Here is a 72,089-nt window from a genome sequence, read left to right as displayed (position 1 = left end):
TAGAAAAAAAAACTTCCTTAAAAGAGAAACGGAGAGGAGGTATGTACATGCGTATGCACGGGAAGAGGGGACATCTCTTTGTAAGAGAGAAAAATCAATCTAATCCAACGGCTTTGAGTGATGGGCCTATTAATTTTAGTGAAATCAAAGGCTAGTTTTTTTTCTTAGATTTTTTCTAATTTATTGGAGCGCCACGTGGCATCATGTGATAGCTTAGAAGCATTTATAGAAATTTTTACGGACTTTTACTATATAATAGATAGATTGGATATCATCGATATAATTTAGCGAAACATATTTGTAGAATTATTTAAGGTGACATATAATATATGATGACAACTTTTTTAAATAAAAAATGTTTCGTTGTTATATTTGGTTGCCATGTAAAGTATATGACGCATAGAATAACATGTATCTAGAATTAAATAAGACATGGAATTAGTGAACTTGAAGATTAGGAAAGGGAAAAGGAGATGAGGGGAGAGAGGGAGTACATACGTACCGACTGGAGGAGGCCAGGAGGGGAACATAGAGGAGGTGGGGAATGGTTTGGAGAGGAGGATTTTATTTTTTTTATTTGATCTAATGGTTGAAAATGTTGGACCCACCAATTTAAAGGAAAATCAACGGTTAGATTTTTAGACTGCCACTTGGCATCTTAGGAGCATTTGTAGGAGAACACGTAGAATTATTTAAGGTGACATATAATATATGATATCAACTTTTTTAAATAAAAAATGTTTCATTGTTATATTTGGTTGCTATGTAAAGAATATGACGCATAGAATAACATGTATATCTAGAATTGAATAAGGCATATAATTAGTAAACTTGAAGATTAGGAAAGGGAAGAGGAGATGAGGGGAGAGAGGGAGTATGTATGTACCAATAGGAGGAGGCCAGGAGGGAACGTAGAGGAGGTGGGGACCGGTTTGGAGAGGAAGATTTTATTTTATTTTATTTGATCTAATGGTTGAAAACGTTGGACCCACCAATTTAAAAGAAAATCAACGGTTAGATTTTTAGACTGCCACTTGGCATCTTAGGAGCGTTTGTAGGAGAACACGTTCCCTTATAGTTGGCCATAAGGCCCGAGGCCCGACAATTAGATCGATATCGGTTTATTAAAAAAAAGGGCACTAATAACTAACGATTCCCGTAAAAAAAAACTAATAACTCACGCCACATCAGTGTTGGTTAGTCTGCAAAACCAGAACTAATTTGGGACCATCAATTCGGTTTTCGTCTGCCAAGTTCAAACATGGATCCGTGGTGAGAGGGGGCGGAACCCCTACTGGTGCCGACTTTTCTTTAACCAGCACTAATAGAGCGTTACATTTACCAAGTTATGTGGTAGTGCAGACATCAGTCTTTGTAGTCCTTTTGTTCCCTTGACTTCTAGAACAAAATTTTGTCAAACAAAAATGGAGGCGGAAAACTAGCACGGACCATCTTCCATCAATTCTTCCGTAGCAATATATGTGTTTTTATGTAAAGCGAAGCATAAAAATGCACACAAGAGAAAGATGCCAAGAAGATCCTTCTCTCACTACGAGAAAAATGCATATCTACCATCGCATAAGTTTGGATTCGCTGGAATACCATCACTAAACAGTGTTTCGCTAGAATACCCCCTCTTAACTAGGTGTGTTTGTCAAAATAGCATCACAGGCGAAAATGCCCCCGCCTCTTCATCTTCTACCTTCGGCACGACAGCAGCAGGTGAGACGAGGACGTGCGTCGTCGCGCCGCCGCCATGCCCCGACTCGCCGGCCGCTGTCGCACCGCCGCTCGCCCCGACTCGCCGGCCGCCGCCCCGCCCTGACTCGCCGGCCACCGTCGCCTGCGTCGTCTCGGCCGGCCACCGTCGTGGGCCGCCGCCCTGCCCCAACTCGCCGCCCGCCGTCGCCCGCGTTGTCTCGGTCAGTCGCCGTCGCGTGCGTCATCTCGGCTAGCCGCCGTTGACGCGCCGCCCCCACTGTCGGCGAGTTCGTTCGCCCGCCTCGACGCGTCGCCCCCATCGCCAGTGAGTTCTTCTCCGTCAACCCACTCCCCGGTCGACTCCCCGGCTCGCCCGGCCCACGGCACGGGATTTTGGCCCAGCTCAGGCACGGCTTGGTTGCTATCGGGCCCGTGCCGGCATGGCCCGGCTGTTGGGCCGTGCCTGGGCCTATGGCTCGGCACGGCACGAACGTTAGGGAGATAAAATAGACTTGTTTTCAACCACATGTAAGACAAGGCACAAAGAATAGGGAGGACAAATAGACATATTATATGGCACGGCCAAAAGATTAGGGATGTAAAATAGACTTATTTTAGCTATATATATATGTCACAACCGAAAGATGAGGGAAGGGAAATAGACTTAATTCAAAGAAAACATGATTGGCTGCCCGTGCCTTCGGGCCGGCCCGACCATTATTGGGCCGTGCCTGGCCATAGGTTGAGCACGTGGGCCGGCACGGCACGGCATGGCCCGGTGTGTTGGTCGGGCCGTGCCGGCCCGACAGCTTCTGACCCGAGCACGGCCGTGCCGCCCGTTTGGCCATCTATAAACTCCCTATTCCACCACGATGTACTCGCGGTCTTAAGGGGCTTACGACCCCCCTTCAATTCTATCTCCATGCAAAAATCTCCTTCTCTACTCGAAGCATTTATGAAATGAAAATGAAGGTGTTTGTCAATCGAGATGTACCTGTGTATACTCACGCCACACATGATGGCGCGTTTACCACTCGCCTACATGGTCATGGAAATTTTCTTGTTTCTTTTCTAAGAATTTCAACTACCTGTCGTCGCTTATTTTTTGAAAAGAAAATAATTTGTGTGATTTACTTATGTACATATATTTATAAATTTTCACATATATAAACTATAGTCCACTTGCCAATTGCATATGGTTTTGATTTCTAATGAAGATAATGAAAGTAAAGTTCCATGCTTTTGAACTTCCATATTTCCTAGCCTATTACTTAAAGTTCCATGCTTTTGTAATTTTGCATTTTCCAGATAAGTGTGGTCCTTCGCATCAGTAAATTCTGTTTTGGTACTCAACCTCTACCAAACTATATTCTAGCATAAGTAAAAACCTGAAAAAATACTGGTTTCGAGATTTAGCTATGCAAGGTGGATACAACTGATCCTAACCATTGCTTCGATTCGATCCATACAACCCCACTAGGACCCAATTTCACCATTACAAATGTACAAATAAATTTTATGTTTGACCATCAACCCATACATACCCTGTCAAAAAAAAAATCAAGATACATCCCCATTTTTTCTATTGTCTATTTACAATTTGACAGAAAACACCCATTTAATTAGTCATGTGAATTCTGAAACTCAGGTTCCTCTAAGATTTGTCCAAGAGACCTTCTCCTTTCCTCCGTCTTCACTCCTACCACCGCTACGAGAGGATATAACTCGATGCTCCGCTGCCACTGTCCTACTATGCTGTCGCTTGACCTCCCCAGCTAGCCTTAGGGCATCAACGGCGTCAACAAGGCCCCCGTGACCAGCCTTCTCCCCCAGGTGTTGATGTAAAAACATGAGGCCTGGGAGATCTGTTTAACTCCAGTACAGGTCTAAGACTTGCCTTTGGGTGTGTGAGCATGCCAGTTGATTTGATCCTGCAATCAACAAGACACAAAGACAAAGAAACCGCGGTTAAATCCATAAACGATAGCCGATCGGCTAATTGCCGATGACATATCATTTATCTTTGAACCGATGTCATATGTGAATCGATCGGCAGTCATTAATAAGTAAGAAAGAACTAAATCTACTCGATTGGTTGTAGATATTAACAATATATAATCCTTATGTCGATATATACTTAAATCAAGTGATTGGTATAGATTGGTCGTCATGCCGAGACAGTATAAATCACTTAGATCAAAATATATATTAACATCGAGAGTATGTATGTTCATAGCATAGCCGATCAGATAGATCTAGCATGTATCGTCTAATACTCCGATACCACTCTATATTGAGATATTAAAGCAAGTAGAATATACTAAACAGAAGCCTAATATACTTAAATGCAACAAGATCTTAATATAAAGGGCAGATTTAACATGTCGACTAAGCACGTAAGATAAATATAGTCAAGTCAGGTAAGATCGGCTGAAACCCCGATGCTATCCTAATCGGCAACCAAAGGCAGGCTAGAGATTGGGATTCTAATCACGACTCATAAGGTCAAACTCAACTGATGCAGCTATAAGTATGAAAAGAAGAACAATATCTAGACAATCAAGCCGTTGGATGTATCATAGAGTGGTGGATATCCAATATAATCTAAGTCAACATCGGTATTTAACCTAATCGGCTATCTTCTACTGACAGATGTTAGCCGATTGTAGGTTAGATAGCGATATTATCGGAGATTATATAAGATACATGATAACTCAACGAATTACATAAAAAAGATTAGAGTATCATGAAGATGGAAGCACTAATCTTGAGAACGCAAGCCGCCATAACAAGTTTTACCTCTTGTTGAAGATCGAAACCGATGCAGCTCAACCCGAAAGTAAGAACTCGTCGAAACAAAACGAAAGTAAAAAGGGTGGCGATGCGCCGAGATTGTATTGAATGCGTGTTAAATTGATTACATGGGGCTCGGGGTCTATTTATACCCGAGATTACAAAATATGTCCATATCGGACACGACTCTTATCTCTAACAAACTCTAAGATACCATAAGTCTTTGCGGTAGACATTTGCCCAAACATATCTCTAAGGAAATTATATAAAATATCCTAATTAAAAGATACAATTGTCTTCTCAGGACTATCCATGCATGGCAATCATCATGAAGTACATCAACCTAACCCGACAACGTATGTCGTGTCATACTGTCGGATTCGGCTCACTCGGCTAACCATGTCCAACTCGGACTTTGCCGATCCTGGTCGCAGCCGACTCGGACTTCAGCCGATCTTACTCTGTTTCCCAAGCGATTTCCATCTCGAATTCCACTTTGATTCCATCTCCATATCCGATACTTAGATTACCAAATTTGGTCGTTAACACCAGTCCCTTCCCCCCTTAAGTGGGGGGGGGGGGGCGTTGAAGAAGTGCCCCTGCCTCGTCATCTCCTAACCGCATGCTTTACTTTCCCCCGCTAGCCCACAACCCATTTTTGTCCCTACGACCTCGCTACCTACCCGTATCCACCGCCTATCGCCTAGCCTAGTGCTATCTTCCACGGCCATCCTCTCTAAACCCCACGATCTCGTCATTCCCCTAACCCCCCCTCACACTCCCATGCAAAGGCAAATGCAAGAATTAATAGCTAGGTATTCACACTTACAAACGGAGTTGCTAAAAGTGGTTGTCCTAGGAATAAATGTATTCCTAAGTGTGAACCAATGGGAGGGTAGCACATACATAACATAAATGTTGTGATAATACACATCAAATTGCCTATATCAAATTTTGACAAATGAGAGAATCTATTATATACCACTGAGATTGTCCTAGGCCCTGTTTAGATTCCAACTTTTTTCTTCAAACTTCCAACTTTTCCGTCACATCGAACTTTCCTACACACACAAACTTCCAACTTTTCTGTCACATCGTTCCAATTCCTTCAAACCTCCAATTTTGGCATGGAACTGTCGCCGGAGCTAGAAAAAAGAAGATGCAAGGGTCGCCGGAGCTCACATCATGAAGCAATTCTAAGGTTAGAATTTTCAAAATTTTAACCTTAATTTTTCGTCTAATGACATTTAGCATTCGTTCTTTTTAATAGGGAACATGGAAGTGAGTACTCCCTCCCCCGTCCCATAAAAAACGAATATAGGACCGGATATGACATATTCTAATACTACAAATTTGATTACCAAATTTGATTACCATCTAGCTGAAATTGGTTCTATATCAATATTTTTCACGGTGAAAATTCATCTAAATTCATATTTTACAATTGATCATTTGAGTTTATTGTTGGTATTTCTTAGCGATACTACTGGAAATATAATTCCCAGCAATAGCACAAGAAATAATCCTAGTATATTGTGGTCACATATATAATCCGCAAGCGCATGGATATACCATTGTAGCATTTCACCCGGGAGTATTCCAAGGTATCGTATTTATTTTATTCCAAGGGAAGATATGATAAGAGAGTACTGTGCTAACAATTCATATATTACTTATATACATCACAGTCTATGTAGGGATTAGTTTAGTTCAAAGGGTAGGTTGACACACAGAAGAAAGAACTAAGAACTACTCTCACTAAAATATAGTCTAAGCTAAGTGAAGAAAGAATAAAAAAGGTATCATTCCTGTACTTCTAGTATACATACATCTTTAGTCTATACTTGCTATTGGACAGACATGCAACCAATACCCCGTACCCAGTGTCCTCCTGGTGTTTCGAGAAGCCACCCCTGACTGCCGAGTTCCTTACGACATCCCGTCATGACCATACAACCGGGGCTAAATACGGAGGAGTACCCTCCCCAGGAAGTTAACTTAAGATTATATACCGGTGTGGAGGAATACCCGTATTAAGCTGTCACCATCAGTGGCCCACCTCTCATCCGCAGTATAGAACCCTAATTAGTGGTATCTAATAATGTAAGCACTGTGCTTACATTACTAAATACTACTTTACATCCTTGCAACAGACATAGAGCAACCGAATAATCGGACACTAAACCTACACCAATACACCTATCTGGAAAGCTAGATACATGACTATATTGATTCAAGTATAAAGTAAAGTCGGCGCTCAAGTAATATGAATGGAATAAAATACCGAACTTGTATAAAGAAGAATATTCTATTAATTCAATAAGTCTTACAGAAGAAGAAAGGAAAGCTATTAAAGACATACTAGAAATCTCCTGAAGGCTCGAGGACTATGAAGACTATTCTATTTCCTACTCCACTAGCACTAAAACTACTAAACAATACTTGAGAGAGCTCTTGATCTTCTTCTTGAGGTGTGTGTGGGAATGATTGAGAGGAGGGGTATTTATAGCCCATGAGGTGCCTTGGGAGTGTGGAGATGCTCCAAGCATCCTAGGAGCATCTTTGCTCTCCTCATGACAAGTGGCATGGTCAAGTATCCAAAGAGCATATTTCATCTCCTCTTGCCATGTGTCCATGACGGTTTCTTCAGGTAAAATCAGCTCCAACCATCATAGGATGCCGGTAGTAACTACCTGGCCGAAGATGGGCTGGATTAGGCCAGCTGGGGTTCGGCCGAGCCCCTGGTTCGACCAAACCTTGGCTGGCTCCCCTGGCCCACAGCCTTCTTCAGGATGCTGACATGTGGGCCCCACTTTATGGTACACAATGTTTTGGCTCAGAATGATTGCATATTTCTGAATTCTTGGCCCATCCATCCATAAGTCTGATTCTCGACAACATCTGTTTGATTGATCGATTGTTGTACTGTCGATTCTCCTCCATTTTGATAGCTTCTCTTGCATGTTTAGTTTTCTAAGCACATAGTGGAATAGAATATTTTATTTATGGAATAATGCATTGCAAGCATAGCTAGTCTTCATATATTGGGTAGTATTGACGGTCGAAACTGGTCGATAACGACCGTCAACATTTATCCTGTACAGTAACAAATCTGGTGGGTATTTAGTTTACTGCTAGATTAAGGTAGGAAAAATAAAACAAAAATAAAAAAAAGTCTCTCATCCTCTCGAGGTCGCTCTGTCGTCGCCGCTAGCCATAGCTCCGCTGAGGCCGAGACCGCTCACCGCGGCGCCGCCGAGGTTGAGGCCGCTCGGCTGGATCCTTTCGGCGCTCGTCGCTCCTCAATACTCGCCGCACCCTCGTTGCTCTGCTTCTCCGTCCTGCCGTCATAGCTCCACCGGATACCTCGCTCTCTCCGCTCGCCGCTCCTCCACCTCCGGCCCTGCCACTTGCCGAGGAAGTTGCGCTTCCCCACATTTGCCGCTCGTCGCTCCTATACCTCCGCCGCTCGTTGCTTCCCCCACATTCCTGCCATCTCTCGCTACCTGTGGCCGGATTCGGTGGAGCTCCTGGCTGCCATATCTAGCTCACCGGAGCTCGAGAGGGTGGGCGATAGTAGCAGGCGTGGAAGATGGCTCCGGTGACGGGAGAGAGTGGAGGAAGACGACGGCAACGCCGAGCCTCACCAAACCCTCGTTTTTGAATTTTGGGAGAGAAATGAGGAGTGGGTCGGACGGACCACTATGCCCGTCCCCTGCACGCGCGGGTGCAAGGCTTGCATGAGCAGGTGCAGGCTGCTGCACAAGGCAGGGCAGGCTGAGCTGTGAAGCTCAATTTGAGCGTTTTCTCTCAGCATGACTGAGGAGCTCTTTTTGTATAGGCGGGTCTAACTGGGAAGGCCGCCCAAGCAACCAAACAACCGAAAATTGCATCCCTAAGTTTGGGCCAAGTCTGATGCAGGCAACCAAACGCAACCATAGGTTCGTTAAGTGCCAGCCTCCTTCTACCGGGACTAGAGGTGAAAACGGTCACGGAAATTACCGATCGACCGGGCGCCGTTTCCGTTTAAGGGGGACCGTTTCCGACTATACCGTTTTTAGCTATTTTTAAATTTTGTTTTTTCTAATTTCTTTCTGCAACATATTAATGTCGATACTAAGTAGTTAGATGATAAATATGGTCAATAACCGACCAATCGATCATCGTTTTGGAAGAGATTCTACCGATTTCGATCGTTTCCGATCGTTTTCACCCTAATCGGGACGGCCAGATGAGGGGCGCCCACCTCGACTCGTAACTCTCGAGTCTCTCTTGGGCGCGGGGCGCCAGTTTCCAAGTCCCAACCTGTGACGAGCGCACTGGCACGCACATCCTCCGCGCCTCCGTGCCTCCCATTCCAATTTGTGCTTCTTGTACGGTTTGCTCCGCCTACCTCCGCCTCGCCCCAAGTACTGCGCGGCGCGCCGTCTCCACCGGTCAGTCCCTCCCCTCCTCCTCCAATGACGGGATCCTCCTTCCTGCCGTCTTCCTGCTCCGTGGCACCATGGCGAGACCGTCTTCCTGCTCGTGCTGCCACGGCCTCGCCACAGATCAACAGGTGAGTGATTTTGCCCCGCCATTCTCCGCTTGAACTTCGCCACGGTCCCGCCGCCACCACCACCACCGCGTCGATGCCTGTACAGACACCATGCATCTTCTTGCGTCCTGCTGCTGATGCAATTGGCGTCTTGCCAGCAGCTGGGTACCCCAAGCTTCCTCTACTTAACTACTTTACACTAGGCCATGAGACCTGATGAAGATTTGAGTTGACCATCGGGTGCACCACTCTGTATCATGCCTGCCAACTGCTTGAGGAAATGTTTAGTCACTTGAGCATCCTACTATTATCGAAATCATATTAATTATAAAATGTCACCATCCTGAATATCTTCTTATACTACAGGATGCTTTGAAGGTTTGGGCAATGTACATCCTGTTCATTGCCATGCGAGGATCGAGGAGTGAACAGTGAAGCGTGTTCCAAAAGTGATGGCTGCTGACACATATGCCGCCTGCCCGGTAGCAAACCATTGTCAACGTGAGCCCTTTTATCTTCTCTGAAAAGATTTTCCTCCATGATTTGTTTAGGAGTTATACTTTTGTAGCCCGGTAGTTATCGATTGAATGTTTTCTTTTTCTTAAAGATGAATTATGTCCTTTGGGGATCTCGGGGTATGTTTAGGTTGTTTTGTCTGATAATGGATGGGTTACGATTAGTAAAAGCTTAACTGGAGACAAGTTTGTTACTGTATAAGCATATTTATGGGCACACCAGAGATGGGGGATAACTATTGTTGATTTAATAATTCATTGTAGAACAATTTACCAACAGATCTTGTTGTAACAAATAGTTAGACTTGGAAGGGTTCACAATATCTGTCATTTCTAAAATTTTGGGTCTACGATAGATCTTGGTAGGATTATCTCTAGCAAAAAATTGTTCAAATTTCAATATTTTCATCTGATTTTTTCAAACTTTTGCCCAAAATTTAAATATTTGAATTCCTGTCCGTCAATTGTTATTTTGTATTCCATGAATGTGAACTCTTGGATCATGTATATCTAAAATCAGAACCTCTACTCTAAACAAGTTATAGTAACGACTTATTGGAAAGAGAAAATTTCTATCTCTGCCCAATATGTTAACTATCTTGTGAAGAACACCCTCCATATGCGGGAAGCTTGGATACATTCAAACTGTGCTAGATAATGTATGCACAATCAATTGTTTGTCTTTAATGTTAAATAAGGGAGCAACCGAACAACCCTCCTAATCACCAATTGTCTTTTATGTACATTTCAAACCATTTCAACTAACCACCCCCTCCGGGCTCATTTGGATAGGTCTCGATTCTGATCCATTCTAACTTAAATCCTAATCAATAAATAAATGACCTAGGACTTTGGACTGTCCAATAAGCTTCCATTGGATGACTAGACATTACAGACTTGCTCCGCACTTTCTCACGTGAGATTGTCAACCATGGGCATTGTGGTGAATTAATAGAGGAGCCAAAGTAGGGGTGCAATCTTAAGAGAGACAGATGGATGCGCTAAACACTATAGGGGAAAAATAACTAGTGATGTGACAGTGTACAGGTAGATGACATTGCTTGGTATCAATACTTCCTATTATTTGCTCTTTACAGTAAATTTCAAAATGTCATATTGGGCATTCTTAATTGTCAAGAGGATAGTAGAAGCATGTACATGCATGGTAATTTTCACGTGAGTGATTTGTTGATTAAAATCAAGAAAATTTCTTCATCTTCCTCTTTATGTGGTAAGTAGGTAAAATATCCTTTGGCCTGGACCACTATATGATCAGAACAATGCTCTCATCAACTTCCTTCTGATCAGGGTAAACCATGTCTGAGTTTGACCTAATAGAACGAATATGAATGCGGGTCATGTTACAATCAAATAAGGCATATAGAACTTGAGAGAACTGACAAGCATTCAGTTTATACCTTTGTCGGAAAACCCTCGTAATCCCTATTGCTTGTTGAAGGCTTGAATTTGGGAGTGACATGCAATCGTAAATCTGTATGACCTCAAGTCTCGCTGGTAGAGTTGAGTTGGGGCATTCTGACCCATTTCCATCCACAATTTCACTATATCCTGAAGTATCTGTACAGTTGATTTGACTATGATTTATTGACACCCAACATTCTTCTAGGCCTTTTATTGCCTCAAGATCTTGACAACCCTTGACGGTAAGCCTCTTCAAAGCTACCATATTGTACAGTGATAGAGAGTTCAAGCTAAGACAATTGGAGATGGCAAGCTCCTGGAGGCAAGGGAAATCCTGTTGGCCTTTAGCACGCTGCCACTCATTCCACGCTATCATCTCATCAAACAGCAATGTCTGAAGAGCTGGGAATCGTTGTAGTGCTGCCCCATCACCATAGAATTCACTTCCTATAGTTCTTACATGTCTCATCTCCCTGACTTCAAGATGCCTAAGGTGTGGAAGTTGTCCTAATGGTGGAAGAGAATCAGACGAAAAATCACTGATGATTACTGTCTCTAGTCGGTTAAAGGAGGGATGTCCAACCCACTTGGGATAACTGCAGCCCATGTACTTCTCAATTTCAATCCATTGGATTTTATTATGAGGTTCAAGGCTGTCAAGTACTTCCCTGTCAAATTCTTCCAAGGATTTCTCTTGTGGTTTAGAGTTATCAACATAGCGTATGTGGCTGTTCCACCGCAAACACAATCGTGTAACATGCACTTTTTTTATCAGGTCCGCAACTCTTGCTTCACAAGTGCGCTCCCAATTAATATGCTCAAGGGGCGAAATCCTCAGTGGCCCATGCAGATTGTTCAGGTCTTTGAGTTCTGCCACTCCTGCTGTCATTGGAGTGAAGTGCACAATGAAAACAGGGAGTGTTTGCAGTTTAGTCAACTTTCCTATGCCCTCAGGTAAACTTTTGAACTTGCAGACTGGTATTGTAGAATCATTTCTTCCTAAGACATTATAATCAAGATGCCGCAAATTTTGTAATTGTCCTATATCTTTGGGAAGCTCAACTAGGAACCTGCAGCATCTCAGGTCAAGTGTTTGCAGATTGTGGAGGCTACATACCGCCTGAGGTAATCTTACAACATCTGTGCAAGAAAGACCAAGGTATCTTAGTTGCTTCAAGTTACCAACAGAGTGGGGCAGTTCAGATAGCCTGCAGCTGCCAAGTTCCAGCACTCGTAGAAAGCGCATATGAGGTTTTGTGAAGAAATCCCTTTCAAAGTGCAACATGATAGAATTACCAGTGGAGTTTACCTGTAAGAAATCATCATTTCTACCCTCTAAGCATAACAACAGTGATCGCAATGATTCTTGATTTCGTCCTCTGCTTGACCGTACTATTAAAGGAGTCTCCAGTGCTTTGGCCCAGAGGAAGGCTGAAAAGTGCCGGTCATATTTGCTTCCGATGATGTCAACCCTTGGACTGATGATGCTTGGTAGATCCTGGAGCTCCTGTTCTTGATTTTGATCCCTTATTACAAGTGACTTTGCCAGGTCATGGATAAGGTCATGCATTGTGAAATAGTAGCCAAGACCTCCAGCATGCTGTTGCTGAAAGAATGATCTTGCAACTAGTTCAGAGATGTATTTATGGCCTAATGATTCCATCCGATCTGAGTGTGTTGCCTGTAGATATCCATGGGCAACCCACATCCTCACAATATTTTCCTTATCAAACATGTGCCCTCTGGGAAACAGTGCACAATAGAGAAAACATGGTTTTATCTCAGCTGGTAAGTGAACATAGCTCACCTTCAATACATCAAGAACCCAGTTCTTCCCCTCGGTCAAGTTCCAAATATCAGAGGTAAGGATTTCATTCCATGTTTCCTCGTTGGTTTCAGAAGAAAGTAGGCCTCCAATCACCCTTATCGTCAGAGGAACACCGCTGCATTTCTCAACTATACCTCTACCAATGGTCTCAAGAGTTTCAGAGAGCTTGAGAGAATGGCATCCTTGCCTAATGCAGTGGCAGAACAATGCCCAACTTGCTGCAAGATTCAGGCCATCCAAATTAACTTGTGGCAACCTGCTCATGATCTGTGCAACGTTTTGATTCCTTGTGGTTGTCACAATACAGCTTCCTCTACCTCCATGGTCTAGAGGCTGCCGCAATTCATCCCACTGGAGCAAATTTATAATCCATATATCATCAAGGACGATCAAAAATCTCTTTCCTGAAACAATATGCTGTAGCTTATTCTGAAGCGCTTCCAGCTCAGTCAGACCACAAGCTTCTCTGGTAATAGATTCGATAATGGCTTTCGTTGTCCTTGTCACATCATAAACTTCTGATACCCAAGCCCAAGCTCTTATCTGAAAGTGGTCTTTCACCTGTTCATCGTTGTAGATGAGCTTTGCTAGTGTAGTTTTCCCCATGCCTCCCATTGCCACTATGGAGAACACCTGTAAGTTGTTGTCAGTACCATTGTCATTATTCAGAAGGCTGTCAAGTAACTTATTTTTCTCTCCATCTCTTCCAAAGGTCCCTGTCTCACTAGCTAGAGAACTCGAAGCACGCATATTGCTGGTGGTGCTTACTCTGATTCTCCCATCGCCCTCTCGCAGCGAGAGGCTTTCACGAAAACTGTTAATGGATTTAAGTCTATTTCTGACCTTGCTGATTTTGTCAAGCATATCTGTATCTAGGGATTCTTCATGATCATGCACTGGAGAATTTACAGTATCAAGTACCTCAAACTTCCTTTTGAGATCAGCATGTTCATGGGTGTTCGTCTCTGCTTCAGGCTGGACTGTCTTGTAGGACAACTCATCGATGATATCCTCCAAATCGTATGCGACTTGCCTGAGCTCATATAGCCACATATTCACATGCAGATCTTCTATCTCCCTCCGATCCGCATCAGCTAGCACAGCTCGAATTCTACAAAGTATGACCTTCATCTCATCGAATTCAGATGCAGTAGCTGGTAATTTTTTAGGATCACAAGAAGAGCAAGATGGTACTTGGACTGAAGTATATACTTTGGCCAAAAAGCCAGCAAGAGTGGACAGGATCGAGGACGCCATGGCCGATGAAGGATGCTCCGGTGAGCCAAAATATGTACAAATATTTTGTGTTCTGGAATCGGTGGTTTGGTTGGCTGATGAGTGATGAGCAAGTATGCAACCTCCGTTTACAATACATGATACCTGCTTGGGGATACGTCAGATTGCAATAAAACTAGGGGTATATGTCACTATCGCTGCTATATTTTTCTTGAATGCTTGTATAGAAGGAGAAGAGGACAACAGTCTATATATCTATTATATTATTTGTGTTATAAATAAAGTAAAAAATATTTAAGTCAACATGTCCGCAAGTAAGGTTTAAAAACTACCTTGTTATTAATTGAAGAAAAAGATTGCCATCAATAATAACGTGTCTAACTTATGACTGTGATGGCCCAAATAATTTAAGACAAAAGAAAATAGCTAGTGGACGAAGACATGCATCTTGCTGTGGACAGAAGAGGCCCAGCTGCCGCCACTGACGGCGGCGGCGCCTATCCCCAATGGTGCTGTGTAATTAGCCTGCTTGTACAGGTATAGCTACTACTTCCTCCGTTTCACAATGTAAGTCATTCTAGCACTTTTCTATATTCATATTGATCTTAATAAATCTAGATGTTCTTAATGAATCTAGATAGATCAATATAAATGTGGGAAGTGCTAGAATGACAAACATCTACATTCATTAAGATCAATATGAATATGGAAAGTGCTAGAATAACTTACATTGTGAAACGGAGAGATTAGCAAATTAATCATGTTAACTTAGTAACACGCTTTTACTGTTGAGAAAATAAGCTTGCCAAATAAAATTGACAGGTTTCGTGAAAGACAATTGAACTGAATGCATAACATGAACCTCCGATGCAAAATAAACTTTTTGTGTTGAAAGTAAAACACAGTGCATTGCAACTAGCCTTTGTACTTCATTGCTAGATCAGGATGCGCCACATTTTGCCTAGTTGTGCCTATTTCTGTTGTTGGAACTTGGAACTGGCACCATCTTCATGTCCAAAAGCCTCTTCCTATATACTCTACTAAAAACAGTGATATACTGATAGGAAAGATTTTATTGTTGCACGAACAAACCAGAAACTAAGACACATAAGTTCACATAACCATCATCCTAATACATAAAAAAAATGTCTGCAAAAAGTTTTACTCTGTTTTGGGAGCTTGATATGCAAACAACTATAAGCTGGATACATGGTCCGAAAAAAAAAAAACTATAAGCTGGATAGGAATTAAGCTCAAGCTCCTTAGGCATGAGCCACTACTACTAATGGAACTTGGAAGCAATAACTTTCGACCTCTACACCCAAAGGTATGTGTAGCCGCTCCTTTGATCAGAATTTTTGTCCTGCAACTAAATCTGTCACTGCCATAGCCAGGGTATGATTTGCTCAGGAACTCTGTTAGAGTTTGTGTCGAATATGTGTACGTAGTCGGTTACAGTTTAGGACTTGGAGTTGTAATAGATATTAGGACTAGAGTATGAGTCGGACTCTATCCTAGGATCTCTCATAAATAGAGGGGCGTGCCTGTTGTAACCGCATGGCGACATAGCATAGCGAGAGGGAGCGGCTGCCGGCGGCGACCGGCCGTGAGTCGTTATAACTCTGATACGCTGTATATGCTGGATCGGGGAGGAGCGCCCGTAATCAGTGCCCTGGAGATGTAGGCCTCGACTGAACTCCGTTATCAAATATCGTGCCTCGGTGTCGTCATCATGTTTGGATCTCCTATGGCGTTTTCTTTCGCGTTTGGTGCTCGATGTCGATTTCGGGGCCGGTTTTATAACAAGTGGTATCAGAGCCTGCGGGAGATCCATGGTAGAGGTACGAGGGAGGTGCTCCACGCCGCGACGACTACACAGGGTGTCCAGGGGCGGACATGGACGCAAGGTGGAGCACGGCGGCGATCAACGGAATTTGATCGGTGGAATCGGACACTTCAGGCGGCGTCTGAACCGTTCGATGGCTGCAACCAACAGGGAGATGACCAGACTTGGTGCTCGGGTTGATGACGGCGGAAGCGATTGGTGATCCAATCGATGGGTCGGACACTTCGAGCGGGTGGCTCGGACTTTCCGGTGAGCTACTCTCAATAGGGAGACGTGGGGCCCCACGCTCGGGTTGACTGAAGCTGGAGGCGATCGGCGTTCTCGATCGGTGGGTCAAACACTCTAGGCGGGGTGGCCTGGGCCTTTCGATGAGCTGCGTTCGACAGGGAGACGGCTAGACGTAGCACTCGGGTCGTTCGGCGGCTGGGAAGACGGCATGTGACTCGTCGGCTTCAGCTCTCGACTAGATTGATGGCGTTCAATCGGAAGTCAGAGCGGGTGGATCCTACGAGCTGTTTTACTGCATGAAGGATTGCTACTTAGTGGCGTACATGCGATGGATGGCAGAACAGAGAAGCATCAGCATAGAATCAATACATATTGGCGGCGGAAGTTGTTGATGATGTCGGTGGTTGTGCTGTGTCTGTTTGCTCTGGAAACCAGGATGTCGCTGGGATACGTGAAGCTTGGAGGTTAGGGTCGCGGTGGTGTGCACGATTTCGTGTTGAGGCCGTGCCGGCGACGGAGACAGAAGCGACGCTGGTAGTAGCAGACCTGGTTTGGGTTCATGCAGGACTCGACTCGGAGTGGGCCGTGGTAGAAAAGGAGTTGAGCATGAGTTCGGCTTCAATACACATGACAAGAAGAGATCGAGAAGGATACCATGTCGGACACGAAAGGGGATCGGAGGAGAATTCGATTTGGAAATAGAATCGGGCTCAATTTGTCCGTGTAAATCAGCAAGAGGAATCCACGGGATTGCAGAGATTGCAATCGAATCAAACAACCAAAGCAATGAAGAGATCGGACTCGATTTCTTGAGCGGCGGTTGTTTGGGCGACGAATGTCGGGCGGCAGGAGCATGGCTTGGTGTAGTCATCGTGCAGGTGCTGGCGAGTTCGACGCGGGCCGGCTCCAGGAGGAGGTGGCGGACACCGATGACAGGGCCGGCGCGGCTCATGCGTCGGGGAGCTGCCCCGTGGGCGTCGGCATCCTCATCCGGCGGGAAGCCCACGGCAGCAGCGGCGGCGCTCTCACTGGCAGAGGCCCCAGGGATGCGGCGCAAGGGGAGACCAGCTCCTGTGCACGGCGACGTCTTCCAGAAGGGTGGTGACATTGAGGGAGAGAAGGAGGCGGCGGCAGTAACGGCCACCGGCGGTGACTTCCTCAAGGGCGCGGAGGAGCGGTGAGGCGTGGCGGCTCTGGTGCTCAGTGGTCGGTAGGAAGTAGCAGCGCGGCAGGGGCACTACAGGCGCTGGGCAGCGGCGCGGTTGGGTCCGAGGAAAGCGAGCGAAGGAGCGAGGAGGAAGAAAGGGGATCGATCGTTTTCGATTTGTTTCCTGTTTTTCCTCGTTAACTGGTTTCTGACCAAGGAGAGAAAACCGAGCGGTTTATTTTCTTTTGGGGAAAAGAAAAAAATATTGGTTCGTTGATCCGGTTGGTTCAAACACTAGGGCTGTTGCTGTTGAGTTGTTGACTAGTCTATGACCGTAATGAGATTTGGTTGGCCTGGCTTTACGTGGAGACTGAGACTGCAGGTAACTTGATGGTGTATAGGGACTTGGTTTAAAGAAACGCTATGTGGAGAGAAGCTCCTACAGCAAGATATTAGTAGCATGTTAAGTCAAAAGTGTTGGCTCTGCTAAAAGACATCACAGTGGTGGTTTGACTTGTCAAGCAGTTGTACAGGTGAAGGTCCCGGGCAACAGCGGGTGAAAATCGTTGAGGGCGTCAACGGGCTGTTTGGCAGTACAGGATATATCCAGGATCTGCGGGGATTGCATGATGGGGATATATGGAATCTGCGTCATTGAAGGAGAAGAGTAAACGCTATGGTGGTAATTTCTTCAGGTGATTCAAGGCAACAGTGAATTTTCTCAGATTATCAGGAATGCAGTCTACGGATGCGGGAAAACGTGGATGTTGGATTTATTAGCTTGGTTCATAAGATGACAAGGAAAAAAAGGTTCTCTTCATATCTGGTGAGTTTGGTTTGTCTATTTGGTGATGACATCGGTTATCTGGCCATGGATTAGATCAAGTCAGATTTAAGACAGTAGATGAAGTTGAACATGGTCTTCGGGGAGTCTATGATGTGACAGCTAGGAAGAATTCAATTCACTTGGCAAGACGACTGTGATGATATGAGAGAAGGTGGAGCACTGTTGCAGGTGGAGTCAGAGGAAGTTACATGGATAGCAGAGTCTCTTGTTTACGGTGAGCCTGGTGGAGGCTTGTCGGGGCGGCTCGGTGTGAGCGGCGAAAAGGAACCAACTCAAGTCCTGCTGCACGGAGGTTCGAGCAAGGAACAAATTCAGGTTGGCATGGCATATTCGCCAAGGTGGAGTTTGTTAGAGTTTGTGTCGAATATGTGTACGTAGTCGGTTACAGTTTAGGGCTTGGAGTTGTAATAGATATTAGGACTAGAGTATGAGTCGGACTCTATCCTAGGATCTCTCATAAATAGAGGGGCATGCCTATTGTAACCGCATGGCGACATAGCATAGCGAGAGGGAGCGGCTGCCGGCGGCGACCGGCCGTGAATCGTTGTAACTCTGATACGCTGTATATGCTGGATCGGGGAGGAGCGCCCGTAATTAGTGCCCTGGAGATGTAGGCCTCGGCTGAACTCCGTTATTAAATATCGTGCCTCGGTGTCGTCATCATGTTTGGATCTCCTATGGCGTTTTCTTCCGCGTTTGGTGCTCGATGTCGATTTCGGGGCCAGTTTTATAACAAACTCTTCCTCCCATCATGGTAATTGTTCTATAAAAGAACATAGTACATGATTGAAAAATACTACATCGTCAAGTATAAAAAAGGAACGTAATCAGAGTAAAGTATTTCATGTTCTAATACAAAAATGCAAAACGTAACTAGAATGGTATTATTCTCACCAGACTATCATTTATTACCAACTTTTGTTGAAGGACCACATCTAGATCTTCTTGAGACCTGCCATTTGCTTTTGCTTATTTGAAAAATAACTAGGTGGTGGTTCAGAAACATGTCGATGCACTTGAGATATGGGGCGCATATTCTGTGGCGTCGTGCCTCTCCAGTTGCCTTCTGCCGTGTACATATTAAGCTGCTGCCCCATGTATTGTGCTAAAAAATGAGAAAAAAAAAACGTGTGATTGAGTTTTATTAACTAATTATAGAGTATCATATTATGATCGAATCCTAGAGATAGAATTGAATTAAGGAAGTGACATATATGATGAAGACATACATACAAAATAAATAAATACCTGTGCCCATATCTAGAACTCCAAATGCTTGGATGTGATGATCAGGTGGATGATTTTGCATGCCTTTAACTATCAGAGCACTGCTCACTGTTTGAGTGTTGCTTTGCATGCAACAAGCTGTTGCTGCAGCAGGCTGCTGGGGCAGTGCATTGATCAGGTCACAAGGCTGCATCACATTGGGAGGCAATAGCTTCTTGATGATGTTTGCGTAATGATGATCGTGAATGCTACTATGTCCATGATAATTGACTTGTGTGAATCTCTGGGCTAGGTTATTATATTCCTTGTAAATAGGTTCGTTGCTGTGCGGTTCTGATAATCTCTCAACTTGTTGATGGTGCATGTTGTGGTAATGCTGTATATGTTGCTGGGGTAAGTTGGTGGTGATAACCTGATGGACATCAGGGGCTAATTGAGTATGTAGAGCCCTCGGATGAATAATCTGTTGTAGGAGAGCTGGAGTTTGTTTTGTTTGAATGGAACTTGCTGTTGTTGAATCTGTTGAGGTACTTTGATCAACATGTGAGGTTTGTCGTTTAAGAGAAAGACGATATTTCTGCAATTCACGAAACGGTCAGTGATCAAATAATCAACGATTCATAACAATTCAACAAAATAAGAAGGGAAGGATGTCTCTTTTCTCAATTAGGTGAAAAAAGTTTGATTTAATTACCTGAAGACGGCTAGAAATGTTCTGTAGTGTTAGGCCTGTCTCATTCATTGACTTGAACCTTTTAAGTAATTTTGTGGGCACCACCTCTAATCAAATAATAAGAAATAGTTCATTATTTACTTTAATGACTAATAATTGGTATCAGCATTAGTACTAGCTGTATATAAAGCAGCTAAGCAAAGAAGAATCGTCACACTAATGAGGACTTGGAACAATTTAACACGAATAATTACTGAGCTCTTTTATATGAAGTGCTCTCCACATAAGGTGGTTTACAGTTTAATTACTCCCTTAAGCTTATCAAAAGTCTTGATCGTTGATATCCTTTCTAAACTTAATCACATGACTGAACAAATTAGGGTTCTAATTAACTGTAAAATTCTAACACTATAATTTTTTTAACCACGTCCTAACAATTTAGGGATCTAATAGGAAAAGAATCGGGAGTCTATTAGAATAATTATTATTTTGTTTGTAATCTAATTCAATAAATACAAAGGTAAATTATGTAAAATCAATTAATCTCTATTAATTGGACACTTTCTAAAAGCTCACATGTTAACCAGAAAGATTTGACCATAGATTAGTTGGCTCAAATTATTATAGTCATTGATTGAATTAACAATACATATTAAACAAAAAAATTCATCGGAGATACCGTGATGGTTTAGTTTTTTATCCAATTATGCAACATAAAGCAGTTGAAATCTTATACGATTATCCAATTGAATTTGAATGTAACCGGATAATCATGCAGAAAACAGAATATATAGGAAGTCCAACCTTATGTCTAAGGGTCCGGTCTCTTCAGGAGAAGTTAAAGAATTCTGAGAATCTTTTATTTCATTTTTTGGTTTCTACAACTACAGCTTCTCAGAATCTGTACCAAAAACTGAATTGTTTGGGGGAGTTTTAAATTCTGGGAGAAGCTGCAGCAGCCCTAAGATAGCAAGCTGGCAAACTATGTCCTTAGAGTGCTAAGCCAATTAATTGCTGCAAAACCAGATCTTTGGTCTAAAGAAGCAACGCCGCAAACTATTTCTTTGTTTCATTTTTCCCAAAATTATATGTTATCCAAAATTCTGTTTCATTTTTCCCAAAATTATATGTTATCCAAAATTCAAAAATTAATAAATACAAAGTGTACGGTTTTATTTATGTAAAATTTAAATTATTAGTAAGGTGCAATATGGACTCGCTACAATTCAGACAAATAACCAATGTATTGAGCATATAATTAAAATTTTAACATCTATAATAATATTAACAAAAAGTAGCACGTGCAACACTAAATAGACCTTTGAGAGAGTTTGTACGCTATCCAAAAATCATGCCATTGATTCGATGGTATAATCATGACCATATATCATATTTACAGTTTGGTGCTAAATGAATAGAACATTCAATAAGAATTCAAGTTTTACTGAACATTTTTGGATAAAAGAAAATCCATATCAATGAGAAAATATTAATTATTAATTCTTAATTTTGAAACTATTAAAATTATAAATATATCCTCCAAAGTCCAAACCAACTGCAACTCTATGTTTATTAATTTTGAATTTCAAATTATTAAATTATGGAGCATACTAAAATTGAAACTCCAACTCATATGCAATTATCCAGTAAAAAAAATCTCAAAATACAACTAGTTACTAATTAATTCCAAAATATTAGTCACAAAAATTTAATATTTTATTTAATTTAAAGTACTACCTCCTTCCTTAAATATAGTTCAAAATCATACAAATAAACATGGAGGGAGTAATAAGTAATAACGGACACAAACTTTTTCTTAGTCTAATCCATTATTATTCGGAATATAACCAACCTATTCAACGTATGATTAAATTTTTAATTTTTTTATTATTAAGGGAAAATTGTAAAAACCACCCCGAAAGTCACTTGAATTTTGACATTCTATCCCATAAGTCATTTTATTACAAATACCCACCCGCTACTAAGTTTTGTTGCAAAAACCACCCCAATGCGCACGTGTTTAACCAAATCAATTCGTTATTGCTGATGTAGGGTTACCACAGGTTAAGCTAACCAAATCAATCTTGTCCAAGTGCTTGCATTAGACTTATTTTCTATATTTGATTTTTTTTTCATATAGCGAAACTCAGTGCGATAATGTTTAAGCTCTTGTCAACAATTTTATTTGTGGAATCTCACAAAAAAATGTATGAAGAATACTATAGAAGTATTTAGTTTTTGTAAAGACCATATTGATAGCTCACATTTTACTAAAAACATGTTGATTCGGTTGAGCATGTGTTTACTGGGGTGGTTTTTGCAACAAAATTGAGTAGGTAGATGGACATTTGCAACAAAATAATTTATGGGGTGGAATGTCAAACTTCAGGTGATTTATGGGGTGATTTTTGCAATTTTCCCTATTATTAATGCTAATAATGCGTGCAACACATGGGTTTTTGGCGACAAGTAGTGAAAGAGAGTCAAAAGTATTTTTATTAAAAAAATATATATTTTTGAACATTAAACTCTGGGTGTGTGAATAATGGTATATAAATATTTGAAATTTCTGTAAGCATTCAAAATCAAAATTTTGTGAGAAGAATATAGGTATATGTATTGACGTCAAACTTAAAACAACGTGGCTTGCTCATCAATGTTACCAAATGCATATATATGCATACGGAAGTACCAATTAAATGTACGTATACTGAAGAGATAAACAATAAAGGTTTTCATTACTTCCTGAGCGAGAGAGCTCCTCCTTGTACGCTTCACTGAATTTGGCTTTCTGCCGCAGGGTCCAGACGAACCTCGGCTTCCTCGGCTGATTCTGGGCAGCAGGTTGCTCTTGTGCAGCTTCTCCCTGTACTGTGCTAACCTGCTTGGCCGTCGTCTCCCAGCATTGATTCCTCCGGTTGGTCGCCCTGTTTCCTGACGACGAGCTCGCCGTGGTTGTCGAGCCGTTGCTGTCACCGTGCAGTGACGCCGCCGGCAGCATGGTAGATGGGCTGAAGTGCCCATGTTCTTCCTCCGTGCGTACAGCAGCTGGATTGATCTGGTGGTCGTTGTTGCAGCTTGGCATACTTACACAACTGTAGTTGTTGCCTCCATTATTCCTCACTACTGGGAACGAGAAAGTGGGAAAAATAAGATGTAGGTTAGCGAGAAAATTAACCGAAATCTTGTGCCACATCAGCAGAAAAGAAATTAACTAAAGGAAATAATCTTGCACTTGTAGCAACCAGCAAATTAAGAACTATCTAACAAATAAATCTTACAATATTTTTTTCGAAAGATTTTAAAATATAACCAACTATACTGCGTAAATTGTAACCTCTATATATATATAACTTGTACATAAATAGCCGAAAACACACGCGATGCAATTGACCAGCGGCGCATACCCCTCTAATACTATAAAAAAACAATTTTTCATAGCGTCATCCTTTTATTTTTGCTGGCGGGTTTGATGAAAATACGCTTGTGAAAATAATTGAGAGGGATCCCGGTTACCAACCGTTCGTTGGCAGCCACTTAAGAGATCCACCTATAAAAATAGAGATTTTTTTTCAAGTATAAGCAAACCGCCAGCTATCACTAAAAAGCACCGCCCTTAAAAACCTCCGCCTCATAAAAAATCGGCCACAATGCATTAAAAAACACAGGCAGCAAAAATCCTCAGATCCACCCTCTCCTCCCTCACCAGCGCACCACCACCTCACTCCTCTCCTCCTCTATCCCCACTGGCGGCGGGTCACGCAACGGTGACTTGCATAGGCTGCATCGGCTCCGGCAAAGGGGAGGGGGTGGCGGCAGTGATCGGCGGCGGCGACTCCCACGCGTGGGCGACAGATCCGGCAATGCGGGGACTCCCGCGGGCTATGAATCCGGTGGTGGCAGACGGACTCGGCGGATTGGAGTGGAGGCGGCGGACGGGCTCGGCGGAGTTGGGTGGCGTAGGGGAGCCTAGCTCCTCTCCTCTCCAAATTCAAAGTGGGGTGGCGCAGGGAGTCTCTTCTTCTGGACTCTGCGGCGGCGGCAAAGGGGAGGGGGTGGCAGCGGCAACTTGCGCGGGAGGCGAACCAATGGCGTGGGCTCCTGCAGGGGACTGATCTGGTGGCGTCAGCCGGGCTCCGCAGAGTGAGGTAGAGCAGGGGAGCCTAGCTCCTCTCCTCTCTAGATCCGGAGTGGGTGGCGCAGGAGAGCCTCCCCTCTTCGGGCTCAGCGGCGGTGTTCGATATGGTGGCAAGGGAGCCGCCGTGGCGGGGTTCGGCAGTGGGCGGTGCATGCGGTTGTGGTGGCCAGCGGCGCCGATTTTCAGTTTCTTTTACCCCTAAAAATGTTTTTTTATCCCCAAAATTTTTTTCACTTGTGGTCCTTCTAACTTGTCGTTAGTGAACATGGTATTTTTGCTAATGATTGTCTTAACATGCTGCCTGTGAAACTCGAATTTCACTAGCGGCTGGCTGGCCACTAGTGAAAATACATTATGCATTATTTTCACTGGCCTTAGTTCGTTGGCGCACCGCCGGCCGCTAGCGAAAATCTATTTTGGTCTCGATAATTTTCTTAACAGAAAAAAAAACAAAGATGTATAATTCAAGCAATTCTGAATTTAATTAAAGTCCTAACTGAACCCTAACTTGAACGGTAAACGCTTATTACGTCGAAAAGTATACATACCGACCAATTTCAGTCCTTTCTCCGTGCATAAAAGCTCCATACGCTTGAGCTTTAAGCTGCCGAACGTATCTGCCGCCACCACGAAGTCGAATTCTCTCCATCGCTCTAGCAGCAGCGCCGACGCAGCTTCCATATCCGAGCAAACCGTCGCTACAACCAGCAGCGTACGTATATGAGCAGAGTGAGAAAGCAATCTCCAACCTAACTACAGTATTACTCCCGTTTTATAATCTCAGTATCATGTTATAATCGCTTTAACTTTTTTATAATCAATCTTTTCTATATTTAATCAAATTTATAGAAAATTAGTAACATTACAACAAGTCAACAATGAACTAGTTTTATTAAATATAAAATTGAATATGTCTCGATATCATGTTTGTTTTGTGCTAAAAAATATTAATATATTTTTTATAAACTTAATTAAACATAAAACTATTTAATTAGGAAAAGTCAAAACGACTTGTAGGATAAAACCGTGGGAGTAGTTCATTAGCTAGTATAGTACGTACACATGGAAGCAATTTAGCTCGCTTTGTGGACATCACGTATACCTCGACAGCCAGTCTCGCGAAGCTTCATCACCATGGCGTGCTGCACGGCGTGGTCTCCGACGACGACTAGCCCGTGCGGCCGTCGGACGGCGCGCTCATGAGCGCGCGGCCTAAGATGATCTCTTCTATCGTAGCGGAGGGAAGAGAAGGGGCTACCTAGCTCATAGCGTCGGTTACGGGGTAATGTCTTGCTCTTGGGCTAATAATAAGCTGATAAATTAACCTGAGGTTAAATGGTATTGGAGATTGAATATATCCGTGCATGAGAAGCGCGTAAATGTAAATTCTACCGGATAAACAAAGGGAGACACACATAATCCGGCCAACTTTGTTTCTTAATTTGCGGTTAAGCAGGTCCACCAAATTGCATCCGGTGGATGGCAAGTTAGTCGGATCTAGCGCGCGCCTAACCGTAACGCGTCACTCTACGGACTGCGGTGCGCACTATATAAGTATATATTCAAACCGAAATGACGGTTCCGTGATAGAGAAAAACGGAAGTAAACGATCAGAAAACATTTCTAACAATACTATTACTTGTCTGTTTCTAACAATATTATTACTTGTCTGAAGTATAATTTCTCAAAATTTTAAATTTGAAAACGTAGAATGTAGGGGAAGCGAAACGAATCTAATTATGTGAAACAAATATAAATAACTAAAAGTGAAATACGTTCATGACCGGCCTTGTAAGGTGGTATCCCTTAGATCAATAAATTTAAAAATTATACGTTTAGATCTGTTAACATGCTTGAATGTACCACCCCTGATCCAATTGCCTTTTGACCACGTTTGACCGCCAACATAGCACACTATGGAAGCAAAATTTTACACTTAGCCCTCTCCACATCACAACGTGTCGCATATACCTTCTTGTAGCCATAGTGAGTTAGTGACACCTGAATCCAAAAAAATCCCCAAATCCTTCTTCCCTCTCATTCTTCACCTTGCACATATAGAAAATGCGGCCCTAGTTAGCACTTGCCATTGTTCTACGCTCCGCTATGGTCTTATCTTGCACAATGGGCACTTGATCAACAATGTCTTCTTTCGGCAATTGCAAGACGAGGACGAGCTTGGAGAATCCATGGAGACGCCGAGCATGCAAGCCACACCACGTCGCCACCCGCCGCTAATCAGGCCGCACTGCGCCACTGCTAATCTCATCACACTGTACCGCCTCCTATCGCTAATCTTGTCGTCTAGGCCGCCACAACCGTTACCTCACGCCACCTCCCGCCGCTAACCTCACCGTTGAAACCCTACCCGATTTAGGGATTTTTGGGGGATTTGGGTTGGAATGCACTGGTCAAGGCAAGTTATGTAAGGAAGTATATGCATAAGGAGTTGAGCGTAAAAGGGTTGCCTGCATGGCGTGGCATGTTGGCTGTCAAATGCAATCAAAGGACGATTGGATCGGGGGCGGTACATTAAATCAAGTTCACAGATCTAAATATGCAACTTTCAAGTTCACGGACTAAAGTGACACCACCACACAAGTTTAGAGACCGGCCATGTATTTCACTTAATAATATGTATGCATCCTGAGGTGGTCGGTGCGTGTGTGACGGTATTCTTGACGATGGCGCAAGGTGCTCTACCCGAGTTGAGCATCGTGGCATACACGCCCTCCTAACCCCATGTCTAGCCTCACCTGCACACATGGTACTACTCACCTTATCATCCAGAGCAAACATATAGTCATAGCCGAGGCATGCATAGTACATCCGAAATCTGGAAGAGAAAAGCACACACTAAGTTAGTTGGACGCGTGATCATGCGCACGAGAGATGGCGGCATGCGTCATACTAGACTTCGCCGGTGGCCACTGGTCTACGTGGCTCAATTTCAGGATCGGCTTGCATCGTCCACATGTCACTATAAGAGGTGTGTGGCTTTTTTGACATTTTATTATGTCATAATATCTGAAATTTATGTCAAAAATTACGATTTGTGACAAACAGTTGACATAGTTTCAAACGTCAAAAAGCCACTGTCATAAATTTAGTATGTGACGTTTGTACATCTATTGTCACAAGCATATGGCATTGCTTTATTGCCACAAAATCCTGAGGCTTGCCACGTGGCAGCTGAATTGGCAGTTGACATGGTTGAAAAAAAAAGTCACAAAATAAGATTCGGCCTGCTAAAGCCCATGTAGCTCATGGGCCACAAATATATTTTTTTGGGGGCTGTTTCTAGCGGGCCCAGCATATTATTTGCTTCTATTTAATGAGTGCAGCCTGTACAAATTTTCAGCCCACACCAATTCGGCCCATATGATTTTTCTAGCCCGCACAATTCAGCCCATATGATTTTTCCAGCCCCTACAATTTAGCCCATATATTTTTCCAGCCCATATAAATTTTTCAGTCCACACAACTCAACTGATTTGGCTTAGTGTTAGTGCAGGAGGAGGGGCCCTACCATATGCTCTGTTGTCAGAACTGCCAGAGTCGGACCCAACCTCATTAACAATGGTGACTCGAGCTTCTTTTGGACCTTCCATGCACGAGGCGAGATACAGGATCATCGTAACTCTCATACATGGCACGGCACTATATCGAGGTGTTGTAGTCGGCACATCAAGATCCAGGTAACCGGGTATTCTACTATGTGGGCTTAAAGCTATGATCTCACAGCTTAACCTGATCAAACAAGTAAACGCACACTAGAATTTGCCCGTGTTTATGTCTCCCAAAGATAATAGCACTACTTCTGCTGATCCATTGTCTGGATGAAAAGGATTATATGGATATAGTGGGTGCTCGGCGGACATGCCTATGCACCTCTGTCTATCCAAAATGTCTAGGTCTAGTGTTTCTAGTGCTTTTTTAGGCTCACAATGTCTCAAACCCCTTGTCTATGAGGCCTTATCAGCTTATATACCCCTAAACCTATCTAACCATCATGGGAGCCCTAGTAAGGCGATGTACACATGCATCATTACATGAATAATAGTTGTTGTCATGTCGTCTGTCTCCCGATCATTCTTCTCCATCCTAATACACAATACCACCTTGACCTTATAACCGATACGACCATACCTAGTTTATGGCAAAACGAGGCGACTAGAGAGATGGACTACATACCTAGCTCACCGAATCGCTCACACAAATGCTCTTGAATGGCCATGAGCACGCATGATTATGTAGAATGACTAGGCGTGCAAGAACATGTCACGCCTGCACCAAGGTGTTAGGATATGGGCCTGGTGTGTCCCTTCTCCGAGGGCCCTAGACACCGCCTCTCCCTGTCACGGGCACACTACCACATGTCAGAAGTTGAGGACGCCACGTATGCTCTCCTAACAGCCCTGCTCACGAACAGTCCTAGATTGAACTTTGAACATGCTACTCCCTCCTTCCAAAAGTGACCTATTCCATTCTTTAGTTTTTCCAAAAATCTAAGTCCTATTTATAGTCACTATGTGCTAAATTAAATTGTTGATCGGAATCCAAAAGGTCATTTTAATACTTATTGGTTGCATGTTCATTGGTTTTGTCACATAGTGAATTAGTTAATTACTCTTTAGTCTCGGTGTAAAAATAAATAGGTCCTAAACTTTTGGATGGAGGGAGTATCATGTGTCGATCCTCGGATAGTCTTCTCGTGTCCCGTTTATGCTGCCACATGCTAAATCCCTAACATCCTTCCTATGGTCGGCCTCTAGCCAGCCCAACAACCATGCACCAGTCCCTAGGAAACCCACCTCGCTCACCCATTCGTCGCTTGCTCCTTGCATGGCCCGTTGCCACATGTCTTCATGGTAGGTCCACGGGAAATGAATCGCTGCCTTGTTGCCTTCAGTTTGATTGTGAGTATGTCGAGAAACTCATACACCCATGACACCAACAATTTTCTAGGTGGTGGTCAAGGAGATCACTAAGACCTTGTTTGGTTGCTTGGGAATTAATCCCCAAGAGGAACTTATCCAGGAAGGGATTAGGTGAATCCTTTCCATATCCCTTAATCCCTGTGGGATTTGAATCCCTTTCCTGTACCCCTATCATAAAACCATGTGCTTGTTTTGGCAGGGATTTTACACAAAGTAGCATGATGGGATTCCAAATCCTGCTAGACCCAAAAAAACTCCTACTCCTTCCTTCCTGCACTGCAAGATGAAGAAATATGTATTCACAGTCTGTTGAATCAAAGCACACACAGTAGCTTTGATTCAGGAAGCAAAAGGCACATTCTGATAGCATCAAATTGATACTAGTATTTGGTTTATGTTGATATCTCCAAATCAAGCTCGAAAAATCAATTTGTTTGATACAGCAACAGCAAGAAAGGAACCGAGCTAGCTATCTAGCTTGCATTTCCCTACTCCGATCCAGCCACTGAAACAATACTAGTGAATCCGATCCAGCAAGAAAAGAACCAAGAACAAAGACCCAAACCCTAGGTAGGACAGGGAGAAGAGAGGGGAAGGAAGAGATACTCACCGGTGAGAAGGTGGCTAGCGGAGGGGATGGTCCCCAAGGGGAGAGCACCGTGTCACCGTTACGCCGTCGACTGCTAGTCGCGCCTACGTCGCCGCCGCCACATTCCCCTACGCACTTCTCATTTCCTCCGCGTGAGGGTTTTTTCCACTCCATATGGGCAGCGGTATCTTTCCTTGCCCAGGACGAGAGGGCAGGGTCAGGGTCGGCCTGGATTCAATCTGCAATGAGCTTAACCGAATGCACATTTTTCTGTGGGCCAGGTTTCAATCTGCGTCTGTTCGATCCACGGGGATTGCAGTCCAATCCCGCTCATTCTCAAGCCAACCGAACAAGGCCTAAAGGGGACTACAGTGATTTCCTCCGCGTGAGGGTTTTTTCCACTCCATATGGGCAGCGGTATCTTTCCTTGCCCAAGACGAGAGGGCAAGGTCGGGGTCGGCCTAGATTCAATTTGCGATGAGCTTAACCGAATGCACATTTTTCTGTGGGCCGGGTTTCAATCTGCGTCTGTCCGATCCACGGGGATTGCAGTCCAATCCCGCTCATTCTCAGGCCAACTGAACAAGGCCTAAAGGGGACTACAGTGACAACCGCTAGGGGCCATGGAGACTAGCTAGGGGCTCACTGAATACTGTCCACTTCTAGAAGACCCAGGACGAGAGGGCAAGGTCGGGGTCGGCCTGGATTCAATCCGTGACAAGCTTAACCGAATGCACATTTTTCTGTGGACTGGGTTTCAATCCGCGTCTGTCCGATCCGTGGCCAACCAAACAAAGCCTAAAGGGGACTACAGTTAGAAGGATTAGGGAAAGCCTAAAGGGGACTACAGTTAGAAGGATTAGGGATAACGCATAGGACACCTCGTGCTCAGAATGCCAACAGTACTACCGGTAGAATAGTGTCAACAGAATTGCTAAAAAACCATTCACAAGTTTTTCTCCACAAAACTTTTGAATTTGTGACCGTCGGCATGTCGCACGCGTGGGAGGGAGTCGAACCTGCAATCTACATTACGAAAGCCTGTGTTGCTAGCCAACCAACCGCCTGTAGATTTTTGACAAGTTAAATATAAGCTATATTATAATTACACTGTGCAGTTGAGATTAATTATAAATTGACTACCTATAACTTTTAAAGTATTTAGTTTGAAGACACTGTAACAACACCGTGTTATATAGATTAGTTTTAAATAATACTTTAATAAAAATGAAATAATTACTTTTTTGTATTATATGATAAAAAATCATAGTGAAAGGTACCTGTTTTGGATAATGTGTTGTTGTCCAAAATAAAAAATGATTGAACTAGAGAGAAGCTTCTGTGCATTTAAAAGTTACATTTAAAATAAAATGAAGTAACTTAAGTTACATTTCAAAGTTATTTTAAAAATTATCGAATACTGTATAACTACCTCCTAATCCTAATGTTAATACTCTCTCCGGTTTGATAATACCCATCGTTTTAACACAAGGTTATTGTTAAATTCTAAAAATTTTAACTCTAAATAACATCTAAAATATTTTTCTTAGAAATATGGTGATCATATAGTGATTGAACTTAAAAAGTAATTTGATAAAATCATATATTTTTTGATATTTCTATATATACTAGCAAAAATACCCGTGCATTGCAACGGGTGAATAAATTCTAATAATAATATACGTTTTTCATGCATAATCATGTCAATGATAATGTTTGTATTTTAATGAGCGGCTAGTTTTTTTATAAACGGTGTATTTTTTCTTGTGCGATTTTCTCAAACCTTTTTTCAGAAATGGCATATTTCTTTCTAACAGGAATTTCTTCCTAGCATGCTTTTTTTGATTTTTTTTTTACGGACGATGAAAACCATATCTTTCTCCCTTTGTGCTTTTCTTTTCTCACGCGTTTTTTGCTTATATTTTTAATGTTCTTTTTTTGCTTTTTTTCCAATACAGGAGAATATACGACGAAATAAAAGCCGTGTAATAGATGGCAAAAATCGATGATCCTATCCGACTCAAGCATCCATCAATTTAGCGTTTTTTCTGACAGTTTTTTCAGAGCGATTTGTTTTTTAATAGACGGTATTTTTTTCTTGCGCGGTTTTTTCAAATCATTTTTTAGAAATGGCGCATTTTTTCTTACAATTTTTTCCTTGCATGTTTTTTTAAAAAAATTACCGATGATGGAAATAATATTTCTCGCACATTTTTTTTATGGAAGATGGAAAACCTTTTTAGCATTTTTTGCGCTTTTTTCTCACGCATTTTTTTGAACCATTTTATTTTTTCTCGTGCATTATCTCTTTTTAAATAGTTAGATTAGATTAGAGATAGAGAAGAGATATATACTGATTAGAAATCAGAATTTGTTTCGCCCTTTCTATTTTTTTCTCGTGTGCATTTTTTATTTTGTACGAGCCAGCTTTTTATTTTTTACGAACTATTTTTTTTCGCCATTTCTTAGGGAATCGGACGAACTTTTTTAAGATGTTTTTTTAGATTTTTTTTTCTCCTTTATAGGAATCAGACTTTATTTTTCCGTTTTAAAGGAATCAAATCTAGCCTTTATTTTTCACCACTTTATTTTTTTGACCTTTATAGGAATTGGATCTATGGTTTTTTTGCCACTTAGGGGAAATTTTTTTTATTATTGTTGTTTTTCTTTTTTTCCTTTTTTTTCTTTTTTTGCAGTTTTGCTTTTTCTTTTTATGCACCTTTATGCCCTTGTTTTTTCCCTTTTATTATTTTTTCTTAAAACAAGACCTCGAGTATCTTATTGTAAGATTATAGGGACTCAAATGTAAATATAAAAATTACATAGACTCAAATAGAAAAGTACAAACCCAAAAATTAAAATCATATAAAAATGGAATGCTCTCGACCGGTAGGTTCCGTTTTTGCAAACAGATCTTCAATCCGGCACATCAATTTTTTTCACCAAGATGTATGGGATATCACGGTATAGATCAAAACCGAGAGGAGTGTGCCTGGGATCTCGGACTCAAACCGAGACCGAGAGAAGTGGTGTGTTTTATTTTCCCTTTTTAAGGGGGAATCGGATATAGTATCGGACTTTTTTTTCGTTTCTGAGAGGGAGTCGGACTTTTTTTTTATTTTTTTCGCTATTTATTTTGTTTTGACGGGAGTCGGACTTTTTTTTATTTTTTCGCTATTTATTTTGTTTTAACGGACGAAGGAAACATCTCTTATTTTTTATTTTTTAAGTAGTAGAGATTATGGTAAAAAAGTGGTTATTGTCGTTTTATTGTCAAAACGGTAAATATTGTCAGCTGGAGGGAGTACTTAATAGACTTAAAATATTTAAAGGAACGCTTGTGTGCATGCCCTTTTCATGAGCTCGCCTTTCGGTGCTGGCCGGTGATAGGCCAGTCTAGGAAGGGTTGGGAACCTTCTCCTTCGGCACGAAAAATGAAACAGTTTATTAACGTATGATTAATTAAATATTATCTAAAATTAACTTAAAAATAGATAAATATGTTTTTTAAAAGCAATTTTCTTATATTTTTTTTCAAAAATTATATATTATTAAGTAGTTTGAAAAGCGCGTGTGTGCGGGAGTTATAAGTTGGGAAAGCTCACTGCCAAAAGCAGCCTAAGCCCTAAGCAAGTCGTCTCGATCATCACTTGAGTCTCCTGCTGTCAATGGCACCGCAGTGCCCATCGGCTGGAGAGTGATTCGATCAGCCAAAAGACCAGGACTATTTTCGCCCGTGTACTTTCGTAGCGAAGAGGTGCACGTACGGTTCACTGTCGAGCTGACTAATCGATCAAATTAAGAAAGACAAATTTGTTGAGCGTACTTGCTGCAGCTGCAACCAAACTTGGCCTCCGATAACTTTGGCATCTTCATGGAAGGAAGCAGCACGTTTGTGACCCTTTCATTCACGTGCATATTGTGCCTGTGCCAATACTATGTTGACGTTTGTCTTGGGAAGGAAGCATTGGTTTTGTGATCTCGTCAATCATCACCAGTTTCCAAATTACCATCACCAGAAAGTGCCTGGCTCGATCCGGCAGCAGGCGAGACGACGAACACCAGCAGCGTACTACCTCCATCCTTAAAAAGTCAAGCCGTGAAACGCTGGGTTTCCGTGTCCAACGTTTAACCGTCCATCTTATTTAAAAAAATTAAAAAGACAAGTCACGTATAAAGCATTAATCATGTTTTATCATCTAACAATAATAAAAATACTAATTATAAAAAAATTTAAATAAGACAGACAGTCAAACGTTAGACACGAAAATTTAGTGTTTATCTTTTTTTTTTTTTAACGGAGAGAGTACGTACCGAGGAACTTGCGAAGAACCAGCAGCTAGCACACCACCACCGTCGTCGCTGTCGATGGTTTCTTTTGCTACGTGCCTATAAATACGCGGGCGCTTTCCTCTGTTAATTCACTGCAATTCATTCAACACAACCGGTTGATCAAAAGACGACCAATTGGCAAGTCAGATCGAGAGTGAGAAACCCAAACACACGGGGAGTCAGCGATCGAGAGCCACACAAGAGACAAGAGAGGCCGGAGAGATGGCGAACCTGTTCCTGAAGCAGGCGAAGCAGTACGCGGCGACGCGGCCGGCCTACCCACCGGAGCTCTTCGACTTCATCGCCTCTAAGACGGCCCGTCACGACCTTGCTTGGGACGTCGGCACCGGCAGCGGCCAGGCCATCCCGCCGGTGAGCCTCCCTTGCTTGCTTGCTGTTAAATACTACATGCCGACTATATTTTTTAAGTAAAAAAATATGGCGCCATAAATATAACTATTTTCAGTGTTATCTCGGTCTTAGTTGACTAACTGCAATTTAAGTGTAATTTCTCGCATATTTTTTTTAATCGTTATGATTGACAAAATCGACATAATTTTGACTGTTCTTCGTGGTGTGTTTGTTTGTGCGTGCAGCTGGCGAAGCTGTACAAGGACGTGGTGGGCACGGACACGAGCGCGCAGCAGCTGTCCTACGCGCCGCGCCTCCCCAACGTGCGCTACGTCCACACGCCGCCGGACCTCCCCCTCGACGGCATCCACGCCGCCGTCGCGCCGCCGGGCTCCGTCGACCTCGTCACCGTGGCGCAGGCCTTCCACTGGCTCGACCTGCCGCGCTTCTACGCGCAGGTCCGCTCCGTCCTGCGCGCGCCGCAGCCGCAGCAGGCGGCGGGGGTGCTCGCCGCCTGGTGCTACACCGAGCCCTGCGTCGACGCCGCCGTGGACGACGCCTTCTGGCGCCTCTACAACGGGTCGCAGCCGTACTGGGCGCCCAACCGGCGGCTGGTCGACGACCGGTACAGCGGCGTGGACTTCCCCTTCGACCCCGTCGACGGCGAGGCGCACACGGGCCCGTTCGAGTTCTCGACGGAGCGGCGCATGGACCTCGACGGCTACCTCGCCTACATCACGTCATGGTCGGCGTACCAGACGGCCAAGGAGAAAGGCGTCGAGCTGCTCGACGAGGCGACGGTGCGCGGGTTCGCCGACGCGTGGGGCGGCGACAGGGTGGAGGTGAAGACGGTGAGGTACCCAATCTTCCTCAGGATCGGCAAGGTGAGGCCAGAGTAATAGGAGATGCGCCAGCAAACGGGGAGAAATTAAGCTTGATAGACTTGGGCGAACGTGCTTTGTCTAGCACACATTAGTGCATTACTCTGTTACCTTCAGAGGCGATCTGCACTAGGAGATTACTACTTCCTCCGTATCATATTATAAGACTTGCTAGTATTATCAATATTCATATATATGTTAATAAATCTAAACATATATGTGTCTATATTTATTAACATCTATATAAATATGGACAATGCTAGAAAGTCTTATAATCTGAAACGGAGGTAGTAGAAAATAGATGCAGCTTTGCCGCATAATGGACCAGCTAGTACGAAATACTCCATACGTTTCATATTGATCATCATTTAACACAAATTAAAATTTTTAAATTGATCATCATGTAATCATATCCCCTTCGTTTGACGTGTAATATTATTGTATTTAAGCATGAAAATTGAGTATGCATGCATGTATGTAGGAATTCGAGGTAGTAAAGCTATCGTTTCATAGAGCAAGTTTAATACTAGTATAACCAACTATTGACTCCAAATAATCTATAGTCAATTTAGTAGCCAATTCATATAATACTTACCTATAAACATTACTACACAATTCATACTTGGTCGCACCTGTCATACACACATGTATCTTGGAGTCTGTGCTATAGCTGGCTACAAATCTGTAGCCCGCTGCTCTTCTCTCTTCTCTTTTATCTCCTCGAAATATGTTTATAACTGGACCTGCTCTTATGTATGGGGCCTAAGAGGAGTTAAAGTGTGCATGTTTATTGATTTTTCCCTACCACATACTCACATTAAGTGAAATGCAGGAAAGTTAATATTTTTTTTGTCTTGGTGAAAAAGTTATATGGTTATGGAATGGAGGGAGTAAATGATATGGTATGATAAGTACACTTAATTTCTTTATCTATTTAATGCCTGAAATTATCAAACTATGACCCTTAATTTAAAGCAGCGAGACATTGAATTAGACATAAGTTGAAAATCGGATATATGCGCACAAATTCCAAATTCCAATGAAACCAAATAACTAAACCACTTACTCCCTTCTTCCAAAAGTCTAAGACTTATTCCATTCTTTTTGTTTTTCCAAAGGTTTAAGTCCTATTTATAGTTATTATGTGTTAAATTAAATTGTTAATCGGAACCCAATAAGCCATTTTATTACTTATTGGTTGCATGTTTATTGGTTTTGTCATATTGTAAATGAATTAATTACTCTTTGGTCTTGGTGCCAAAAAAAACAGGTATTAGTTTTTGGAGGGAGTTTTTTCATTTTATCTCTCCCGGCGGAGCTAGAAGATTTTTTGAGCCCAAGCAAACTATACTTACAGTATTTGTTATATAAATTTCATCATCAATTTATTCAATAACATATAAATTTAATGGAGTTTTTATCGGTGAGTTTGCGCTCGCCCCTGCCTCCACATGTCTATAAAAATCGAGAAAATCCTTTTTTTTTAATAATTTTATCTTCTTATTCTTTAAACGTAACGTTCTAAAAGTGCATAACATTAAAAAATGAGTAAAGTCCATCACCGGTCCCTAAACTTGTACTGTTGTGTCATTCCGGTCCCTAAACTCGCAAATCGACCGTTCAGGTCCTCAAACTTGTTCGACTGTGTCATCTCGGTCCCTAAACTTACAGAAAACTTGTTCAGTTGTGTCACCCCGGTCCCTAAATTTGGATTTGAATATCATCTTGGTCAAATAGGATGGTCTAAAGACTTTATATTTAAAAATAATTCATAACTTTTTCATGTGAACTCTAATGAAGACAAACTTTATATCAAACTTGTAGCCTTCGACGCGATCTACAACTTTGTAGTTGAATTTTTTTTATTTTAAGTCATTTTTTGTCCCAAAATGTAATTTTAAAATTAAAATTTCAAAATCTATAAACATGCAACAATATTTTGGGACCCTAAACAGTTTTAATTCAAAAACTTTTCAACTACAAAGTTGTAGGTCGTGTCGAGGGCTACAATTTTGATATAAAGTTTGTCTTCATTAGAGTTCACATGAAAAAGTTATGAATTATTTTTTAATATAAAGTTTTTAGACCGTCCTGTTTAGGGACCGGGGTGACACAACCATACAAGTTGGAGGACCTAAACGAGTGATCTACAAGTTTAGGGACCAGGATGACACAGTCGAACAAGTTTAAGAACCTGAATGATCGATTTGCGAGTTTAGGGACCGAGATGACACAACGGTACAAGTTTAGGGACCGGTGATGAACTTTACTCCTAAAAAATTCTATTTACACAATAAAGAAGAGTAAGGATTAATTATTTGTTTGAAAATTTGGAATTGCGTTTAGCTCAAGCTGAAGCAAAAGATAGTGCCTCCTTATTCTCTTCTACTTACTTAATTCTCTCCTGGATAAATGATTGCAAAGAGGCCTTGTCTGCCCATTGCAACTTGTATTTGTATATGCAGCCGAACTGTAAGTGTCAACTGAGAGCACAATCAAATGATATAATAAGATCTTTAATTAAATGATATAATAAGATCTTTAGTTTCTCCCCTACACTATCTGAATGTAATGTTCACTGTTTTTTCATTTAGATGGCAACGTCATACAAAATATTAGAGCCGTCCATCTGTGCATTGGATCTAGCCGTTCGTACGCTGTCTTCAGTTGCAGCTAAATAAAGTCATTTTTTTTCCTTCCCAGTTCCCGCTCCTAGTCGTCGACTCCACTGCTCTCCAGTCTCCATTCCTCAATCTGCTCCTTGCTCCTCGGCGTCTCCATCTTCGCCGCGGTGCCGCTGCTACAACGGACAGTGTATGGCCTCCTTTGCAGGAAGTTCGATGGTGCCTACATCTATAAGATTAAAGTAGCGCCGTCAACATCAGCGAGGAGAAGTCTGCAATGCGCTCCCTGTCCTCCACCTCCTGCAATCCCTCCTGCTCCTCGGGCCGTCGGTGGGTGGTTCGCCGCGGCATCATAGCCGCAACGCGCAGGTGACAAAGGATCCGGCGCGACGCCACCGCTCACCCGTGCACACCGCCTCCTCTCCTCCTCCGCGCGCTAGCTAGCGCCCCCTCCCTTCTCCTGATCCAGCCTTTTTCGTTGGTCCATCGCAGCGAACTTTCGGGGAGCAGGAGACGTGGCATATTTTCGGGGAGGAGAAGCTTGATTTCTAGGACGCCACATGGCACAATCTCTGGCCAGGGATAGAGTCCTGAAATCGGTATTAGAGATTATTAGTGCCCCCTCTATTACACCATTCAGGCCACGTATAAATAACACATAAACAGTAATGAAAAAGTTTGAATTACACCCTTAGTGTATTGGGTGAGCATGAATTCTCCCATTAAACCAGAAAACCAAACATTTTTCACCATCAATTATTATTACCGGATGAAAAGCCCCCGAGAAGCTTTGCGGATGGTTTTAGTCATACGTGTCAGTCCAGTCAGCATAGTCTAAAACTTGGTGGGACCCACGTTCTCTCCCTCTCACCCATCTCTCTCTCTTCTTCCTCCCCTAGCGCGCCGACGGCCAACAACGGAGCTCACAAGAGCACGAATGCCATATCGCCGCGATACAGCCCGATGCGCGAGCAGAGGCCATCGGCGAGCGCGTACACCCGTGATAGGAATGCTGGGAATGAGATGGCCTCACCGGTGGCGGTGTCGACAAGCGTCGGGTGCGTGGGGAGCAAGGACGACGACGACCACAGCAGCGAGAACACGAGTGCCCAGAAGGAAGTGGGACGTCAAGAGGAGGCGCGCACGGTGGAGAGGAGATGCAGGGCGTAGGTACACGCATTGGTGGAGGTCGAGGAGAAGCTATGCGGAGAAGGAGCGCACCAGCGGAGCGGAGACATAGGGCGTGGGTGTGCACGCCGGCGGAGGTCGAGGAGAAGCCGTGTGGCCCTGGCGGAGGCTAAGAAGGAGTCGCCGCCGTTCACCGCCCCCTGCCGCCTTCGCCGCTCGAGCTCCCCCACCCTGCCGCTGTGTAGCACCACCTTTGCAGCTAGCCGCCCTCCGCTGCTTAGGCGCTCAAGCTCCTTCACTTTCTATCTCGTCGCCACTTGCGCGGGAGGGCTAGCTCCGCCGTTGGTTGCCGAGCGTGTGGAAGTGGGTACTGGGCAATTGCGTTGTTTAGTTGGGGGAGGGAGAAGAGGAGGGGGTTGTGAGGGAGAGAATATGACAGGAGAGTAACATCGATTTCTTTTAAAAAAAAACAAACTGACTGGACTGCCATGTAAGACCAAAATCAGTCCTAATTGAGTTAAGAGGGCTTTTCATCCGGTATTAATAGTTGAGAGCAAAAGATGTCTGGTTTTTGGATTTATGGGGTAATTCGTACTCACGTAATAGTTCATGGGTGTAATTCATTTTCTTTTTCCAATAGTAATTTATAGAAGAAATCACGGCACATCTCCACGGTGTCCCGTTACACTAGTCCACTGGCTGGAATCTCCACAAGCTATCTTCTTGAAATGCTGAATAGGGTGAGAGATTTCAAATAGCTTGTTATTTATTTTAAATCATTTACACAATTATATATACTCATTCTTTTTACTGACATAAGTACAATTCAAAATTTGAATAGGGGAAATGCCATCACCAATGCTTCAAGTAAGGAACGTATGTTTGGGCTGACTACACGCCGATTGACAAAGATATTCTAATTTTTTTTTAAAACAACTGTACCAGACAAGTTGAAATTTCATATGATATATGAGAAAAAAAACAAGAAATCCTGAAAAATGGTAACCTGAAAAGAATCAAACACATCACCGCATACTAGTAGCTCTTCACACAACATAGGAGAAAAGCACTAGCACCAAGACGACCATCTCTGGACCTTAAAGGGCATTACAAACGCCACACTTGTTTGACCCTACACAGAAGATCGTTGACGAGCTTCCTATTATCCTCACATAGTGGGATTGAGGACGGAGAGGATGAGAGAGTATGATGAGATCCGCTGGTCTATCTCGCCAACCTGATGATAACAAATCAAGAACCACCGGTGATCAAACCAAGAGAAGGCGGCAAATGCGATGAACGAAGACCTTCTAGACAACACCTCTGGGGAGGTCATAACGCCTAAGGTACCAATGTTGCATGTCCATCCATATTGGGTTTTCACCCGAAGAGTCCTATCTGGGAAGAGGAGGGTGGCAGCTCGATAACGCTCCAAGTGGGGATCACAGCGCCCAAAGACGTTGTTCTTGTGACCTCAGGAAACCCTGAGCTAGGCTTTCATTTGCAGCACCCTCTTGCACATGTCGTTGTCACCCAAACAACCTTTGCTAGCCCGTAGCTCCACTAAACCGGTCCTCCCACTTGGCCAACACCGTCTTCCATAGCCCACAACACCATCTCGGCCAACACTAGCCGCCATCTCGTCCATCGTTGCCCGCTATCAGTGTACCTGGGCACCGCTAGTTGTCGCTTGCATCATTGCTATACTGGCTGCTAGCCTCCTTGTTTGAATCGACCGCCTACTAAAACCTTCTTAGTCTCCTGCTACCATCGCCCTCGTCGTGCCAGTTGTTCCACCCTGGCCTGATTCAACACAGAAGCACTAGATCTGCTTATAAGCATACCAGTTCTGATCACAGCGTCACTAGATCCGTGGCCTCACTTGATGGGATGCGCCGTTGTAGCCTCTCCAGCTTGTCGTGCGCCACGCTGCCTCCTCCCCCGTGACAAAGAAGAAGTGCCGCCGGGATTTCGCCCCGTCACCACCATCCTAACTCACTGCCCAGTTATCCAACAACGACGAGGTGGAGGAGAGGGGGAATGGGGTAGTGGTGCTGGTGGTTAGGGTTCCGACGGCAAGTGGCGATACGGGGTCCAATTGGTTAGATTATAGCATTGTGAAACTTGATATTTCAAAATCTCAGTCAACCACATTGGTCCACTTGCTCTTTGTGAGTATTTATTGCATTTTTTTTCACTTCTCTCCTTTTCGTGCAATCAAGCACTTAGACCTAATGTTTTCCTATTCTAGCCTATATCTGAAGATGGGTTATTGGACACTTAGGGTGCGTTTGGTTGCTCGTATCCCTCTAGTCTGGTCCATCTCTTTTATCCAGACTGAGTGTAGCCTAGTTGAGGAGATACACATGCAACTGTTTGGTAGATTGCATGAGTTCAGCCTGGCCAGCACGAGACTTTGTTTGGTTGCTTTTATGAGAAATACAGTTTAAGAGAGATTTTGATTGGTTGGTTGTATGGTTTCGAGTGTGCTTACCTTTTCATTTGGATAGGTAAGGATACCACTGTGACATCATATAAAACAAAAATGGATTAACAGACGTGTACATGAATAATTTATTACATGTAAAAAGTAATAATGGTGTTTAAAATCTCTAACAGCAATATCTACATGTGAACTTTTTAATAGACGACATGAACAGTTAGAAATGCAATTAAAAAACCAGGAAAAAAACAATCATTAGTTTCAAAAGGTGTGCGCATTGTACAGCATCGATGCAGTAGTACTTTACTATTTACTCATGAATAGACAAAAAAAAAATTGAAAAGAAAAAAAATGAAAAGAGAAAGAAAGAACGCAACGTTGACTAGCTTTCTCCGCCTACAGCGCCAACGTCCACAGCCCTGACCCCCAACGCCTGCAGCTCAGCTCGCCTACAGCATCGCCCCTGGCTCGCTTGCACTGCCGCTCACCGTGGAGCTTGCCGCGTGCACTCCCCATGGTTCTAGCATCCAAATCTGGTGGCTGCTCATCGTTCGCGCCCTCACCCCCCAACCATGGTGTCGCCGCCGCCGGAATAGGACGGTGTTGTGTCCAGCAGCCATGAGCTCTACGCTAGCAGATCTACTGCTTAGGAGCTTGTGGGCACCGGATCCGCCTGGTCCGGTCGCTGGAGAAAGGAGGGGTGAAGTTTCTGGTGGAGAAGATGGAAGAGGAAGAGGAGGAAGGCTCTTGCAGCTGTGCGGCGACGAAGATGGCGACGAGTCGAGCAGTGTCCAAGCGAGCAAATGAGGAGGAGGGAGGTGAAGGGAGCGCTACGCCTCTCGTCCTCCTGCATCCGCGCATCCCCGCGCCTGCACCCGCGCGTACGCCGCCTGCACGAGCGCAGCCTGGATGGGGAGCGAAGCTCAACTTGGGCGTTTCTCGTGGGCCTGGCTGCGGAGGGCGTTTTGCACGTGTGGATCCAGGCCCTAACGACCATGCAGGCAACCAAACAGCCTCCTCTTGCACCCGCACATGCGAGCCACACTTCATGCAGGTAACCAAACACGCCTAGCTACCTCATTAGATGCACATTTTCTGCAGTACTGCTGGCCCACATATCAGCCACTGCTACTGCATCAGCAGTACTGCAGACAATCCCCACTGCACCTCATTTTGTCTCTCCACCTCTAACCAGTACATCAGCACCCTACAAATGCAACCCCCCACTCAGGATCATTTTATCATTTAGCTCCTACTCCCTCCATTTCACAATGTAAGTCATTCTAGCATTTCCCACATTCATATTGATATTAATGAATCCAGACATATATATCTATTTAGATTCATTAACATCAATATACATATGGGAAATGCTAGAATGACTTACATTGTGAAACGGAGGAAGTAGTTTTTATTTGTACCAGAGAGATCCCCAACCTCCACCCTAATCTGATACTCTGTTTGTTTTCTAATATATAATGCAGTTGATTTTTTTTGTTATAACCTTTCACTATTCGCTTTATTTAAAAATTTTATGTAAATTTTAAAAATACAAGTAACGCTTAAAGTTCTTTTATTGATATATCAAGATAGAAAATATATTTACATAATTTTTTAATAAGATAAATAGTCAAACATGATGAAAAAGTTAACAACGTATATATTTAATGTACTATACAGAAATGCATGACTTTTAAATTTACGCAACTATATGTGTTCATATAATTGATACTAACCGTTTTTTTTCATTTGATCAATTAATTTACCCTTAATTCTCCTGGTCAATCAAACCATAGTTTACTTTCATTTCAGCGTCTCCAAATCCCTACACGAAAAACGGTGTTATTCATTAGTGCGTGATTATTAATAAAAAACGAAAAATAAGTTAGTTTGATTGTTTAAAGGAGCTTTTATATAGTTTTTTTTTTTAAAACACACTGTTCATTAGTTAAAAAAACGTACGCGCGAGGAAAAAAAAGAGAAGACTTAGAGTAACTAAGCCGTCTGATGAATCATCTACAAATAAACTAAACTTTGTATTGGTGGGACATTATCTCTCTTTCATCAACGACGTGTGTTACACGTAGTGATCGAGTTAATGCTGGAGTAATCTCTACACCTCTCTTTGTCAGAATATTGTCCCTATCGGTATTTCGGAACATGCAAATAAACGTGGGATTCCAATCCGTTGGTTAACCGATGGGATGCCAACCTGAAAAAAAAAAAACCAGACTCCGCTGACGCGCGACTGCACGCGTAGCGTGGGACTACGCTTTCTTTCCGTAGTGGACACTCTTACAGGTGGTCCCGGATTCTTGCACGTAATAACCACCATAACGACCATAATCTTTATCCCCACAGAGCCTTAAACCAAATCAAGCTAATCTAATCCCCTCAAAAAAAGAAAGAAATAAAATGACATTACGATCCGATCTTAATCGAGACGTGACGACCCAACACCCACCTCGCTCGAGAACGAGCCATCCGCCACCGTCAGATCCAGATCCAACGGCCACCCTTCCCTCGCCACGTCCCCTTCTCTCTCTCTCTCTCTCTCTCTCCCAGCGCCGACCAAACTCAGGCACCGCGATCTTAGTCGGCTCTGCTCTTCTGCCGCCCGCGAATCCCATCCCCCCCCCCCAAATGGCTCTCGACGCCGCCGCGCCGTCGAGCGGCGGCGGCGGCGGCGAGGACGAGGCCGTGCGGCCGCTGCTCCCCGCGGAGGCGGAGGAGGAGCTGGACGCGACGTACGCGCCCTACGCGCGGCGGGACGCGTACGGGACGATGGGCCGCGGGCCGCTCCGGGCCGCGCGGCGGGTGGAGCTGTACCTCAGGGCGGCCCTCCTCGTCCCGCTCCGCTTCGTCGCCGGGATGCTCCTGCTCGTCGCCTACTACCTCGTGTGCCGCGTGTGCACGCTGTTCGTGGACGAGGTGGCGGAGGAGGGGCGGCCGCGGCTGCGCGGGTGGAGGAGGGTGGCCGTGGTGCGGGCGGGGCAGGGGCTCTCGCGGGCAATGCTCTTCGTCTTCGGGTTCTACTGGATCCGCGAGACCCACCGGAGCTACCCCAATGCTGAGGTCAGTATCGAGACCTTCCCCACTTTCTCTGTTTCTCAGCATGTGATTTGTGTGGCCGATCTGATTCGTTTGCTCCGATATGTACTGTGGTGATGTCACATGTATACGGCGTACTGTTTGGTGGTCAATGATGATTTTGGAAAAACCCACTGATGATTTTGTGATGCCGATGTGGATGCGGGAGTCTGGGAGCACAGCTTTTTTTTTTTTTTTAATTTTTTTTGCTGCTGTTAGTAGGCATAATAAATCAATGACATTGCGTTAGATGGTTACTGCGTTATGAAGCTACGACTCAGCATCTCTGAGTAGTTTGTGGCTATACCAGATCAATCATGGGGCCATGAGTAGTTTGTGGCTTATCTCGGAATTTGGATTTCTTCTCTGTCGGAGCATGTAGAATTGTGGACTATGTCGACTGATAGTTGCTATCACTAGTAGATTGCAAAACAGCAAGAAGAAAGTTTTATTAGCAATTCCATTTGATACGTATTCATTAATGGCATGAATGTTATTTACCGTTGCAGTAATACATGAGATCTTTATAACTTCAAATTGCTCAAATGCTTAAACGTGATCTTTAAATCATTTGAGAGAAACTAGGGAAGTGCCATGATTGGCATAAAGACATGAAGTGGGAATTCATTAATTTGATTTTTTTTAAAAAAAGATGATTGGCTTTGTAGAGTGTTCATTGTGTAGATTGATCCATGTTACAGAGGTAATTTAAAATTATGTTTTACTTGCTTCCTGAGCTGCTACAAAACTATGGAAGAAAGCTTTATTGCCAAGAGAACAATACACAATCAGACAGGCAAGTTTTCAATCCAGAACCTAACATTAATAGCTACAGTGTAGTTTGATTTTGCTTTTTTGTCGAGGGTACAGAATGCAGAATGAAGCTTCTCTTGCATGGTTTGTAAGTCTCGCTGGACAAAATTTGAGAAGGAATTGTTTTCTTTAAACTTGTTTGTATTGCTTTGTAGAAGTACTGTATGCCACTTTTCTATGTCCATGTGACTAAACTTGTACAATTTTGTTGTCTGGTGCCCCATCATGCTGTTATAATATTGTGCTCAGGATGTACATCAAGGTCAATCTGAAGAATTGGAATTACCAGGGGCAATTGTGTCTAATCACGTGTCTTATGTAGATATTCTTTATCACATGTCAGTTTCTTTTCCAAGCTTTGTTGCGAAGGTACCAAAATATACTTCTATTTGCTACTGTCCATAAGATGATTTATTTCCCTGGCCATTTTTAACTTTATACTCTTACTGTAGGAGTCAGTGTCCAGGTTGCCCCTAGTTGGTCTCATAAGGTACCTTCCCTTGCTCATTAATATTTTCTAGGCATGCCACATTCAGATCAACTAGTGTGTTCAGCTTTCCATTCATATTAAACATGTTGAGTGTTTCTCAACATTTTCCATCATACGTGCTCAGCCTTTTTCCATAAATGTTTATCTTGCATAAAATATATCTTGCTCAATCTTTTTTGCTTTATAATGCAGCAAATGTCTCGGATGCATTTTCGTTCAACGAGAGTCCAAAGCTTCAGATTCTAAAGGTGTCTCAGGTATACAATAATATGCAGTACTTGAAGTCGTTATACTGATCACATTCTTGCAATTCTTGTCAAATAAATCGTTTTCAGTATTATTCAAATTTATATTTATGCTGAATGATTATTTAATACTACTGTTCAAATATTGCAGACTTTCACCACATTACCTGATGAACACTTTCATCTGTTTCATACGCATGTTTTTAATTTTCTGTCATATGCATGCCTATCTTTGCTGGTTTCTTCACACCAATGTAATTTGCAATTTTATAACTCTTTATATAGTTTTCTCTGCTGTTTTCCTAAGTGTCTATGCCATATGTAGGTGCTGTAACTGAAAGGGTCCAAGAGGCTTATCAAGATAAGAATTCCTCAATGATGTTGCTATTTCCTGGTTTGTGTACAATCATAATCCTTTGCGGTTTCTTTTGAACTTTGTGATGGCTGGTGGAACTTAGTTCTTCTTTTGCAGCAATTATTGATGTTTCTTATCATTGTAAGAAAAGTTATATTTATTATAAGGCACTGTCTCCCATCCATTGAATGAGTCATCTTTTACTACTACTACTACTACAAAAAAAAAAAAAATCCTGTGGCAATCAAAATAGTTATTTAAGATGATCACACTATGGTGGGCTAGGAGGGAGCACCTTAGTGTGATGGCTAAGTTGTAAATACACGAGTTCATTCACTAGGTTTTTCGAATTCTGATGCTTGATTTTTGCAACATAACTGCATTTTAGTAGAAATTTTGTGAATTTCACAAATTTATCTTTGGCCTCTATATACTGAGCATGTGTGAAGGCCGCACACTTAAGTGTGGTGTGCTTGGTTGTTTGTGTGCGAGTGTTCGTTCAATGTTATAATAAAAAATGCGGCACACTGGGCTAGGAGAAAATGAGCTATTTTGAGCTACCTATTATGCTGAAATGTAATACCATTTTCCATTCCCTGTACACAAACACTTTTGATTACTTATTAAAACTACTGGTCAACCTTCATTTTGTGCTCCAGCCTTAAGCAATGTTATTTTAATTTTATGCAGCATGAATTTTTGTCTTCTTATGTCACCTTATCCTTTTCCTACTTCGGTCTACATATTTTCAAAAAAAAAAAAAATCCTTTGCTCATTTTCTTGATTTTCAACCTTGCAGAGGGTACTACTACGAATGGGGATTACCTTCTGCCATTTAGGACAGGAGCCTTTCTTGCAAGAGTTCCAGTTCAGCCAGTCATTTTGAGATATCCGTACACGATGTTTAGTCCAGCCTGGGACTCCATGGATGGGGTAAGCTTCAATTACATATTTGTGTTTGTTTCAAAATGACAGCATAGGAGCCAGGGCAGTACCTGAGAATTTGAGAGTCCTGTGCTAAATTTAAGTCAGGCATTGTATTTTGGAATAGCCAGTTATCAGAATAAAACAATAGATTAGAATTAGGTGTTAACTGCTAACTTATTGGTTCCCTTTTTGGTATTATCCTTTTCATAAGAAGATTAACCTATCCTGATTTGGAGGGATAGACAGGTAAGAGCAAGAACAACACTCAAATACACAAATATAAGGGGAAAAAAACAATAGTAATGTGTCTTATACATTTCAATAAAAATATAAAAAAGTAGGGAAATTCCCATAAAGGTAATAAAAATGTTTAATTGTAACTTTTCGTCTGAGAGAAGTTTTGGTTTTTTAGGACAGAAATTTAAATTACAGTTGCTGTAAATTTTCCTGAAACGTTAGACCACTGTAATTGAAGATAAAACCAAAATTTAAGGGCTCCTAACAAATGTTGGTGGCCATCAGTTTAGCACTTTGCATCTACCCCAGGTACTGCAGTATGGGCCTGATCAGGACCCAAAAGTAGACACAGGATTCCATCAGCAATTTGTTGGAACCCTATATGTTAAATCCATGCTGCCAGAGTATCATTTTGCTCCATAATTGATATTTATAATTTTCTTAGGATTTTTATGGCCTGAACCTAGCTATGACTTGCAACATGACAAAGATATTTTCATTACAAATATTATTGCCAAATTCTATTGTGTTTATGTGATCTATTGAATCTACAGGCTACTGAAGATCACTAGATTGGTGCATTCTTCCTGTAATAATAATATTTTTATCTAGTTTGGTAAATTCCAACAGACATGATATGGCACTATAAACATTGATACTTCCAGAATGTTGTGTTTATTGAGTTCACAATACAAATATGGTTAGAATTATTGATGGTTGCTATGAAACTATTTCAGAAGTTTATGGCATGTCAAACTGTACTAATAATACTATGCACAGGGTGTTCTTTTTACTGGATCCTTTTCCATTTATTTCTGAACTAACAACTAATATAACTGAACTGGAAAAAAAATTACAGGCACGCCATGTCTTTTTGCTCCTCTGTCAATTTGTAAATTACATAGAAGTTGTTCGTTTGCCTGTATACTGCCCATCTGAGCAAGAAAAGGAAGATCCCAAGCTCTATGCCAACAATGTTAGAAAACTGATTTCAACAGAGGTTTTATTCATCCCTCTTCCTAAGATCCTAGATGATTATCTACCTTTTTCAAATAAACCGTCTGGGAGTTTGAGCTAGCCTTCATATAACAACCTTCTGTTTCTGCAGGGCAATTTAATTCTTTCTAATCTCGGTTTGGCAGAGAAGCGTGTATATCATGCTGCACTGAATGGTAATAGTCGTGCTATACATCAGAAAGATGATTGAAAGCTATTGGGTCACTCTTTTGTACACTGATAGTGGAGGAACTTGTATCTGTGTATACCATCTTTAGCTGATGATGCGTTGTATACTTTCCTTGTTTGAGGAGCATAGTGAATACCTTCGTCCTGATACTACACTATATAAAATCATTGATCATCATAGTTTGATAATGGTTTGGCACATTCTTTTGTGCTTTGGCACTCACATATGAGCCTTGCAAATGCTACTGTTTGCTTGTACAGAACTGCATCGTCTACTTGTTCTTACCGGCAGGACTGCTGTGACAAATTAAAGCTAATTTGGATACACCTCCGGTTCTATGGCCTATATTTGTGCAGTTGTGAATCAAAATTTTGTTGCTAAGGCTGTGCTTAGTTCATGTGCTAAAATTCTTTTGAAGTATACGGACACACATTTGAAGTATTAAACATAGAGTAATAACAAAACAAATTACAAATCCGTCTATAAATTGTGAGACGAATTTATTAAGCCTAATTAACCTGTCATTAGCAAATATTTACTGTAGCATCACATTGTCAAATTATGGTGTAATTAAGCTCAAAAGATTCGTCTCGCGATTTACATATAAACTGTGCAATTGGTTTTTTTTCATCCACATTTAATGCTTCGTGTATGTGTCCAAACATTTGATGTGACGGAAAACTTAGAAGTTTGAAGAAAATATTTTGAATCTAAACACAGCCTAACAATCTTTAGTTCATGCCAAAATTGGAAGTTTGATTGAAATTGGAACGATGTGACGGAAAAGTTATAAGTATGTGTGTGTAGGAAAATTTTTATGCGATGGAAAAGTTGGAAGTTTGAAGAAAAAGTTGGGAACTAAAGCAATTTCTATGGTAAAAGCTGGAACATTCTCAATTTATTAATTTGACTATTCACATGGTTCGTGCTGATATGCCGTAATTCTGAATTGCATGCAGCACTTCGCTATTAATGGACAGTTGATCAAGTAACAGGCTCGTTCCAATGCTTGGCTTTAGATGAATCATTACACACTGCACTTTACCAATTTATTTAGGATTGCCTTTTGATATAGGAGCATTGCTCAATTTTTATTATTATTATTTTATATTTTTGCTTCCTCGTGATCAATGCTTTAGAAGATTTATTTATTTATTTATTTTATTTTGCGGGGGCTTTAGAAGGTGTTGAAGTGCGCAGCAGAGTGTACTCTGTCTCTAGCTGGTAGGTTGGATTTCAGATGAATTTTATGTCTAGTGCTAAACGGATTACTACCAAACAAGTTGAGCACTGCCACTAATTAGAGGCATTATACAATAGTTGCCTCAACATCCTTGCTGTTTTATCGCCCATAATTTAGTTTATCGTTTGCTGGCTGACAAACAATAAAACCCTAAACAATAATCCGGAGTGGTTTGACAAGACCGGAGTGCGTGAATCACTCAATCCACTGGCTAGATCGATGTGGTTCTTGATAGCTTGACCTCTAGGGCTCCAACATGCAGTGTTCTGCTCACAATGTGGGATCTCTATAGCTACTCTGCATATCAATCCAGGCAGAATTCTTTTCGGTTTCGTCTCCTTTTTGCTAGATTGTGGCCAACATTGCATGCTACGTTTACACACACACACACACACAAAGCAACGCGCTTTGATCGAGACAGAGATTAGTTGCCTTTTTTTTTTGCCCTAACACACAACATTCCACAAAGGAGTGATGATAATTCGTTGATTTTCGTTGCTTTGATCGAGACAGGGATTAGTTGCCTTTTTTTTTTTTGCCCTAACACACAACATTCCACAAAGGAGGAGTGATAATTCGTTGATTTTTATAAGATGTATATGTGAATGGTAGCGATCAGGATTGGAAGATGTGGCAATGTCTAGAACTTGTAAAGCATCAGAGATTAAAGTCGCTGTCTTTTGACTACAGTTTCAACACTCACAAGAAATGCATATTCCTACAGCTAATGATAAGTGAAGTGAGCATGATTGATCAGAAAGGGAAAAATTTTATCGTGTCACTAAAATATGGCCACCGTCTGCTACGACTTCTGATTAGTTAGTTTTAATCTCTCCATTTAATGATAGCCTGTAAAAAAGACCATTAAAAAGTTTAGCGTGCAGGCCGTGGGTCTGTCATGCTTGAGCGAGTTCGGTAAACGAGGTGGACAGTAAATTATTTTTTTTAGCGGTCAATTTATCACAGGATCATTGTCCATTCGGTTATCTCTGTTTTTCTTAGTACTAATTCAATTGCCTAAAAAATTAGTAGGCATGGCACATTTATCCCAACCAAAATTCATTGCCTAATTGCACAATCATTTTCACTGGTGCTAATCTTCCATCTGCGACCTTTGTTAAAGAGTAAAGTATATCACCGGTCTCTAAACTTGTACCGCTATGTCATTCCGGTCCCTAAACTCGCAAATCGACCGTTCAGTTCCTCAAACTTGTTCGACTGTGTCATCCCGATCCCTACACTTACAGATCACTCGTTTAGGTCCTCCAATTTGTTCAGTTGTGTCACCCCGGTCCCTAAACAGGATGGTCTAAAAACTTTATATAAAAAATAATTCATAACTTTTTCATGTGAACTCTAATGAAGACAAACTTTATATCAAAATTGTAGCCCTCGACGTGACCTACAACTTTGTAGTTGAAAAGTTTTTGAATTAAAACTGTTTAGGGTCCCAAAATATTGTTACATGTTTATAGATTTTGAAATTTTAATTTTAAAATTACGTTTTGGGACAAAAAAATGATTTAACATAAAAAAAAATCAACTACAAAGTTGTAGATCACATCAAGGGCTACAAGTTTGATATAAAGTTTGTCTTCATTATAGTTCACATGAAAAAGTTATGAATTATTTTTAAATATAAAGTCTTTAGACTGTCCTGTTTGACACAGATGATATTCAAATCCAAGTTTAGGGACCGGGGTGACACAACTGAACAAGTTGGAGGATGATCTGTAAGTTTAGGGACCGAGATGACACAGTCGAACAAGTTTGAGGATCTGAGCGGTCGATTTACGAGTTTAGGGACCGGGATGACACAGCGGTACAAGTTTAGGGACCGGTGATGGGCTTTACTCTTTGTTAAAAGGTATAATAACCCCTAAGATACGCCTGTCATGGGTGACCGAAGGGCCAATAATCCATCCTCACTCTTGGTGTAGTCATCGCCGCTTTTCTTTTGACAAAGCATGGCGTGTCACATATTCACACATTTTGGATAGCTGTTAGATTCGGCTTCAGACAACTAATGTTGGAGTCGGCATCAAAGCTAGGAGACAATATACGTCCACTGGCTCAAGATATCTCATGAAAAATTCTCAAACAGTACTAAGTTTGTCATGTAATCATGTCCATTGGCTAACTGTCTTTTATTGTACTGTAAGAACACTGTTCTCAGAATATGCTATGTCAGAAGAACTTGACAAATTCTGGTACACCTCTAATTGAAATACTCCACTTAACTGTTCATTTGATAGGAACTAATAAGTGGTATTTAAAAGTCGCTGCAATGCCACTAAGCCCAAATGGGAAGATCCAAGTTCAATCCATTTTCAATTTTCCTTGCCTATTCAACCCATTTTCAATTTTCCTTGCCTATCTTGTATTTCTATGTTATTATTCACATTTTACTATTTATATGACCTTTTTCTAAACTGTATTATGATAGTAATTGTTTTTCAATAACACATAGGACACGCACAAAAAAACTACTGCACACATAAATCACACGCATGTACCCTAGGAGTATAACACCAAGAATACAAAGACCAATAGCAAATATGCACACTACAATACAAAGCAAATGCTTTGTAGAGACAATTTTTTTAAATATTTAGAGGTATTTTCAAATGCATTTATATATAATGACACTTTGAAAATGTCTCATAAGTATCTTTTGCTTAGCAGCACTTTACTTGATTTTTTATTTATATAAGAGGGTAGATGCATTAAATTGCGCCGAAACCTTAACAAACCAGCATGAAAAAGAGAAAAAATATTTTTCCTATTCTAAGGCCAATCTTTGAACTCAAGATCTCCAGAAAAAATATTTTTTTACCACCATTGCTATAACCATCCCAGCCTCATGTAATTACTTAAACATATTTGCCTTGTGTTATTTATAAATTGTTACTTAGCATATATTAATATTCTAAAAAATGTCTCTACATATGTTAAAATACCACAAAAAATACCTCTATATATGAGGCAAATTTTAAAATACCCCAAAGATACTTATACAAGATAAATTTAATGAAATTCGCTAAAAGTAGCTCTACAGTAAAAATATTTTAGGTAATTTTTAAAGTGCTTCTATACTTAAAGCTTCTACTTTTAAAGGCGATTTGAAAATACAATTAACCTTTTCTTATAATGCTAATCTCACTAATTTTCTATATTATAAAATAGTACATCTGTGTGTGCATAATATTCATGGATATATCAAAATTTGAACTCTAGTGGTAAAGTCATACACACATGTATGCATCCACAACTGGACCATGTTAGCCAGCCACTGTACACATGGTCCCCACCTGTCATAACCAAATTCATCTCCAAAACACACACAGCTTAGGGTGTGTTTAGTTCACACTAAAATTGGAAGTTTGATTGAAATTGAAACGATGTGACGGAAAAGTTGGAAGTTTGTGTGTGTAGAAAAGTTTTTATGTGATAGAAAAGTTGAAAGTTTGATGAAAAACTTAGGAACTAAACCAGGGCTCAAATGCTCAGTCAGCCGAGCACACATTTAAGATAGATCTCCTTGAAAGCTGGAAAAATAATTATGGTAGGCGAGCATATCTAGAAGCAAAGGCATGAGCTTGGGTAAGGCCATTCCTGACCCAAGACACTACATAGTTTTCATAAACTCCACATCATCAAGAAACTAGTACGACACTACTCTTCTAATGCAAATACCACCATTCCATATTTAAATTTAATGCTACTTATCTCACATGATGTCTGGGATGTTGTGTAGAAACCATGTCTCATGCAAGACATGGTTTCCTTCTCTTTTCTCATTTATTTACTTGACACATCATTTTTTAATCTAGGTGACAGCTTATTTAATACTATTGACACCATCCTAGTCATTGGGTTGCGAATGGCCTAACAGAGGCTAGCGGTGGTAATCGTGCTGCACAGCCTGAAGAGCATGGCGGCGGCGGCTCGGCGCTGAGGAATGTGGGCAATGGGGGAGAGATGAGAGACATAGCTAAACTATGGAGTAGGTTCTGTGAGGCACCCACCTCTTGTCGTTTGTTTTTTTTAATCTAATCAGACAAGTCCAACTTTAAATTTTAAAACTAAACAAAATTGAAGCTAAATTTAGGTTTTTTTACATCGTCGTCTATTTGTAGTATTAATTTTTAAACCATTAATTAATACTTTCTCCATCTACTTTTGATAGTCATATTTCATTTTGGTAACAATGACCAAGGATAAGTAATTCTATTTATCATCCATTTAAATATGCTAATAGTTATTTCTCTTAAACAAGCAATTCATTAATATTTACATTTCTCGATGCCAATGTAGCCAATCTTGTGTGGAAGAATAGAGAGTCACACATTAAATCTGAGAAAATCATTAAGAGAATAGGTGGTTGGATTGAAATATGCCTATCAAAAATAAATTTTTCAGAATTGGAAATATGAAATTTTTACCTATAAATTTTTTAGTTGCTTAACGGTTTTCAATGGATTATATTATGTTAGCTCAAACGACTTTTGTGATACTCATGGCTTAAAACCTTTTTTAGTTTACTATAAGGGGGCTGTTTGTTTTTCCTCTTAAATATTTTATTGCATTGAATGTACTCTTATGACTTCAATATAACCTACATGTTATACAACTATGAACTAATCACTGTGTTATGTCTTATAGGTTGTGTGCACCTCTTTCTTACCACTACCATTTCTCGCGACACCTTTCTGTGATCAATGTTACTAGCTTACGTAGTCGTGCATTCGCACGACTCTAACCATCCTATCATGTGTGGTGTACATAAAAAAATAATTTGTTGTGAAAATTTGTAAAGTGTTAAATAGGTTTTGAAAAAAAAATACTTTGCTATGAACATAGTATAAAATTGTGGGTGTGAAAAATATATATGTAATGCTATTAGTTCAGCTAATAGTGTAAAGTAATTAAAAAAATTGTCAAAAAATATCGTAGGATCATAATATAAATAGAATGGTAGTTTCTAACTTATATTTAAAAAGTGGAGAATAGGATAAAAAACAATAAATGAAGTTATAATGAAAAACAACAAAAGCCAGATACATTGAGAGCATCACATGTGGACTTTTGGCCGCCACATTTCCACCATCCACGCTACTTCATAACCGCCTCTTAGTTCTCGTCTTATATTTTATTTATCATCCACTTACGATACTTATATTTTAGCAAATTTGATTTTGTTTTAGATACTTAATATGTGTTCAGATTTAGTATGAAATGTAGATACACCATAAACATATTTATCTTGATCTGTAAAAATAATTTAATATGATTACACTAAACTTGTAAATTTATCGTGAAACACCAAATCTATAGAAGCATATTGTGTTGCCAAAATTCCTCTACTATGTGCATTTTTAAAATGATTATAATAATTTTGAAATGCTAATTCTAAGACTTTGTTTATAATAATTTTATAAGCTATGTATAAAAAAAGATAATTTATTTCAATAAGTTAATTAATTCTCAAAATGTTGATGTGATGCATTGTATTACATTTTATAATATGTTAAATGAATTATACTTGTGCTAGTATATGTAATTTTTCAAAACACTAATTATCATGTCTTATCCAAAAATAAAACAATCCATGGATGAGTAAGTTTTACAGTGTGGTCTTTACTTTTACCAATTAAGGACTTATTTATAAAACTGAATTGTACAGGACTGAAAATGTAAAATTGCATTCCATATCACCAGTTCACCAGGCCTATCTCTCTCGAGCATCCTTCCGTCGCTCGTCTGGAGGCAGACGAGGCGTTAGAAAGCTCTGGAATATTCTTTTACCAATCATATCCAACGGTCCTCTTTCTCTTTTTTTTCTCTATCGGATGGCTTAGGTTTTTTTTTCCTTACGTGGCTCAACCAGGTGCTACATTGAGTTTCACTTTTCACTCATAAAGATTAGAAACCTACTAAAAAATAGGCGCGTCTATTGGCGCACATGCCATTTTTAGCCTCGTATGTTGTTTATTATATTATAATATATTTTAGGGTTTATGAAAGGATATGTTATTGGATTTGATTGTTGACGTAGATTATTTAATACTGATAAATGAATGAAGATGATTATTAACCATAAAATAGAAGGAATGTGGTAAAGTGAAAAAGAATGCCACAGATTGATGTTGGTATATATTGCCGAGAAGGCCATCGCCGCAATGGTTCCACCGCATTATTATTGATCAATGCAAGTACAGGCAGTAACTATTGATACATATATATGTTTATGTTTATTTATTACAACTGTAGTATCATACTCATGAGATCATTTTATCGATTGGTGAAGCTTTTGAACGTGATTGGTATCATTGAGTGCTAGCGATGACATGTGCCGCTTCCCAGCTCAAACGTGGAAGGGTTGTGTTTCTGCTTCCCCTTCTGGCCAAGGTTATCAGTATCCCGATTCGTATCCTAGTATCTTACGATACTACGATCCTATCAAGACGAAATGATACCGATCTTATCTAGTATTCTAATTTTCATAGTATCTTGATCCTACTATTTATTATCACACGATCTTACAAAATCGTAGGTAGGCTGTGTTTAGTTGCATTTCAATTTTTTTTACGTATACGGACACACATTTGAAGTATTAAACGTAGACTAATAATAAAACAAATTACGGATTTCGCCTGTAAACTGTGAGACGAATCTATTAAGCCTAATTAATCTGTCATTTGCAAATGTTTACTGTAGCACCACATTGTCAAATCATGGCGTAATTAGGCTCAAAAGATTTGTCTCGCATTTTACATGCAAACCGTGTAATTGGTTTTTTCGTCTACATCTGATGTGACGGAAAAGTTGGAAGCTTGAAGGGAACTAAACACACACCCGTAGTATCCCGATTCTACGATCCCTACAATCCTACAAAATATTATTTGAAATAATATGGTTTGAAAATAATATAAATAAATATGGTCAAGTCTATATAAAAATCAGTTAAATATATCAAAACCAATATGGTTTCTCTTGATAAATGTCTCTGTTTGCATGACATATATTATTACTACACTTTTTTATATAGAATGACTATATGTAATAATACAAATATTAATTAAACATAAATAAAATAAAATCTTATAGTATCTCGATCGATACGATACTAGTTTGAGCAAAACGATAGTACCTAGGATCCTAATACTGACAACCTTGCTTCTAGCATAGGCGTTAGGGGGTAGCGCGAGGGACCAAAGCCCAAGGTGAATCAATATGTTAGTAGTTTCCACTGGTGGAGAAACCATCTTTGGTCGATCGACCGAAATTCAAAATAGTCCCGGTTCCACTAAAAACCGAGACTAAAGATCTCTTTAGTCCCGGTTCAAAAGGTTAGAGCTACTTTTTGATCTTTAGTCCCTGTTGATAACATCAACCGGGACTAAAGATCAATTTTAGTCCCGGTTTAAAAGACGACAGGTGGTGTCAGACCCCTCCTTTATCTTTAGTCACGGTTGGTGACACCAACCGGGACTAAAAATCTATTTTTAGTCCCGGTTGATGTTACCAACCGGGAAAAAAAGATCGACATGCACGGTGCGAGCGGTGCGAGATCGAGAGGACCGAGACGCACGGGAGGATCAGTTAATAAGTTCTGACCTTTATCTCCTCCTCTCCTCACTCACCTCATCTCTTCCTCTTCCTCCTCCATCTCTTCCTCCTCTAGATCCGCCTCCTCCCCTCTCCTCCCCACTTCTCAACCTCCTCTGGATCCGCCCCTTCCCGTCTCCTCCCCACTTCTCAGGCGGCGGCGGCCGGGAAGCGCGGAGGTGCCCTCACGCGGTGGCGGGGCGGCGACGGAGGTGGCCTCCCGCGCCCTCACGCGGTGGCCGGGCGGCGAGGCACAGCACGCGGTGGACGGTGGGGCAACGCGCGGCGCGGGCGGCTGGGCCGCGCATGGAGCAGCAGCGCGCCAGCTCTCCTTTCTTTTTTTTTAATAATTTGTGATTGAGAGATGTATAATTTCTTTTTTAGAATTTGTAATTCATTGCATGGATCTGATATGTATAATCGATCTGTGATGCATTTGATTTGTGTGTAATTTTTTAAGATTTGTGATGTATTTGATTTGTGCGTAAGTAACTTAGGATTTGTATTTGTAATGTGAATGATTTGTGATGTTACTTTGAATCTAGGGATTTGGGGTTTGATTTAGGGATATGCATAACACTCGATTTGGGGATTTGTTGTTTGATCTGGGTAGGTACATCCCACTTGATTTGGGAGAAAATAAAAAAAATAGACCAACTGGGACTGCCCCTATCCTCTCTTTAATCCTGGTTGGTAGCATTAACCGGGACTAAAGATCCCTCTCTTTAGTCCCGATTGGTGTTACCAACAGGGACTAAAGATCGATCTTTACTCCCGGTTATTTCACCCAGGACTAAAGATAGCGATCTTTAGTCCCGGATTTGTAGTCCCGGTTAGAAAACCGGGACTACAGGGGTTATAAACCGGGAGTAAAGATGGTTTCTCCACCAGTGTTCTAAGCTCACCCGTGTCCAGAGTGCTGCTGTTTTTTTATTAAGAATTTGATATTTCTTTTTTGCATTTTTTTCTTTATAGATTTGTATATCAATAAATTTGCTAAAGTCCAAACTATAGTATACTTAAAATGCGGTTGATATAGATTTGGAGATGTTTTTACATCCCGCATATATAGGAAATCCTCATCCTTAATATGATTATTTTGATCTAATTTTCTCCTTATTGTTTAATTGGTCTTAACCTTTTTTTTTCTGGTGATTTGTTTTCCCATATTATTTTACATTATCAAAGTTCTTTATTTCTTTCTTTTTTCTTCTCTCTAGGCAAGCTCAACCAACATACGTGCTGGTACATGGGCCTGGTTGGTTAGATGGTTGGGCTACTCTTGCGGGAGGATCTGGCTTATGGCAGTCATGGCAGTCCCAACCCATAGCGTCCATAAGCAGTGTTTATGGTGCCATCTCAATAAGACATTACAATAGAAACCGCACTCTACAACCCATGGTTTTTTAAAATGGACCATTAATAAATACATCATATCTCTTCTCTACCAATCATATTTATTCTTCATCTATTATAAAGACACTATTCTCTCCCAATACAAAACTTGATAGTGTCTAGTGCATATGTTCTCGTGTTGAAGCTGCGTCTTGCATGAGACCTAGTTTCTTTCTTTCTTCACTCTTTCTCTTAATTAATATAGTGTCACATAAACTAAAAGTCCTATATGGCAATGTAGTTAATGCCATAGATACCATCCTAGGTGAAGGGTTGAGACTGCCCTTAGAGAGATGACATGCACTGATGCACGTGCGTGATGAATCCAGAAGGGTGGCGTGATGGAAAATCGAGAGAGTATCCGTATTACTACATGCGTACTCGCTCCGTTCTAAAAAAATAAACCCTGGGTTTCCGTGTCCAACGTTTGATTGTCTGTCTTATATGAAATTTTTTTGTAGTTAGTATTTTTATTTTTGTTAGATGATAAAACATGATTAATACTTTATGCGTGGCTTGTCTTTTTAATTATTTTTATAATTTTTTTAAATAAAATGGATGGTCAAACGTTAGATACGAAAACCCAGGATTTATTTTTTTTGACGGAGGGAGTATGCGAATTACTCCGTACGTACCAGAGACATCCAGAATCCGCTGTTGTTCTTGCACGGCAACAGGGCACGCGCGCGAGGAGGTGCCTTCCCTTCGCCAAACGATACACGGACACGTGGCAGTAAAATAGAAGGGTAAAAATGGACCAATCAGCTGGCGAGGTCTTCCGCCAGCTTTAGATATATAGATTCGTATCCAACATCATCTTCATTCAAATCCAAACAGGGGAAAATATTCTCTATGATATGGAAAGAGCGATATGATACCAACTAAGACTGTGTTCTTTCCTCCACCTTCCCATTCCACATTTCTCGTTTTCCACGCGCACGCTTTTCATGTTTAAAAAAATCATATTAATTTATTTTTTCAAAAAAATTAATTAAATACTTAATTAATTATGCAATAAAACGAGTTTCATTCTGCGTGCCGGTAAGGAGGCTCCCAACCCCTCTTCACAAACACAGACTAAGTGCCCAAACACCGGCCCTTGCATATATTGGTTCTATTTGGATTACTTTTGGGGGGAAAAAAAATCTTTGGTTTGATGAGAGGCTATTGTCATCTTCATATGCCACCGTAAAGCATACTCCCACGGTCAAAAAAAAAAAAAAAGATAAACTCTAGTTTTTGTGTCCAACGTTTGACCATCCGTCTTATTTGAAAAAATTATAAAAAAAATTAAAAAGACAAGTCACGCATAAAGTACTAATTATGTTTTATCATCTAACAACAATGAAAATACTAATTATAAAAAAAATTTATATAAGACGGATAGTTAAACGTTGGACACGGAAACCTAGGGTTTGTCTTTTTTTTTTTTGGACGGAGGGAGTAGAAGTTAGCTCAAAGCAAACTGTCATATTCATCAGTTTCCCGACAACTCTATTTGCAGCACTCCGATTCTCTGTGCTAGTGGTTCTTTGTGTCAAGTTGCTCCCAAAATAGAACACAACTTGTAGTGGAAAATTAGGAAATTGTTGTGATCGGTATAGTGCAATAACTCGTCTTTTACTTGTCTTTATGCATTGATGGGATAGAATGTATGAAGGCTTTGTCATCAAGGTCTATACTATCTATATAACTAGTTGATAGTTGATATCGTGCGTTTTGCTGCGGGATATGTGGATGAATGCATATTATACATTATAGAAAAATTGATAGATGTATATGTTTAAATAATATGAAATTGATATAGAGATAATAATTTGATATTCCTTGCATATTGAGTTTTAAAAATACAACAAAATTGTAAATGATATGTCATATTTGTGATATGTCATATTTGCATGATATTTAAAATAGTCTAGATAATGCTCTCTCCGTTTCTACATATTTGACGCCGTTGACTTTTTTTAAATATGTTTGATTGTTCGTCTTATTCAAAAAAAATTAAGTAATTATTAATTCTTTTCCTATCATTTGATTCATTGTTAAATATATTTATAGTATACATATAGTTTTATATATTTGACAAAAGTTTTTGAATAAGACGAACGGTTAAACATGTGCTAAAAAGTCAACGGTGTCAAATATTTAAAAACGGAGGGAGTGGGTGATGATATAACATATTTGCATATGATTTAAAATACTCTAGATGATAATTATTAGTGGATGATGATGTGTCACACTTGCATGTTGAGTTTTAGGAGTTGGTGAACATCAACTATATACATAGCATAGATACGTCAAAAATTGCTGCGGAAAATTGTATGAAGCAAAATAGAAAAAAGATGAGTAAATGCCTAGAGGATGTGATAGACGAGTATAGATCATATCTGTTGTTTGAGCTGCTTGATTACGTGGATCACGCATTGTCTTGTTTGTAGGAGTTACATATAGAAAGATTACACCCTCAACGTTCTTTAAAATAGCCTATAAAACCTCTAATATCAAGAAAAAATATACCGAGGCAGCAGTGTGGTTCAGCCAAAAGCTCTGGGTCGAAGATATGGCAAGCAAATTAATAAGCCATGTATAGAACGCACGTATTCAAATTTCAAACTGATGCAAAGTATTTTTCTATTCCAAAGAAGTCGAGCAGAATTAACATAAGAGTAAAGTGTACGGATGGTCCTTAAATTTGTAGCGGTGTGTTATCTAGGTCCCTAAACTCTCAAAATGCATATCCAGATCCTAAAACTTGTCAAAATGTATCATTTAGGTCCCAAATCGGTACATCCCATCTCGGATCCTACGTGGTGCTGATATGACCTGCCACATGGACGTGACGTGTCATTTTTTTCTTCTTTCCTTTTTCTTTTCCATTTTCTTCTCATTCTTCTTTTTTTTTCTTTCTTCTACTTGAGTCACATAGAAAGGAGAAGAAAAGAAAATACAAGAGAAGAAAAAAAAAAGAGAATTTTTAAATGGGTCTCATTTATCAGTTAAAATTATGCCACGTCATGTCCATATGACATGCCACATAAGTGCCCTGTAGGATCCTAAAGGGGCTGTGGCGATTTGGGACCTAGATGACACGCTATGACAAGTTCTGAGACTTGGATATGTATTTTGAGAGTTTAAGGATCTAGATGACGCACCACTACAAGTTTAAGGATCGCCCGTGCACTTTACTCTTAATATATTATGGTACTCCCTCCATAAGCATTTTTAGCTATGAATCTAGACAACAGTGTACTTAGATTCATAGCCATAAGTTGCTATATTTTGGAAGCTAAAATATAAATATTTAGTTATGAATCTAGATAATAGTGTATCTAAATTTATAGGCAAAAGCTCTTAAATATATTTTCGGACTAAGGCAGTAGAAACGAGCGCCAGCGCTCCGAGCATCCCCAACAACAGCAGACGCACCTAAAGCAGCAACTGGCCCAACCACCTATCAGGACAGTGCATCCGGCTCCTGTTGCTGCTGTGGGTGCTGTCGTGCACCCCACCCCAAGCAACTGCAACATAACACAGTGGTGGAGAAATGCTCTTTACTCTCGGTTTGGAACCCTACAGTCTTGGTTTTCAACCGTAACTACGAATCCAGAAATAAAGATCACTGATTTAGTCCCGGTTCAAATAAGAGACTAAAGATCAATCTTTAGTCTCAGTTAGTAACACCAACCAGAAGTAAAGTAGGGAATCTTTAGTTCCGGTTGGTGTTACCAATCGGGACTTAAGAGGGTAGCGTCATGTCTCTCTTTTTTTTCTTTGTTGTTTGTATATTGATTTCACACCAATTTCACCAAAATCACAAAATCATCACAAATTTAAAATCGAGATGCTCCCTACATCCTAGATCAAAGTAACAACATCACAAATCATAATATTCACATCGCAAATTATCAAAAAAATAACATCACAAATTCAAAAAAATATTACATCACAAATACATCATAGATCCAATGAATCACAGATTCTTTAAGAAAATGAAAAAAAAAAGAAACCGGCCGCTGCCGCCTCCCGCCGCGGGCCACCGCCGCCGATCGCGCCCGGGCCAAGAGAAGAGAAGAGGAATAGAAAGAAATGAGAGGATAAGAGTGTGAGAGAGAGGAGGAATAGGAGATATAAATTTTCGAGGATAAGAATCAGGGATTATATACCGTTTATTGATTTTTAATCCCGGTTAGAAACAATAACCGGGACTAAAGATAGGATTTTAGTCCCGGTTGATGTTACCAACCGGGACTAAAGATCTCTGGGACCTGATAGCCTCTAACACGAGGTGAACCGGGACTAAAGATGATCTTTAGTCCCGATTGGTAATTATATAGTCTCCCTACACTTATAAATTGGGACTAAAAATGTTAAAAATGTTTTTATCCCTAAAACTAGAACCATTGTGAATTTGAATTGCCCGACCAAAGGTGTTTTATCCAATAGTAACACCTCACCTGCAAAGGAAAGCTGTCTGGTCGGCGATGGGCTACGGCAACACTGCCTCGGCGTCCGCGTAGGCAGCTGCTGACATGATGATTCCGCCGTGCCACCGGCCTCTGAAAACATTGAAGCTTTTCCCGACAAAGAGCTACGGCCAAGAAAGCAGCTCAATGTCCTCGTGCAGCTCCAACTTCACCAAATAACTACTTAGACCAAGTATAATACTGAGCTATAAATCTACTATAAATTTATGTGGAGGAGAGATGTGATAAAAAGTCAAGGATATTGGCTCTCATGTAAGAGCTAGCTTAACACAAGCTCCTAGACAAATACAATTAATGTATAAATGAGAGATAGAGAGAAGAAGAAAATTGTAGCCAACTTTATAACTAATTTATTATATGTGTTGGCTTTAAGATTGGCTAATAGTAGAAAGCCGGCTCTATTATTACCCTTGCTCTTAGCACTACAATTGGAATTATATCTAATGCGTAAACTTATCTCGTGCTTGGCTGTTATGGTGGCCTAGTAGTTTAATATAAAATATACATATGTACTCGATTTCCGTAACAATATTAGGCATGAGGATCTATTGATACGCAACCATGATAGGTTGCACTTGGCTTGTTACCTTTTTATCTAATCACTGATATCTCGCAACAAAAAAAACTATACGTAGTATATATTTAGGACGTGCGCTCCATCCATCATCCAATATTCACTAGCGGATGCATGATTTTGAAGGTGTGTATTAAAGATTTTGCTTCTTCATAACTTTAAAATTGGTCACCGATAAATACATGCCAGTCTTTTAATTAGAGAAGTGATAGATTATAGCAAAATATAGTAGAAAAGTATGTAGCTGACGAAAGAAGATGCAAAAAACTTTAAAAAAAATGTTTAGGTCACCAACTAAAACATGCAAGCTTTTCTATTAGAAATGTGACACTACTAGAAAAAAGGTTTTTGTAGGTGGGTGAAATCGGTCTTATCAGGCAAACGGTCGTTCCGCCTGTAGGCAAAGGCGTGCGAATATCGCCAATTTTCACAGGTGGATGGCCGGTCCGTCTGAGAAGATCATTTTCCTAGGCGGACTGGAGCACGACGTGGCGCCTTGGCAAATAGGGCGAGCACACCTGCGATAAGAAGGAGCCTCCGCCTAGGAAAATACACGCCGAAATTTGAATTTTTCTACCAAATTTTTTAATAATATTTTTTATCAATAATGTTACTTCGAATGCACTATCTAACTAATAAATACATTATGGCATCACCCTGTTCTACTCCCGAAGAGACTTGTATTCATCGCTTGTCGCCAGGATGCCGTCTGGGTCGAGGAACCGTCCTTTGATAAGTGGCAGATGTCTCGCGGCACATTTTTAATGCCTTCATCATCAAAGCTTGTTCGATGTTCAATTCTAAACAACTTCATACATGGAAGAACGACAATATATTAGTATCATCTAGATGTGCAGTTCTTCATTGCACTTATACGTTGAGTCGAGAGACTTACATCCTCTACGTTGGTCCTGAACCTCCCATTAACCCTGAGGAATTCACATGCGTAATAACAGTAGAGGATAGTACCTTTAGGTTGCTTGTCACACTTCATGACATACACGTAGAAGGAATTAGTTAAATATTGCAAGTAAAATGATTGAAATACATTAAGTGTGTGGAGTATTACTGACCAGTATGTATGCACTAGCAGCTTCGCCCTTGTTTGCAGTTGTTCTCCACCCTTTACCTTGTAGTACTTGTACACACTATATTTTACCAATTCACATTAAGGAGGAGATTTAATTATAATTCATTAAAAGTAGACATGCATGTATCAGAATAACTTACTATTGTAAGATTGTTAGAAATTGTTTGTACGTCTTGTGATGATAATCAAGTGGGTCCAAGACTATCGCGGTGCCGTACTTCGGGTAGATCATGTAATGATCGCTACATAGTAACGACGGTGCAGTTAGTCGCAGATGAAATAAGACATATATGTACAAAGAAATCTACTGGCCTTACTTAAAGTTGTATGCAACCATGATGATTCTTTTATGTTGAAATTTCATGAAGGCTTGTCCAATATATTGTGCGACAGGAAGCAACTTGGTCTTGTGCAAGCCCTTCTTGTATTCCACTATCTCTTTAGGCGTCTTGTCCTTGAGCTGCTCGGAGTTTGGTGATAGCGTCACGGTATGCTGTATTTGACAGATCCTTGTTAGATCTTGATATCTGATTGGTTCCTTTGTCTTCTCAGCATCCATGTATTGCCTCCTATAAAAGAAGTTTGTTAATAATGATTACAGGCTTATGTATTCTATTGATTTATCTGTGTAATAAATGTGTGTTCATACTCACAAGCACCATGCACCAACAAAGTTTACGTCCATCTTTTCCCGACAATAAACAGCGTGTAGATCAGAGAAATCTAGCCACAAGAAACCTTCGTTGGCCATGAAAGCATTAGGCGGTGATCACCCATTTATATAACCTTCTCATCTCCCATGGACCCTCATCAAGTTCATAATCCGGCCAAAATGCTTTGCCATCTTGAAACTTTTCCGGCCAATCATTAGTTGCTAAGAATTTCGGGCTGCAAGTTCAGCTGCCTTATTTGGGTTATCTTCTCTTTGCTTGGCACTTTTTTTACCCTCTCTGAAGGTGGATACCATCCACTTATCCTTTTGATCATCCTTAGACTTGGAGTTGTGGCTTCTGAGCACTCTATGCACTTCAGACTTGTCGGTGCCATTGTTATCGACCGGGGTGTTCTCCATGTCATTTTTGGCAGGACATGGGTCCTCATACACATCTGTCTCTGTTTCAACATTCCAAACTTGGTGCGACTTCGATTTCTGCTCTGAAGGATGACACAACTTGCACCTCTGGTTCTTGCACCTCCAGTTCATTTTCCGGCACAACTTGCACCTCCAGTTCTTTTTCCGACACGATCAACACTATTGCCGATGTAGATGGCCCTTCAGTGCCCTTAGGTAGCTCATGTTCTTTCGCCTTATCATTCAACGGTTTCTTTAGAGGAGGTCTCGGTGGTTCCGGTGGAGCATTGGTGCTAGTGTCAAAGATTATATCTTGTTTGTGCCACAAAATTACAAGGTCGACTGCATCCCAAAGTACGGCTATACCATCAGGGAAAAGCAGAAAGTGAATGTGGTTACAAAGTTTTATTGTTATTTTTATTATGAAACAAACTTATAATATTACAAATATGAAACATTGTAGCATGAAGAATGTGCTAGCCAATTGTAAAAACTCTTCCTTATGTTTAATGGCTAGAGCATGCATTCTAACTAGCATATCAGCCTTGTCAAAAAGAAAACAGTGTTCAGAGTTTCAGAGTGTTAAGAAGAATGAAAGAGCTAACTTACATTGAAATGACTTTTTGGTCTTGATTGCAATTGATGGAAGGAAAATAGCAGGGACTAACTTGATTCAGTGAGTATCACCATTATATCATACAGTGCTAGGACTGATGAGGAAAAAATAGTTGTCATATTTGCATCTTATGAGAGACATTCAGTGGAAAAGAATTCGAAATGGTAATATTCTTCTTATTTAACGTCTCATTTGCAATCTAGTTTAGAGCATGCCAGAGTACATAGCATATAAAAAAATTGAGCAATATAATTCAATTATGGATAATGAATAATACAAAGCGTATTACACTGAAAGAAAAAAGCAGATGTGCTAAAGTAACTGAAAGGGTAGTTATGATTTCCACTAGGCTAGTAGTAAGTAGAAGTGCTCTAGAATCCGTATTTGATGGTCAAATATTTGACTGATGTCGAGGACAAGAAGGCATATCCCAATACAAACTTGAGTTCTCAGTAGATATTGTCTAGTCAAAAACTCAATAATGCAATAATTCCAGAGTGCCTTGCAGTTTAGAGTCAAAATTCTCAGATTAATTCCATTGCCTCATATAATGTCAGCCACATATGAATAACTAATGTGGAAAAGGTATATATCAAAGTGTAAAGTCCTTACCTTTGGAATTAGGTGTAGCAAAATATTGTATATACCCCAGAAATAACAACCGAAAAGCTATTAGCTTTATACTTTCTTGAAAATTATTATCAATTTGTTTGATTTTCAGGAACAGAAGCTCCTGAATGCACTGTGCGTCTGCTTTCTTGATGGACAATAGAATCACTTTGGATTTGAGAGATCGACTCACAATACCTAAAGAGCAAAATGAGAATATAGAGATAGAAGAAACCTCACAAATTATTGCCAAAATCGAAAGGCAGTAATTTAGCCTGAACAAGGCAAGAACATCTCCTTAAAATAACTTTTGGACTGTTTAGAATTATTTCTAGACTGATAAAGATTTTCTTTTGTTGCAAACCATTTTTGATTTATTGCGTACAAAACATTGTGATCCTCCTGACTGTATGAGTCTTGCTCTAGTCACTAAACCTAACTGGATTTCTATGATTACATTGTACCTTAGCACATAAAATATGACATAAGTTACCCTTGGTACGTTACCTTAGCACACAAAATATGAAAAGGGCGCATTTGCCCCCACTCGGTGTAAAATGGATTGGGGGCCATAGCCCCCTACTTGGTTATCTATTCACTGATATGTCACAACAAAAATAATAAAACAAAGTATATATGTATATATGAATATATAGGGGGTCTGATGCATTATCGCTCTGATACTAGATGTGTGTTTATGTGCTCCGGCTGAGGTATACTCTCTAACACTAATGTGTTTAACTATGGTATACGCTGACTAATTTAGATAAAGGGAGAGTTTAGGCTAATGAGTGAGCAGCATGGAGCAGGGGTAGAGTGAGTGATGGTAATTGTATTGTTCTGTGGAGATGAATTACAAAGACCATGGATATACTTATTTATACCCATAGGTTGATATGAGTCATCATTGGAAATAATACAAACTTTCTAAATATAAGTCTCACCTAATTAATAGATAAATTATGCTACCATGTCATAGTCTTCATGATTCCTTTTTGAACTTCGTCTCTTCTGGATAAACTTTCCATCGGCTAATTGTGTTCAAACATGTTAGTGGGGTTTTATGTTGGCTCATGTTCTTATTCTTTTTCGTTAATAGATTTTAGATATGCAACCTTAAAACCTTTTAGTGGATCTATGATTGCCTGATGTATTCTGTGCAGCATCAAAGCTATAGATATGCCTCCGATCCAGTTTGTTGCCCTAGTTAGAATATGAATCTAGATGCTGAACAGAGCGTCCTTTGTTTGAGAATTTATCAATCGATGAGTACTCTATAGTAGCAACAGCCGCAGCAATAACAGCAACAAGCCCCACCCTACCGGACAGTGCATCTGGCTCCAGCTGCTTCTGTGGGTGCTGTCGTAAATCCCGCGTGAAGAAAGCGCAGCATCACGCCTCACCCACAATGGCAAGCTGACTGACCGGTGGTGGGCTATGGCAGCACTACCTCAGCATCGGCAACTGCTGAGATGACAATCCCGTCGTGTAAATTGCCACTGGAAACATTGAAGCTTTTCCGGACAAAGAGCTCTAGCCGTGGCCTGAAGGAAGATAACATCGCACAATGTCCTTGTGCGGTTCCAACTCCACAAAATAACTACTCCCTCCGTTCCTTTGTAGATGGCAGCAGAGGCCACTTTATTTTTTTCAAAATACTTGACAGCAAACAGTTCACAACAACATATTTTCCAAAACTTACCCCTTGTGGGCCCAACCAGAGGGTTTTCTCATGTACTACAAAGCCCAGAGAACTCTCCGGAGCTAGTGTGTTTCCTCCATTCCTGAATAATCTAGCCAAGGGCATTTTTGTCATTTTCTTATATTAAGAGTATACCCTTGTCATGTGTGCGTGGCTCGCCGGTGACATCTAAAATGGAACGGAGGGAGTACTTAGTACTACTGTTGGAATTATATCTGATGGATAATTTTATTTGGTGCATGACTTTTATCATGACCTAGTAGTTTAGTATAAAATATATGTATTTGATTCTAGTAAGAATTTTAGACATGGCAATACGTTGATACACAACCATGATAGGTTGCACTTGACTCGTTACCTTGGGTGTGAAATGGACTACAGTCCACATACATATATGTATGTATGTGTGTGTGCGTGCGCGTGCCGAGGCACCATGATTCAAATTGAGTCTATACCTAATTCAAATTAGTATGAATTTTTTTAAGATGTTTAGGTATGAACATTAACTTCGTAACTAGTTAAACAAGTTTGAACTGAATTTGAACATCTTTTTGTTAGATTTTGATTCTAGCTATATAACATCCAAACATATAAGTAGTTAGGTATGTAATAATGAATTGTGAAATAAAGTTGAATTTAAGTTGTTTTGTTGTTAGGTATAGGTATAAATCAAATTCTTATACCTAGGTATATACTCACAATTTGAAAATTTTGAAAAATTTTGAGTGAATATGTACATACATAGGTACGTACGTATACGTACGCACTTACAACTGATGAAAACACACCCCGGCCCCCACCAACCACCCACCCCCAGGTGCAACCGGATGCCCTAATGGGCGGGTTGATCGCTGGGTACCCGCCCCTCCCCCTATACTCCTCTCCCATATCTCCTTTCATCATAAATTAAAAAAAACAAAGTTAGTAAAAAAATCTAATACTCTCATTCAAGTGCATAGATTTTATACTATAAACTTTGCTCGTATAAACTTTATGTATAGAAATATTCTACATATAAAATATTTGAATCCGAATTTAAATTTGAATCGGGTATATAAACTTTTGACTTATAAACATTCGCTCTACAAACTTTAGGTGGACAAACTTTAGATGTGTAAACTTTAGGTGTATAAACTTACTAAGTGAGAAAAATAATGCACGCATAAACTTTATGTATAGAAAATATTCTATATATAAAATATTTGAATCCGAATTTGAATTTGAATCGGGTATATAAACTTTTAACTTATAAACATTCGCTCTACAAACTTTAGATGTGTAAACTTGATCAGTATAAACTTACTAAAAGAGAAAAATAATACGGTGACAAAAAAAAAAAAAGAAACCATGTGGGAAGAGGAACCGATCACCACCCATCGATCGCGTGGGACGATCTTTCGCCCGTTGCGATTTTTGGGTGCAACCCACAGGACCCCATCCTGTATTTTTTTTTACTCACGAGATGTTTGATCCTCAGTAAAATTTTACTGCTATCTATTTATTTTATTTGACCCCACCATATCATATCTCTTCTCTTTTTTTTTTTTGATCTGGAGATCGAGCTTGAGTACGGGCGCTGTTCTCGGTCGCAACGCGCACAGCCGCCCTGGAGGATTCGCCGCCATCCCTGGGCCCTTTTTGAAAGATTAGCCCAGGGCTAATTTTGAGAACTAATGTTTAGTCATGAATTGGTAGGCTAAACATTAGCCTAGGGTGGTATGTTTGGATCTATGGGCTAATTCAAGGCTAAAAGGTGGAGAGAGAGTAGAAAGAGAGGAGAGAGAGAGAACTACTTTTTGATGGTCCCCACACAAAATTAGCCCCATTAGCACCTCTTGGAGGGGCTAATGTTTTGAGGGGGGCTAATTCACATTAGCTCAAAATAGACCACCTGTTTAGATCCTTAGAGCTAATTTAAGACTAAAAGGTGAGAGCTAAACATTAGCCCATAAAATCAAACGAGGCCCTGAGCCGCCTCACCGCTTCTTCCTCTGCGAGGAGAAATCGTTTGCAGCTTATCCCCTCCTATCGGTGCTGGAGAGTGAGGGCAACCCAGGGTGGCAGCCTTTGCCCATCTAGATTCGTGGGAAAAGATGTCATGTTTTACCAGCGGCAGCAGTAAATTTGATTATACGAAGTAACTAATAGAAAATTTGCAGTGCACGCTTGTGAAGTTTAGACTGGAGGTAACGTGTTGATAAGCACCAAGGCCTTTTTTTTTCCTTTTAGGTTGTCCGGATTATTGTCTAGAAAATCATTTTTTTTATCGAGGGGATAATAGCAGGAGCTCTGCTGTTGTCTAGAAAATCATCAACAGCAGATCGATGTGTTCCACATGGCCTTAGCTAATACTACTACTAGCTCTAGCTACGTTCCAAATTGTTTGGCCAGAATAAGCTTTTGTATGTTAAGGCTTTGAGCTATTATATTGATTATATTAAGTATGAATTGCTTTAATGTATACTTGCTGCATGATATGTTCTTAAGCAAAGATAAATTGCTTTCACTCATCGGAAAAACATTACATTTTTTTTACTAGTGCAGTGTCAAGAAATTCTGTTATAAACCAATGGTTCGGAATGTTACCTAAAAGCATTTAAACAAGAGATCAATGCTATGAATATGATTAATACATGATTCAACCTACTAGGTATAAATTTTGGTGTTCACAAATATGGTTACATGCAACATAATAAGTGCAGATGCTGAAAAATATAATAATTCCATTATCTTTAAAAAATAAGGGACACCATTCTATTATGTTAGAGGATACGTAGAACACCTTACCACAACCTTGATTTTGAGTATGTAGGATCATGGATATTAAACCATTGGGGGTAGGAAGTTATAAACAGCTCGTCGCACAACATCTAACCAAGATCATCCACACCGTCGTTTTCTTCAACAGCTCCATCCGCCTCGCA

The 72,089-nt window shown here is 40.9% G+C and overlaps 3 protein-coding genes across 3 annotated transcripts; 2 read left to right on the top strand and 1 right to left on the bottom strand.

Annotated features, from left to right (window-relative positions):
• Nucleotides 1-9,399: 9,399 nt before the first annotated feature.
• On the bottom strand, nt 9,400-14,053 carry LOC127769343 (putative disease resistance RPP13-like protein 1). The gene is made up of 2 exons (XM_052294926.1): nt 10,965-14,053; nt 9,400-10,877 (listed from the first exon to the last, which is right to left on the bottom strand). The coding sequence occupies exons 1-2, from the start codon at nt 14,051-14,053 to the stop codon at nt 10,811-10,813; spliced, it is 3,156 nt and encodes a 1,051-aa protein (XP_052150886.1). The 3' UTR covers nt 9,400-10,810.
• A 20,053-nt stretch (nt 14,054-34,106) lies between these two features.
• LOC127769870 (uncharacterized) lies at nt 34,107-36,077 on the top strand. Its single transcript, XM_052295534.1, has 2 exons — nt 34,107-34,371; nt 34,596-36,077. The coding sequence occupies exons 1-2, from the start codon at nt 34,222-34,224 to the stop codon at nt 35,247-35,249; spliced, it is 804 nt and encodes a 267-aa protein (XP_052151494.1). The 5' UTR covers nt 34,107-34,221; the 3' UTR covers nt 35,250-36,077.
• Nucleotides 36,078-43,886: 7,809 nt separating this feature from the next.
• Nucleotides 43,887-48,957, top strand: LOC127759897 (lysophospholipid acyltransferase LPEAT1-like). The gene is made up of 8 exons (XM_052284115.1): nt 43,887-44,501; nt 45,579-45,698; nt 45,782-45,819; nt 46,012-46,076; nt 46,390-46,458; nt 47,219-47,352; nt 48,443-48,583; nt 48,692-48,957. The coding sequence occupies exons 1-8, from the start codon at nt 44,070-44,072 to the stop codon at nt 48,788-48,790; spliced, it is 1,098 nt and encodes a 365-aa protein (XP_052140075.1). The 5' UTR covers nt 43,887-44,069; the 3' UTR covers nt 48,791-48,957.
• Nucleotides 48,958-72,089: the final 23,132 nt, after the last annotated feature.

The sequence above is a fragment of the Oryza glaberrima genome, chromosome 1 (assembly GCF_000147395.1).
Source record: "Oryza glaberrima chromosome 1, OglaRS2, whole genome shotgun sequence".
Lineage (NCBI taxonomy): Eukaryota > Viridiplantae > Streptophyta > Magnoliopsida > Poales > Poaceae > Oryza > Oryza glaberrima.
This window is presented reverse-complemented; position numbering and strand designations above follow the sequence as displayed.

Bases quoted from the DNA above. Each gene is read 5' to 3' on its own strand.
- LOC127769343 (XM_052294926.1), bottom strand. From the start codon at position 14,053: ATGGCGTCCTCGATCCTGTCCACTCTTGCTGGCTTTTTGGCCAAAGTA. The intron at 10,878-10,964 runs GTATAAACTGAA...TCGTTCTATTAG, and splicing joins ACGAGGGTTTTCCGACAAAG to GTCAAACTCAGACATGGTTT.
- LOC127769870 (XM_052295534.1), top strand. From the start codon at position 34,222: ATGGCGAACCTGTTCCTGAAGCAGGCGAAGCAGTACGCGGCGACGCGG. The intron at 34,372-34,595 runs GTGAGCCTCCCT...TTGTGCGTGCAG, and splicing joins GCGGCCAGGCCATCCCGCCG to CTGGCGAAGCTGTACAAGGA.
- LOC127759897 (XM_052284115.1), top strand. From the start codon at position 44,070: ATGGCTCTCGACGCCGCCGCGCCGTCGAGCGGCGGCGGCGGCGGCGAG. The intron at 45,820-46,011 runs GTACCTTCCCTT...TTTATAATGCAG, and splicing joins CCCCTAGTTGGTCTCATAAG to CAAATGTCTCGGATGCATTT. The intron at 48,584-48,691 runs GTTTTATTCATC...CTGTTTCTGCAG, and splicing joins GAAAACTGATTTCAACAGAG to GGCAATTTAATTCTTTCTAA.